The sequence below is a fragment of the Eptesicus fuscus genome, chromosome 24 (assembly GCF_027574615.1).
Source record: "Eptesicus fuscus isolate TK198812 chromosome 24, DD_ASM_mEF_20220401, whole genome shotgun sequence".
Lineage (NCBI taxonomy): Eukaryota > Metazoa > Chordata > Mammalia > Chiroptera > Vespertilionidae > Eptesicus > Eptesicus fuscus.
In genome coordinates this window covers 798,686-865,312 of record NC_072496.1, presented here as the reverse complement: position 1 = coordinate 865,312, position 66,627 = coordinate 798,686, and the positions used below count along the sequence as shown (strand labels likewise).

The window sequence follows — 66,627 nt, the reverse complement described above, 5'->3', positions numbered from 1 at the left end:
GGGACGTGCAGCTGCCTGGCGCCGCCTCACACCTGCGGGACAGAGACCTGTCAGCGAGGGAGGGTCCTGGGCTGGGCGGGGAGGGGGTGTGCACAGGAAGGCAGTCCTCTGCTCAAGCCCCTCACCCCCACCCACACCCACACCCTCACCCACACCCCCACATCCACACCCTCACCCTCACCCACACCCACACCCACACCCCCACCCACACCCACACCCTCACCCCCACCCACACCCTCACCCCCACCCACACCCACACCCACACCCCCACCCACACCCACACCCACACCCCCACCCACACCCACATTCACCCCCACCCCCACACCCACCCCCACCCTCTCACCCCACACCCACACCCACACCCACCAGGGCCCAGCCCCCTAGTCTGTGGGACTGAAGGGGACAGAGTTCTCAGGGCTAAGGGGGTGAAGCTCACAGGGCTAAGGGGGTGGAGCTCAGGGCTAAGGGGGTGGAGCTCACAGGGCTAAGGGGGTGGAGCTCACAGGGCTAAGGGGGTGAAGCTCACAGGGCTAAGGGGGTGGAGCTCTCAGGGCTAAGGGGGTGGAGCTCACAGGGCTAAGGGGGTGGAGCTCACAGGGCTAAGGGGGTGCAGCTCTCAGGGCTAAGGGGGTGGAGTTCTCAGGGCTAAGGGGGTGGAGCTCACAGGGCTAAGGGGGTGGAGCTCAGGGCTAAGGGGGTGGAGCTCAGGGCTAAGGGGGTGGAGCTCAGGGCTAAGGGGGTGGAGCTCAGGGCTAAGGGGGTGGAGCTCAGGGCTAAGGGGGTGGAGCTCACAGGGCTAAGGGGGTGGAGCTCACAGGGCTAAGGTGGTGGAGCTCTCAGGGCTAAGGGGGTGGAGCTCTCAGGGCTAAGGGGGTGGAGCTCTCAGGGCTAAGGGGGTGGAGCTCACAGGGCTAAGGGGGTGGAGCTCTCAGGGCTAAGGGGGTGGAGCTCAGGGCTAAGGGGGTGGAGCTCAGGGCTAAGGGGGTGGAGCTCAGGGCTAAGGGGGTGGAGCTCACAGGGCTAAGGGGGTGGAGCTCAGGGCTAAGGGGGTGGAGCTCAGGGCTAAGGGGGTGGAGCTCTCAGGGCTAAGGGGGTGGAGCTCACAGGGCTAAGGGGGTGGAGCTCACAGGGCTAAGGGGGTGGAGCTCAGGGCTAAGGGGGTGGAGCTCAGGGCTAAGGGGGTGGAGCTCAGGGCTAAGGGGGTGGAGCTCAGGGCTAAGGGGGTGGAGCTCACAGGGCTAAGGGGGTGGAGCTCTCAGGGCTAAGGGGGTGGAGCTCAGGGCTAAGGGGGTGGAGCTCAGGGCTAAGGGGGTGGAGCTCACAGGGCTAAGGGGGTGGAGCTCAGGGCTAAGGGGGTGGAGCTCTCAGGGCTAAGGGGGTGGAGCTCAGGGCTAAGGGGGTGGAGCTCACAGGGCTAAGGGGGTGGAGCTCTGGGCTAAGGGGGTGGAGCTCAGGGCTAAGGGGGTGGACCTCAGGGCTAAGGGGGTGGAGCTCACAGGGCTAAGGGGGTGGAGCTCTGGGCTAAGGGGGTGGAGCTCAGGGCTAAGGGGGTGGAGCTCACAGGGCTAAGGGGGTGGAGCTCTGGGCTAAGGGGGTGGAGCTCAGGGCTAAGGGGGTGGAGCTCACAGGGCTAAGGGGGTGGAGCTCAGGGCTAAGGGGGTGGAGCTCACAGGGCTAAGGGGGTGGAGCTCACAGGGCTAAGGGGGTGGAGCTCAGGGCTAACGGGGTGGAGCTCAGGGCTAAGGGGGTGGAGCTCACAGGGCTAAGGGGGTGGAGCTCAGGGCTAAGGGGGTGGAGCTCAGGGCTAAGGGGGTGGAGCTCTCAGGGCGAAGGGGGTGGAGCTCAGGGCTAAGGGGGTGCAGCTCACAGGGCTAAGGGGGTGGAGCTCAGGGCTAAAGGGGTGGAGCTCAGGGCTAAGGGGTGAAGCTCACAGGGCTAAGGGGGTGGAGCTCAGGGCTAAGGGGGTGCAGCTCTCAGGGCTAAGGGGGTGGAGCTCACAGGGCTAAGGGGGTGCAGCCAGCTGGGCCTCGACCAAGGCTCAAGGTTGGGGCACCCCAGCCTGACAGCAGGACCAGGGGCATTCTGGGTACTCGGACTGGGCGACTGCAGGCCAGTTCCTGTGTGCGGGCGCGGGGCGGGCGTGGGGCGTCCCCTCCCGCTGCCCTCACCTCGGCATCCAGCGTGGAGCCCGCTCTCTTCGCCCACGGGGTCCGCTTGGTGGCTGCCGCCTCGCTCTTCGCCTCCTGGTTGGGGCATCGGGGAGGGGACGGGGACTAAGGGGCCTGCAGGGGGCTGGGGGCCCTCAGCCCTTCCCCCTTCCAGCCCCGCCCCTTCTCCCTGCTGCCCCCCGACCCATAGGCCTCGGCCCAGCCCACCATCCACTCCTGGAAAACCCCCTTCACACCTGGGCCCCACCCCACCCCTCATCCCACCACCCACGGGCCCAGGGTCAGGGCCAGGCTGGGACCGTACCTGGGGGTCCTGGTCCCCCGACTCCTGGGTCCTGCTGATCCACAGGTTGAGCCTCGAGGTCACCACCCCCGAGAGTTTCAGGTTCTCCTGAAAGAGGGGCTCCGTCAGGGCGGGGGAGGGCACAGGACAGAGCCCCCCATGTCCCCCGGCAGCGCCCCGTAGACCTGAGGGCCACTGCCCCGCCCCCCGGGAGCTGCAGGGACCGGGGCTCAGGACCCAAAGGGGGGCTCAGGTCAACGGCAGCTTCGGCCAAAATGGACACACGCAGCCCGGCCGGTTGGCTCCGTGGTGGAGCGTCGACCTATGAACCAGGAGGTCAGGGTTCGATTCCCATCAGGGCACAGGCCCGGGTTGCGGGCTCCATCCCCAGTGTGGGGCGTGCAGGAGGCAGCCGGTCCGTGATGCTCTCTCCTCATGGATGTTTCTCTCTCTCTCTCTCTCCCTTCCTCCCCGAGATCCATAAAAACATCTACTTTTTTAAATGGACTTTGGAAAGCACGGCGTTTTGGGGCAGTGCCCGGGCCGCGGCTGTGGGTGTGGGGACCTCAGGCCTCGGGGCCCCGCGCCCCTCACCCTGCGGCTGGAGGCGGGCTCTGCTCGGCCGGGGCCCTGGCCCCCCAGCTCCTTCTCGAACAGGTGGCGCTTGCTGGCCACGCCCACGGGCGCCACGAAGACCTCGGTGCGGGCGGAGCCGGGGGTCTTGACGGACACTGACCGCTGGGGAGAGAAAGCACGGGCTGACCCAGGAGGCGGCCGGGAGGCCAGGGGCAGCCCACACCCTCACCCTCACCCTCGGGGGGGGGCCCCCCCGCCCCTGCCCGCAGGACCAGGGGCATTCTGGGTACTCGGGGGCCCACCTGGATGGCCGTGTGGTATCTCTCCAGCTTCTCGCCTAACTTCACCGGGAGCCTCACGCTGGAACTGCCGGGCAGAAGGACGGGATGAGACCACCAGGTGAGGCCCTGCCCCCCCCGCCCCCCCCCACAGACCAGGGGTGCACACCTCCATCCCCGGGCGAGGCTCCAGCAGCCCCACCTCCCCTCCCTAGGCCCAGAGCTCCCCACCACCCGCCCCGGTCCCGTCATTTCTACCCCAACACGTCCGTCCCCGACCCTCCTCGCCATCTACCCCCCCCCCTGCCATGCGCCCTGTGGCTCAGCAAACAGGCTGATCACAACCCGACAGGAGAGCCAGGCCCTCCGGCCCCTGACCTGCGGGTGAGGGTGGATTCCGCGTTGTTGATCCGGGGGCTCATCTGGAAGGACAGAGAAAGGCACTGATGAGCGTGGGTGGCAGGGGGTCCCAGGGAGGCCACGGCCCCCTCAAGGGAGGGGCCCCCCTCTCAGACACTTCCTCCTCACACCTCCCACCCTCCACGGCTCAGCTCCCCACCAAACCTCCAGGAGGGCCCCCCTCCCCGTCTTGTCCAGGAGACACCTGCCCCCACCTGGCCAGTCTGGGGAAAGCCTCTCCTTGGGCCCCTGTAGGTGTTTTGGGGGTACCTGCCACCACCTGCTATCCTGTCTGTACCCCCCTCTCCCCGCCACCCCCTCCCCCTCCCCGCCACTGCCCATGAGCCCTGTGAGGCCTCCAGCTTTCTTCCTGCAGTTCCGGATTGCACCACCAGGTGGGGCTGCTCATGTGTGTCCATATCCACCTTCCAACTCCCCAACCCAGTGGTCGGCAAACTCATCAGCCCACAGAGCCAAATATCAACAGCACGACGATGGACATTTCTTTGGAGAGCCACATTTTTTAAACTTAAACTTCTCCTAACGCCACTTCTTCCACATAGACTCGCCCAGGCCGTGGCATTTTGTGGAAGAGCCACACTCCAGGGGCCAGAGAGCCGCCTGTGGCTCGCGAGCCGCCGTTTGCCGACCACGGCCCCAACCTGCCCTCCTATAACCCCGCCTCCTCTGCGGGGGGCCACCAGGGGAACCCCAAAGGCCCGCTCTGTCCTCCTGGTGTCGGACCCACGACTCCTGGGCCGGGACCCACGACTCCTGGGCCGGGACCCACGACCCCTGGGCCGGGCCCGCCTGGACAGGCCGGAGGCGCCCGGGACGCTCACCCGGAAGGAGATGGTCCTGGGGCTGGACCTGCGGAGGGAGCTGCTGTAGGTGGCCCCGGTGGGCGAGAAGGCATCCTCCTCCTCCTCCTCCTTGCTGGGAATTTTCACCTGGACGGAGGGGGCGCGTCACACAGGCGGTCTGGGCAGCCCCGAGCCCCGAGCCCAGGCAGCCGCGGGGACCCCGGGTCGCCCAGCCCATCCAAGGAGCTGCGGGAGGAAGTGGGGGGCCATGGGGCGAGGTCCTGGGCCTGCCTCTGCTGTGGGGATGGGAGACACTGCTCCCTGGAGCCCCGCCGCCGGGCACAGCTGCTGGGGGGACTTCCGGGGGGGGGGACCCCGAAGTCCAGGGCCTGGGTGAGGATCCGCTCCCGTGACCCAGCGGAGGCCCCTGCCGTGGGGTCCCCTGTTCTGATGGTGACGGGGAGCAGGGAGAGAGAGAGAGAGAGAGAGAGAGGACCTGGCCCACGCCAGCCTGAAGCTGGGGGACGGGAGGCGGCAAGGGAGCCATCGGCACCTGGGTGGGACGGGGGGCGGGGGCACTGCCCACCTGGAGCGTGATGGGCGGGAGGCGGGAGGCCACGGTCGGAGGGGCGCACCCCCCCGGCTCTGCCGAGGGCAGGCGGCAGAGGGGCCTGGCTCTCTGGCTTCCCCTGGCCACGGGCTGCTCCCGAGCCTGGGCCTTCTCCTCGGGCCGAGGCTCATCCTCGGGCTGAGGCTTCTCCTTGGGCCGAGGCTCATCCTCGGGCTGAGGCTTCTCCTCGGGCCGAGGCTCATCCTCAGGCTGAGGCTTCTCCTGGGGCCGAGGCTGATCCTGATGCTGAGGCTTCTCCTTGGGCCGAGGCTGATCCTCGGGCTGAGGCTTGTCCTTGGGCCGAGGACGATCCTGATGCTGAGGCTTCTCCTCGGGCTGAGGCTTCTCCTTGGGCTGAGGCTTCTCCCGGGCCTGGGGCTGCTCCGAGGCCACGGCCCTCTTGGGGACCCGCTTTGTCTCTGAGACCTGCGCCTTCTCGAAGATCAGCGCCCTCTCGGACACCCGTCCCCTCTCCGCGCCCGCCGCCTTCCCTGGGGGCGGCTGCTTCCCGGGGGCGCCCGCTCCGGCGGGACTCGGACTCGGCCTTTGCTCCCACACGTCCATCTTCTCCAGCACCGACTTCCGCTCGGCGACAACGGGCGTGTCCTCGGAGCGCGGCCCCGTTTCCCGCCCCGGCGTCTTCTCCGGGCCGGCGGGCTTCTTCTCTGCGCCCGGGGGCTTCTCCGGGACCCCCCTCTGCCTGGCCCCTGGCTCTGGGGCGGCCGCGCTCTCCTCCGCCCGGGCCCGGGGCGCCTGCTGGCTCAGGCCGCGGCGTGGGGGGGCGGCCGCCTCCTTCGTGGGTGTGAGGGACGGCCGGGTGGCCTGCCCGGGGCCCAGGCTGTGCCCTCCCTCCTCGGCCTCCAGCTGCTCGTGGACGGGGGCCTGCGTGGCCTCCACCCCCTGCCGCCGCTGCCGCCGCTCCCTCCGCGTCCTGAGGATGGCCTGCACCTCCTCGCCCTCATCTCGGGGGGCCGCGGGCGGCGCTGTGGGCACCTCGGCTTCCTCCACGCTGGGCAGCCTGGGCCAGAAGATGGGGGTGGGAGGGTCAGAGGGCGTGGCGTCTGACGTGGGAGAGACTCCCCTGGCCACCCCACACCCCACCATTACTCAGATAAGGATCACATCGAGGGCGTCCGAGGTGTCATGTCCACCAGGCACCCTGTCCAGCCGGCGTGGCTCAGGGGCTGAGCGTCAGCCTAGGAACCAGGAGGTCACCATTCCATTCCCGGTCAGGGCACAGGCCCGGGTTGGGGGCTCGATCCCCAGTAGGGGGCGTGCAGGAGGCAGCCGATCCAGGATTCTCTCTCATCATGGATGTTTCTCTCTTCTCTCTCTCTCTCTCTCTCTCTGAAATCAATAAAAAAATTTTAAAAAAGGATACATTGGGGACACCCTGGGCCCTTCTCTTCCTGGCCCTCACACCCCAAAGCTGGGTGGCCAGACCAGCCATCCCTCAGAAGGGGATTGGAGGGTCCGAGTTTGGGGCCACAGGCTGGGTTCGTGGGGACAGGACAGCCACAGAGCCTGGCAGAGTGGACACAGGTCCCGGCCCTGCCCCTCCAGGGGGGTCGCCATCCCCGGTGGACGCTCTGCCTCCGATCGCCCCCCCGGGACTGGGTGCCGGGTGCCTGTCGGGGGGCGGGGGGGACGGTCAGGGCGGAGGGAGCCCTGCCCGGTGGGGACCGAGGGGGGCTGGACCATCCTCTTCACGCCCCGAGCCGCGTCCCCCGGGAAGGCCTCCTGCTGCCTGAGACGTCGCCCCGCGGAGGAGGCGCCCCGGGGCCCCGCCCGGACCGACCGCGCACCTGTCGGAGGCCGGCCGCCCCCCGTTCGGGGCGGACCGGGCCGGCCGGTCCTCGTCCGACGTGGAGCTGAGGTTGCGGTGGCGTCGCCGGCGCTCTCGCTGCTGCTCCTCCTCGTCCTCCAGGCTCCACTGCCGGGCCAGGCTGCGGGGGGCGGGGGGGGGGGGGGGGATCAGCGAGGCCCAGGAGACCCCGGACCGCGGCCCGTGGGCTGGGGAGACCGCGGCCTCTCGGGGGCGCCCTCCACAGGTGGCCACGGGCGCTGAACCCGCGTGCGGTCGGCGCAGACACGCACTGAGCGTGGAAAAGGGTATGAAAGGTAGGACCTCAGCCCGGCTGGCGTGGCTCAGGGGTGGAGCGTCGACCTGGGAACCAGGAGGTCAGGGTTCGATTCCCGGTCAAGGGCACAGGCCCGGGTTGCGGGCTCGATCCCCAGTGAGGGGCGTGCAGGAGGCAGCCGGTCCGTGATTCTCTCTCATCATGGATGTCTCTCTCTCTCTCTTCCTCACTGAAATCAATTAAAATGCTTTTTAAAAAAAAAATAATAATAATAAAGAGCTCAGCTGATAAAAAGGAACCGGGACTCTATCCCAGGACAGAATCTCCAAGCCAAAGGCCAGAAAAGGGTGCTGGGCCGGCCGGCCCTCCCCCTCAGAGGGAGACGCGCCCTCCCCGGAGCCCACAGCGGGGAAGAGGAAGGAGCGGGGACTGGGGTGCCCCGGAGAGCGTGGGGTTCCCCGCCCAGGACAGGCGGAGCCGCGGAGCAGCCGGGAGAGCAGGTTTGGGGAAACCCGGTGGCCAACCCACTGGGCTCTGGAGCTCCAGGCCAGGCCCAGGGAGGGGCCCGGGGTTCCCACCATCGGGGCGGCCACTCCCTCCCCGCGACACCCCTCTCCTCGCCCCACCTTCGTTGGGGGACACGCACCCCTCTTTGCCGCCCTGTAGGGCTGCGACCCCCGGCTGCTCTGGGTAAAGGAGGGGCAGGCAAGCCCGGCTCAGGGGTTGAGCCTCGACCTATGACCCAGGAGGTCAGGGTTCGATTCCCGGTCAGGGCACAGGCCCGGGTTGCGGGCTCCATCCCCAGTGAGGGGCGTGCAGGAGGCAGCCGATCCATGGTTCTCTCTCATCATGGATGTCTCTCTCTCTCCCTCTCCCTCTCCCTTCCTCTCTGAGATCAATAAAAATATTTTTTTAAAGGAGGAGCAGGCGTGAAGGCTGCCCCAGGGGCTCCGCGTGAGGAGAGAACAGAGAGCCACTGGCCGGGTGACCCTGGGCCAGTCCTGGGCCCCTGAGGGTTGCACACCATGAGGGTCGCCCGTGGGGGTCACCGAGGCCCCTCCTGGCCCTGGTGGTCTGGGGACAGGTGTCCGGGGAGCCCGAGGGCGGCCCCAGGAGGTGGGGGGGCTGCTGGGGGGCGGGCGGCTGGGGGCCGGGGGGGGGGGAGAATGATTAACCAGGCGCTGCTGGGCCGAGAGTTCTCCGATCCACCTTCACCCCCCGCAGCCGGCCCAGCCCAGCCTCGCCCACGACGGGCGGCCAGGGAGGGAAGGACGAGGCTGCTGACCAGGCACCCCGCCAGCGGCTCCCCGCAGCCCCCGCACCGGGGCCGGAGCGTCTGGATTCCACCCCGTGCCGGGGGCGGGGGGGGGGGGGGGGGGGGGCAGAAGGGCCCCCAGCTCCCAGCTCCCGCCGGGGCCACACACGTCACAGCCTCCTCACAGCTCCCAGGGACGGCTGAGTGACTCAGGGCCCCCCCCCACCCCACCCGCCGCCGAGGCTTGTTCCCGGGAACCGGGCAGGAGCCGCGTCAGGACAGCAGCTGGCGGCAGCTGCCCACGGGCTCGCCGCGGGCCGGGGCTGGGGGGGGGGGCGGGGTGGAGAGGGCCCGTCCAGGATGCTCCGCAGCCCGCCTGGCCGCCGTGGGAATGGCCCGCCCCTGTGCCCAGCAGGACCGGCTCCCTCCGAGCGGGGACAAGCTCAGGCCCGACCCCGTGCCCAGCTGGGAGGTCGCAGCGCCCACCGCGCACACACACCCCCAGGCAGGCGCCTGGGAAGCGGGTCTGGCTTGACCTTTTCACCCGGCGCACGGTCAACGCTGAGGTCCTCAGTCGACACTCAGACGGAACCTGCTCGGACCCCCACGTCCCGGGCTCAGCAACAGTGGAACCTGCCGCCCACACAGACACCTGCTCACGCCACAGGCCACAGACATGCCTGCACACACATGTGAGCACGCATCTGCAGGCACAGATAGGCCCACTCCACATGCCACAAACATGTCTGCACGTGTGTGTGAGCATGCACCTGGTGGCACAGACACACCCACTCCACAGGCCACAAACATACCTGCACATATGTGTGCGCACCCATGCAGAGGTACGGATATGCCCACTCCATAGGCCACAGACATGCCTGCACATGTGTGTGAGCACCCATGCAGAGGCACAGGTATGGCCACTTCACAGACATGCCTGCACACATGTGTGAGCACCCATGCAGAGGCACGGATATGCCCGCTTCACACGCCACAAACATGCCTGCACATGTATGTGAGCACCCACGCAGAGGCACAGGTATGCCCGCTGGGAGAGCAGGACACACCCGTGTGCAGCCCAGGCACAGTGACCCACAGGCAGAGTCCAAGGCCGCGCGGCCGCCCCGCCCGCAGCGCATACCTCCCCTGGGGTGTGTCCCACCTCTGACAGCGGCTCCTCCCAGACTCTGGGCTCCTCCATTCTTGGGGCCTCGCTGCCCCGCAGGCCCAGGGTCCCCCCACACGGGCTGCCATGCAACTGTGCTCCCCCACCTCTCCTCGGGAGTGAGTGGCTGGGGAGCAGAGCCCGAGACCCCGAGAAGCTCTGTACCCCCACCTCCAAGAGGAGGGGGGGAGGGGATCCCGGGCACCTTAATGGGAGAGGCCTGGAGGCACAGCTGTGACACCCCAGTGCCCACCTCCTGCCCGGCTAGAGCCCCGGGTCCCAGGAGGAGGGGCCTGGGTCAGGGTTACTTTCCTTGGGGGTAAGGAGGTGAAGGGGCTCGGGGGGGCACTTGTGGGTGGGTGGGTGGGGAGATGGGCAGGGCAGCTCCGAGAGGGGTCCCCAGGAGGGTGCTGCCTCGGAGACCAGCCCCCCTCCTCTGACCCTCCGAAGGCTCCGCTCCCAACTAAAGCCGAGCACAGAGAGGGACTGCGACTACCCTGAGGCCGCCCAGCCCAAACGCACCCAGAATGCCGTTCTCAGACTCGGCCTCATCAGCCCCGGGGAGGGTTCCCACCCCCCCTCCCCTTCCCCCTGTCCCCCCCTCCCCCCCCCTCTGCCCGGGGACAGTCTACCTTCTGCCCAAACCCGGCGGTGAGGCGGACTCCACCCGGGACCCCAGGCTGGGCCCCTCCCGGTCACCTCCTGGGCCCCCAGAGCTGGGAGGTGCGATGGGGGCTCCCCAGCCCCCTACCCCCCACCCCCACCCCTCCTGTGTGGCCTCAGCCCCCAAGGGGAGGAGAGGAGGCCGAGGGAGAGCAGGAACCCCACCCTGTCCCGAGGGCTCCCCAGTTTGGCCCCAATTCTGGCCCCGGAGGAGCAGCAAGACCAGGCCGGCCTCGGGGTCAGGCCCCGCGCCCCGCGCCCCGCGCCCCGCTCACCTGGACAGCGCCGACCAGTCCTTCCTGCCCGACATGCCGCCGCCGCCGCCGGGCCACGCGCTCCCTCCGCGGCCGCTCACCTGGCGCCCCTCCCCCGCGGCCGGTCCCGGGGCCCCGCCGCCCGCGCCGCGCGCTGATTCGCCGCCGGGCGCGCCCCGGGGTGTGGGCTCCCCGACCGCCGCCCCGGTCCCCGCCCCGGCCCCCGCGCGCTGGACACTCGGCCGCTCGGCCCGGGACCGCCCGGGAGGCGCGGGGCTGGCGTGCGGGCGGCCCGGCTGGGCGAGGGCGCCGGCTTCCTGCTCAGAACCAGTCGGACCAGCTCGGCGCTGGGCGGCTCCGCGCGCAGGTGCCGCGGCCGGGGCGCCGGGCTGGGGGCGGGACCGCGGGCCGGGGTCAGGCGGAGCGCAGGAGCGCACGGCGGCCCCGGGACCGGCTCCGCCGAGGGGACCCTGGGCGGGGGGCCCGGGCGGGAACGGGGGGCGCCCGCCCCGTGGTCTCGGGGGGCAGAGCGCGCGGCGACCCCGGGCCCCGGGCTGGGCCGGCCGGGCCTCCCACTCAGCGAACCGGGCGCGCCCCGGGCGCGGGCACCGGAAGGCGTGGGGGCTCTGTCCTCCGCGCCGGTGCTGGACTTTGCGCTGAGGCCCAGGAGGCGCCGGCTTCCCCGGAGGAAGGCGTGCACGCGGGGAGCTGGGCCTGGATTGGGGGCAACTTGAGGCCACTCAGCACCACCGGCCCCACCTGGCTCCCCCACCTGCCGTCCGGGCCGGGGCCGGTGGCTGCAGCTGCTTCCTGCCAGGCACCGGCCTCTCCCGGGCTGAGCGCGCGGAAGAGCATCTTCCCTGGGGGACCGCCCCCGGGGCCCCCCCATGAGAGGCCCCCCATGAGCAGGGGCCCAGGTGAGGCCTGAGCATCTGCTGCCTCCAGGGAAGGAGAGGGACGAGCCACCACCTGGTCCCTGGGGCCCGGCCCTCCCAAGGACACTCCATGAGGCCAGGGGACAGTCCGTACCCAGCAGTTGGTTAGAGCCGTGGTCGGCAAACTCATTAGCCCACAGAGCCAAACATCAACAGCACAACGACTGACATTCCTTTGGAGAGCCACATTTTTTAAACGTAGACTTCTTCGAACGCCACTTCTTCAACGTAGACTCGCCCAGGCCGTGGTCTTTTGTGGAAGAGCCGCACTCAAGGGGCCAAAGAGCCGCATGTGGCTCTCGAGTTTGCCGACCACGGGGTTAGAGCCTCGGCCGGATAGGCCAAGGTTGCCGGTTCGATGCCTGGTCAGGGCGCATGAGACAATAATCAATGAATGCATCGATAAGCGGAATAACAAATCCATGTTTCTCTCTCTCTCCTTCCCCTCCTTCTCTCTCCAATGAATTAAGTATAAATTAAAAAAAATAATAATAAATAAAAGTCCAAACTCCAACTCTCTCCCTGCGGCTGTAAAAACTCACAGACAGGCCCTGGCCGGCGTGGCTCCGTGGCTGAGCACCGACCTCTGAACCAGGAGGTCGAGGTGCAGGTCGAGGTCAGGGCAATGGTGGGGAGAGGGGGGGCCCCCAGGGGCCTCCTAAGTGCGCACCCCCCTGTTCTTCAAACGGGGGATGATCACCGTGACATGCTTTCCATGGTCCACGCGTTAACCACACCAAGTTCACTTCCTCGGGGGAGTCCGCGGAGACCACACGTCACACGGAAGTCCCCAAGACTTCCCAGCCCGCAGCCCGAAGGGGTCGCCTCCCTGCTGCCAGGTCGGACAGAAGGTTCTGGAATTCCCCGCCCTCGTAGGCCAGCTGCTCCTTCCCCAAGGCGGCCGCCGTGGGGGTGCAGGGGGATCCCTGGCCCCAGCCAGCTGGGGTGGGAGTCACACCTGACAGCCACGAGCCCCCCCCCCCCACACACACACAGACACACACACACACACACACACACACTCCTCCCGGGGCTCCCAGCTCGGAACACCTGCCCCGGCTCCCAGGTGAGGCCTGACTTCTCTCCCGAACCCGGAGCACAGGGCGGGGTCAGCGCTGGGCCAGGACCTGCTCAGGCCCCCCGGGGCCTCGGCCTCTGGCTGGGACCAAGCTCTGCCCACACCCAGTGTCCTCAGGGGCCTGCGTTTTCATCCCGGTTTAGGTCGGTTCAGGTCTGTGATGGTGTGGGGGTTTTTTTTTTAAATATTTTTATTGATGTCAGAGAGGAAGGGGGAGGGAGCGAGAGAGAAACATCCACGATGAGAGAGAGTCATGGATCGGCTGCCTCCTGCGCGCCCCCCACACTGGGGATGGAGCCCACAACCGGGGCCTGTGCCCTGACCCGGAATCGAACCCTGACCTCCTGGGTCATAGGTCGGCGCTCAACCCCTGAGCCACGCCGGCCGGGCTAGGTCTGTGACCTCAAGGGAGTCGCTGTCCCTCTCTGGGCCTCCCGACCTTGACCGCAGCTCGGCCCAGGCTCAGGGGACCCCCAGGCTCAGGGGACCCCCAGGCCAGCTCAGGAGGGTGATGTGGGAGCCAGAGCCTGGCCCTCACGTCCCGTCGGCCAGCTGGGGGGCTGGGGTGGGGGGGAGAGCCTGGCTGGGCCAGGAGAGGAGGCCGCCGTCTGTCCGCACGGGTCCCGGCCGCCCGTCCTGGGCTCGGTAGCTGCTCACCCACCCGGAACGAAGCTGCCCTCCCCCCCCCCCCCCCCCCCCGGCGGCCCAGCCGGAGTCTGCGGGGAGTCTGACTCGCTGCGCGGGGGGCCATTGGGGCTAATGTTTAACCGGCTCCCTCCTCGTCCAGGCACTTAGCCCCGGCAGCCCTGGGCGGGGGGGGGGGGGGGGCGGGACACGGGGAGACAGACGCCAGACAGACAGTGCTCACACCTCGCTCCCACCCCCGAGGAAGGGGCAGCGTGAGGAGGGGGCACCAGGCCCATCGCCAGCTGCAGGGGGGTGCTCACAGCTGCTGTGTGTGGCTTTGCCATGGACACCCCGCTGGTCCACGCCGGGGCCACAGGAGGGGGGCTCGGCTGGCCCTGCGTGGAAGCAGGACGACCTGTGGGCCTTCCCCAAAGGGCCCCGGCCCTGGGCGTGTGCAGCCGGCCCCACCCCCTCCGCCCACGGGCTCTGCACACAGGAGTTTGTTTTGAGTCAGGCCGGGGCTGGCCTCCCATTTTGTAGGGCAGGGCGGGGACCCCAATCTGCGGGGGCCCCGGGTTGCGGGGCGAGGGCCGCGCTGAGATTTCGCTCTGGGACGTGGGGCCCGGCTCTGCCAAGGGGCCGAGTGGAGGCCGAGGAAGCAGGAGTCCGGGCTGGGGACCCTGGCCAGCGGGGAGGAGCCCCGGGAGGCAGGGCAGGGGGGGTCCTGGGGCTGCCTGGGCACGGAGCCCCGCCCGGTTCCTCTGTGGCTTGGAGGGAACGCCCATGGGGGTGCGTGGGTGGGTGGGTGTCACGGGGCGGGCGTGCCTGAGGGCGTCCGGGCAAGGTAAGAATTGCGCCTGCGTTTGTGGCCACTGAGCTGTTCGTGCGTTTGGTGTGTGTGTGTGTTGGTGTTGTTGTTGTTTAAATATATTTTTTTGTTGATGTCAGAGAGGAAGGGAGAGGGAGAGAGGGAGAGAAACATCCATGATGAGAGAGAATCACCCATCGGCTGCCTCCTGCACGCCCCCCCACTGGGGACCGAGCCCGCAACCCGGGCCTGTGCCCTTGGCCGGAATCGAACCCGGGACCCTTCAGTCCGCAGGCTGACGCTCTGTCCACGGAGCCACCACCGGCCAGGTTTGGTGTGTGCCTTTAAGTCCTCAGCTGGGGGTATTTTCCATTGACGTTTAGAGAGAGTGGAAGGAAGGGGGGGAAACGAGAGAGGGGAACATCGATGTGAGAGGCACACTGGATGGGTTGCCTCCCCTACACGTCCCGACCGGGGCTGGGGGTCGAGCCTGCAACGGAGGTGCGTGCCCTTGACCGGAATCGAACCCAGGACCCTTCAGTCCGCAGGCCCACACTCCATCCACGGAGCCCCACGGGCCAGGGCCCCACTGAGCTGTGGTAGCAGGAACCCGGGCACATCACGCCCCTTCCCCCCCTCCCCCCTGCATATCCACGGCCCCGGGTGCCAGGCCCTGCCCCGGGAAGATCTGGCACTGCCCTTTGCACCCGGCTTCTGGCGTTTATGGCAGACAATACGCCGGGGGCAGAGGGCAGGACGGGGATGGGCAGGGGGGTCGAAGGGGGCTCCTCCTCTCCTGGGTCAGAAAGCCAGCCCCCCCTCCCCCACGTGACGGGGACCAGACACCTCCTTATGGGCTTCGCTCAGCCCACTGAGCTCAGGTGCTGAGAGGGGGGCCGGGGGAGGCTGCCCCAGGCCCCATCCAGCCCTGCAGGCTGGCGTCCTCATGGGGCTTTGGGTCCAGATGTGGGGGGGCGGGGGGAGGTCCTGACCCAGAGGACAGGCCACTGCTGCCCCCCTGGGTGGGGAGGGGGAGAAGGGTGGATGCCCATGGCACCGGCCCGGGTGGGAGAAGTGAGGGAGCCCAGGAGGGAGACGGGAAGCGCCACCTGGTGGCCAGGTGCGGAACTGCCCAGTGCCTGCAGGACGGAAGAGCCTCCCCCCCGCCCCTCGCTCCCCGCCCCAGCTCAGAACAGGGGGGGACCCCAGCGCACAGGGAGGGGGGCAGGTGTGCAGAGGAAGGGGGCTGTGGATCAGGCCGAGGGGTTCGGAATGCAGAGGCGCCTCTGATGGCTGGAGTCTGGGGGGCTGGGTGAGCTGCGATTGGGAGGTGCGGGGTGCTGTGTGAGGTCACTGGGCCTGGGCAGAGGGGTGGGGGGGGGGTCGGGGAACCTCAGATTCCTTCGCCCTCGTTCTGATGGAGCTGAAGACGGGAGCCACCCCGCCCTCTGTTCACAGAGTCCCCCAGATGCTGGCGACATTGATTTTAATTGATTTTAATTGGGGGGGGGGGGTGGGTGCCAGAGCAACCGGGAGGGAGTGGCGGGGGGGGGGCAGGGGGAGGGGCCCCCCAGGCTGGGGGAGATCTTCAGACTCGCCTTCTCCTCTGTGTCTGCTGATCCCAGTTCCGTGGATGGCACTCGGGGCGGAGTGGGGGGAGGGGGGAGGGGTGTGGGGTGTGGGGTGCAGGGACAGGCCGAGGAGGCGCCCGGAGCCGGGGCAGCGAGCGGCCTGTGGGGACAGAGAGGCGGCGGCCGTCAGCCCAGGGACCTGTGTGCGTGTCACCCCGACTCACACGCACCCCAGCACCCCCTGGGCCGCACCATCGCCCACAGGGGCTCCCGCTAAGCATCCGCTCCAGGTCCGTCCCAGCCCCTGTCACTGCTCCTCCGCGGGGGGTCCCTCCACCCCCTGGCCTTGCTGCCCGCCCCCCCCCCCACCTGCCTGGGTCATTCATCCCCCTCCGGTGCTGGGACCCTCCCCTTCCGGCACCCGCCCATCACTCCCCCAGAGCCCGCCCCTCCGGAACCCCAGCTCTGACAGGTCCCAGACCCCACCCCCTGGCCCATCCCTTCCTCCCAGCGGGTCTCGTGGGGCTGATTCTGCTGCTTTGTGGGAGCCCCAGGGCCCTCAGGGGTCACGGAACCCAGGGGTCCTCAAACTCCTGGGTCAGGGCCGCCTGGAGGGCCGCCCCCCCCCCCGACTTCCCATTCAGTGGGCCTGGGGGGGGGACCCCACGTGGTGCCTACCCCCTGGGGGTACTGATCCGATATGAGCTCCACTTACGGGCGGGGGGACATCTGTGGGTGACGCGCCCGAGGCCTCGGGGTGCTGGGCCGGGGTGGATCCCCCCTGCACCACCCTGGCCCTGTCCCGGGTCCCCCCTCACCCCCGAGACCCAGGTGGCCCCGTTAGGAGGGAGGCGGCCTCCAGGTACCTCTACTGGGAGGTCGGTGACTTGGCGGCATCGAACATCTTCTTGCGGCCCTCCATCCCCGACATGGCCTCCACGTTCTTCCGCCAGTCGCCCACCTCCACCGGCCGCTCCTGCGGGCGGGCCACCCCCGGTCAGCCTCCCCTGGCCCCCCCACGCCGAGGCCCCCTCCACAGGTGACTGGGGGGGTCACAGGCCCGTTCCCACCCAGGGCCCGGAGCCCCCCTCCCCGTCCCGCTCGGCAGCCGGAGGCCACCTCCTCCAGGGAGCCTTCCGCCTGCTCCTGGGCCCCCGGTCCAGCCACCGGCTGCCGCCTGCTCCTCCTCGCTCCCTGTGAACCTCGGGGGCCACGGGCCACGTCTTTCCTCCGCGTTTCTTACCGACCCGCTCCGTTCTGGCCCCGGGCGGACGCCGTGACCTCGGCCAGCTTTGCGTGACGGGCTGAGGGCGAGGCCTGACCCGCCCCCCACCCCCCCCCCGAACCTCTGCTCCCTGAGTGCTGGGACCGTGACGCCCGGCCGTCTCTGCCTCCTCGACAGAGGGCCGCGACCCCTGTCCCCTGACCTCCACCCCCTCTGGGTGTTTCCTTCCTTTTTTTTTTTTTTATATATGTTTTTAATGATTTTGTAGAGAGAGAGGAAGGGAGAGGGATGGAGAGAGAGAAACGTCGATGAGAGAGAAGCATCATCGACCGGCTGCCTCCCTGCACGCCCCACCCTGGGGCTCGAGCCCACAGCCCGGGCCTGTGCCCTGACCCGGGAAGCGAACCTCGACCTCTAGGTTCCTGGGTTGTTGCTCAACCACCGCTGAGCCCCACGGGCTGCTGGGTATTTTATTCCTCGGTCTGGCGTTTCGGGGTCCCCATGCCCCCCTGGGACTGGGAGCAGTCGGGGCAGGGACCACGTCTCCTCTCTCCCAAAACAGAATAAGACCTCATCCCTGGCCTCCCAGGACCGCGGTCGGCAAACCGCGGCTCGCGAGCCACACGCGGCTCTCTGGCCCCTGGAGGGTGGCTCTTCCACAAAATACCACGGCCTGGGCGAGTCCGTGTGGAAGAAGTGGCGTTCGGAGAAGTTTAAGTTTAAAGAATTTGGCTCTCAGAAGAAATTTCAATCGTTGTCCTGTTGATATTTGGCTCTGCGGACTAATGAGTTTGCCGACCACTGTCCCAGGAGGTTCTAGAACGTTCCGCCCGGAGCTCGGGGCCGGCCCGGGCGGGGAGGGGGCTCACCTTCTCGGTGTCCTCCTTCTTCACCGACTTCAGGTTGGCCCGCAGGTCCATGGACACCTTGTGCTTGGAGCCCAGCAGGGCCCGCAGCATGGCGTCGGCCGAGACCCGTACCCGGCGCAGCGGCGGCCGCTTGAACTTCCCGCGGAGGTCCAGCACCTTCAGCTTCAGGTCCTTAATCTGCGGGAGGGAGGGAGGGCGCCGGGGCTCACTGGGGGGCAGCGGGAGGGCACGGCCCCCCTTCCGAGGATCCCAGCCAGAGCCGCTGCACCCCACGTTCTCCGGACCCTGCCCCTCTCTTTGCAAATAGCCTCGTGTGTTTGTGCATCGACGAACAGACGCGTCAACGGACGGATAAAGCCCCCCGGTCTCCCTGCCTCGATGGCCACGAATGGCACCTAACTCGTCCCTCCCCGCCGAGCCCTCCAGGCGGCTCGTGGAGGGCCCAGCCTTGCTCCCAGGGGGTAGATAAGCCCCAGGTCCTGACCCCTGAGGACATTGCTTGGGTGCGATCTCTGGGGACCCCCCTGCCCCCTCCTCCTCCACTTGAACCCGCGCCAGAGGCAGCGGGAGCCCTGCCCTTCCATACCCCGAGCAGGGGCTGGCCGGTCGGTGGAGGGAGCACTAAGCCCTGGAGTGTGTGACTGGGGCCACTCTGAACCTCAGAGTCTTCGTCTGTGCGGTGCAGATAGTAGCACCGACTTCACCCCCAGGCGGGAGGCAGGGTGGGGGGTGGCGGTGGTGAGAGGGGGGAGGATCGCAGGCCCGTGAAAGCCGCTCACAAAAGCAGGGAGTCTGTGTGCGGAGTGAGAGGGCGGCCCGGGTGTGCTTTATGTCTGTGGGGTCCGCCCCCTGAAGCCTGCGGGGCCAGGGCGGGGAGGGGGGCCCAGAACGTCCCCCCGAGTGGCCACCTCCAGCCCCTGGGGAAGGAGGGGGGGGGCCTGGCCCATCGGCGCCCCCGCCTCCCCCACCTGAGCCCGGCCCCCCCGCTCACCTCCCTGGTGTTGTGGAGGCATTTGGCCTCGATATCGTATCTCTCCTCGTCCACCACCTCCACCTTGGCGTGCAGGTCCCGGCACAGGTCCTGGGGGAGCAGGGACGAGCGGGTGGGGGGGGGCTCCCTCCCCTGCCTCCCAGCCCAGGGCCCCGGGCCCCCTCCCAGCCCCTTGGCTGAGACACTTTGCTTCCCGGACCTGTGACCTGGGGTCTCACCCCAGCACCCCACGGGGCTCTGAGATGGAACCAGGAGCGAGCTGCTCGCCAGTCACAGAGCTGGGGGCCCTGGTCCGTGGCGTCCCCCACCCCCACCCCCGCCCCAGGGAGGTCCCCAGCCCCACCCCGCCCCCGATGCCCGGCTCACCTGCAGGGCGCTGAGGGACAGGCCGCGGGTCTGCAGCGTGGGGATGCGCTCGGCCAGGTAGCGGGACTTCTCGGCCTCGCGCTCCTCCAGCTCCTGGTCCCAGCACTCCTTGGCCTTGGCCAGCATCAGGCTCTGGACGGGACGGAGCCCGGTGAGCCGGGGGGACACGAGGGGGAGACACGGGGGCGGCCCGGGCCCTCCAGCTCCTGCCGGCACTGGGCCCGAGGGAAGGGGGACCCCAGGCCCGGCCGGCTCTGGCCTCCGCTGGCCCTTGGGGCTCCGTGTTCTCACGCCCTGGTCACCGATTGCGGGCGGGCATGAGGGCGCTGGCCGTCCCTCCGCGGGAAGGTGACCTCACACCCAGGCCCCTTCTCCTTTCCCGCTGTTTGACCCCGAAGCTCCAGAGAGAGAGAGACGTGTATCAAAATAAACCACGTCCCACCCACCCTGCGTGGCTCAGGGGTTGAGCGGCGACCTGGGAACCAGGAGGTCAGGGTTCGATTCCCGGTCAGGGCACAGGCCCGGGTTGTGGGCTCCATCCCCAGGAGGGGGCATGCAGGAGGCAGCCGATCCGTGATTCTCATCATTGATGTTTCTCTCTCTCTCTCTCTCTGAAATCAATAAAAAATATTTTTAAAAAATAAAAATAAAGCCAGCCCCTCGGCCCACCCTGGTTCCCACCCTGCTGACCGCTGGCCCCTCTCAGTGCTGGGCCCCCAGTTCCAGTCCCGCCCCCCTTCCCGCCCCCTCTTCCCACCCACCCCCACCCCACCCTGCCCTGGCTGACCTTCAGCATGAGCTTGCGGGAGGCAGTGATCTTGGATTTCCTCTGGGGGTGAGAAGGGGAGAGACGGGGGTGAGGCAGGGGCTGCAGAGTCGAGGATCGCGGCCCGGCCAGGGCGGTGCCGGCCAGGGTCACGGTCGGCCCCCTGAACCCTCGCTCGGGGTCCCTTCTGAGCTCCACTCGGGGATTTGCCAGAATTCTCAGATCCAGGGAGGGCGGCCGGGATCCCGGGAGACACTGGGGGCCCCGCCCCCTCCCCTGCAGGTCGGGATGCTGAGACCCCCTCCCCCTGACCCAGTCCAGGTTATTACAGACAAAACAGGATGGCGGCCCGGCTGGCCTGGCTCAGGGGTGGAGCATCGACCTATGAACCAGGAGGTCAGGGTTCGATTCCCGGTCAGGGCACAGGCCCGGGTTGCGGGCTCCATCCCCAGTGTGGGGCGTGCAGGAGGCAGCCGATCCAGGATTCTCTCTCATTGATGTTTCTCTCTCTGCCTCTCTGAAATCAATAAAAATAGTGTGTGTTTTTTTTTTAAAAAAAAGACTTCACCAGCACAGATACCCCAGACCTCACTTACCTCGCTGCAGGCGCCCGCCGCGGGAAGGACGAGGGAGAAGGCGGAGGAGGGAGAGCGGGAACAAGAGGTTATTCACGCAGCCACAGAACCGGGGGGGGGGGGGGGGGGGGGGGCGGCAGGGGAAGGGGGGGAGGGGTGGTGACCACAGGGCACCGGCAAAAAGCCAGGCCTCTGGCCGGGGACCCAGTCAAGGGTCAGGACAGAATAAGACCCCACGGCCCTTTGGGCTACTGGAGGCTCTTGTGGGGGGGTACCCCGGTTGTAGGGGAGGGGGGAGGAGGGGACACCTGGACACGGGGTCCTGCCGTGAGAGGCGTTAAGTCATGGCCTGGCACATGGGAGTCACGGGATCCGTGCCGACACGCAGACTCCGGAACAGGCCGGAAAGGTCAACCCTGGGGGATGTCTGGGGACACGGGGGAGCCCGGCCCTCAGGATCATTCCTGTTTGAGGATCCGGCCTCGGAGGAGCTGCTTGGGGTGGGGGGGCAGAGGGGGGACCAGTGGAGCCCCCTCCAGGGCTGGGTTCTGCCCCAGAGGGACCTGCCCCCCCCACACACACACACACACACACACAGGGCAGGGCGGGGTACTCACACTTCGGGCATGGCTGTGGGTGGGGGCGGACAGCACCTGGGGGCAGAGAACAGGAGTGAGGGAGGTCACGGCTCCCCTCCTGTCCCCCAGCCCCCGGGGGAGGGGGCACGTGGGGGGGGCGGGCAGACAGCGGGAAGGAGAAACCAGGCCGAGTGGGTCCCGGTGGGTCCAGACGGCCCGGCCGGCGGCTCAGAGGCTGAGCATCGATCGACCTATGAACCAAGAGGTCGCCGTGGGATTCCCGGATTCCCGTCAGGGCACGTGCCCGGGTTGTAGGCTCGGTCCCCACACCATGCCCGGGGCGGGGCCACGTCTCCCGAGTCTCCCATCGGAGCCCCTCTGGCCCCAGCTCTGCCTCTGCTTTGCGGGGGGAGGGGGGGTGCAGCCTGGGGGAGCGGGGGGGGGTGACCCCGGAGTCTCAGCTGTCACCCTGGGCACAGAGGGGGAGGGGGGCGCCGATCGGGCCCACGTTCCCAGGATGCTTGGCTGAAATTAGATGCTGCCACCAGCTGTTTGTTTTCAGGGCTGCCCCCCCCCCCGCCCCCTGCCCCCCCAGAGACTGAGAAAGTCCAGAACGAAACACGAGCTGGGGAAGGCGCACCCCCGTCCATGGGCCCAGCATCCCTGCCCCCTCCCCCCCAATGCCAGTGCCCAGGTCCCCGTCCTCAGCCCAGCATCCTCCGTCTCACCCCGGGGGGGCCCCCCACCCTGAGGTGGGCGCGTGGCTGCGCCCGCCCCTGCCTCTGAGAGCCCCCTGTCAGCGCCGAGGGGCCCACCTGCCCGCCTGCCCCGCTGACAAATGCCAGGCCCCGGGTCCCGGCCTGGGCTGCGATTCCCAGCATTCCCAGCAGTCGGGACCCCTTGACAGGCAGGCTGATAAGGAGGCGGAGGCAGATAGCGGCAAATGGGAGGGGGCAGGCAGCATTCCTGTCCCCCCCCCTCCCCGCCCCCCTCCAGGCAGCCCGCAGGGAGGGAGGAGCGGAGAGGGAGGCCCCGTGGGGAGGAGAGTGTAGGGGCGAGTGTGAGTGTGAGTGTGAGTGAGTGTGCAGGGCAAGGACCTCGGCTCTCCCCCTGCTACCTGGCGACCAGGGACACAGTTCTCACATCAGGCCCCTGCTCTTCCTCCTGCTCCCACCTAACCTTGGCCCCAGTTCAAGGGCGTCTGGTCCTCCCTGCTGTGGCCGTGGGCCCACACCCCACCTCTGAACCGGGAAGCCCAATTTCGGAACTTGCCCGGCTGGTGTGGCTCAGCGGTTGAGCGTCAACCTACAAACCAGGAGGTCAGGGTTCGATTCCCGGTCGGGGCACAGGCCGGGGTTGCAGGCTCGATCCCCAGTGGGGGGCGTGCAGGAGGCAGCGGATCCATGGTTCTCTCTCATCATGGATGTTTCTCTTTCTGTCTCTCTCTCCTCTCTCTCTCTCTCTCTCTCTCTCTCTCTCTCTCTCTCTCTCTCTCTCTCCCTTCCTCTCTGAAATCAATAAAATGTATTTTTTAAAAAAAACTGTCTCCAAATCATGGCGGGAGGTGCTGTCTTGAGCCCCCGCGGCAGACAGAGCCCCCCCTCCGCCACGGGGACCCCAGAGACGGTGCCCTGAGCACAGACGCTCAGGCTGCAGCCCCCAATGCGGGCGCCACCTGCCCCCCCCCCCCCCCCCCCCCCCCCCCTCCTCAGGGGCAGGAGCGGTGCCCAGGGCCTGGCAGTCGGCCCTCGCCTGCTCTTGTCCTGCCGTCCGACGGCCACGGGGGGGCGAAGCCTGTCCCTCGAGACAAAGACAAAGGGGCCAGGGGGTTTCCCGGCTCAGGGGCGCCGGGGCCAGTCTTCCCGGCTCCCCGAGTCCCGCTCACCCCGCCACCTCCTCCGTCCCCTGCCGGGACCGCTCACGTCCACGGCCCACCAGCTCTTCCCCACCTCCCCCTGCAGCCGAGCTCCCCTCCTGCCCCTGATCCCCAAGGCCACCCCTCCCCAAGGGGCCCCGCCCTCCAGGCACCGCTGGGGGCCCCGTGGGCAGACAGAGCCGCTGGCTGCGCCCTGGGCTCGGAGGCGCCTTGTAGAAAGCCTCAACGGGCAGGAGGGGTGTGGGGGGGCCCGGGGCTGCTCCCCAACAGCTGTCCCAGCAGGAAACCCCTTCTTCCATCTCCCAGCCTCTTGTCCTCCGGCCGCCCCGCCCTCCCCGGTTCTGGGTCGGGGCTGGACCTGGATCTGGCCAGAACCGGGCAGACACTCACCTGGGTCAGCGTCCGTCCGTCCGTCCGTCCGAGAGCTGGGCTCGCCTGTCCCCGAGTCGAAGGCAGACTGTGGGGGCAGCAGGGAGGGAGGCTATGAACTCCAGGGCCCTCGGCAACTGGCCGGTTAAAAATAGAACAGACCCGCGCCCCTCCCCCTGCCGCCGCCCCCTCCCACCAACGCCTCACACCTCACACACACACACACACACACACACACACACACACACACGCACGCACACGTGCACACGCACACGCTGAGCACAGCAGGCCCTGGGCGTGCAGATGTGGGTGTGGGGGGGGGTTGGGGGTTCGGAGGGCACTCACATGCTGTGCACACAGAGGCCCCCCCCAACCCAGGAACCCCAGAACCATCCAGGGAGCCGGAGTCAGCGGGGAGAGAATGGACGGGCCTCGGAGGGGGGAGCAGGGAGGGGACACCGTGGGGCCTGGGAGTCCTGGGGGCACAGGGCTGGGGGCGGGGCTGCCTCTTCATTTCATTGATGTCGGAGAGGAAGGGAGAGGGAGAGAGAGAGAAGCGTCCGTGATGAGAGAGAATCAGGGATCCCCTGCCTCCTGCACGCCCCACACCGGGGATCGAGCCCTGACCGGGAATCGCACCGTGACCTCCTGGTTCGTAGGTCGACGCTGAACCACTGAGCCACACTAGCTGGGAGCCCCTCCGTCTCTTACAAGGAAAAGGGAACGTGGGCGCCAGGCCCCGAGCCCACACCTTTGGGGGGCTCCTGTGGTGTGGGAGGCGCTGCAGGCCGACTCTGGCGAGTGTCCGGGCGCAGCGGGCGTGGCCGCGGCAGCCCAGGGGAGCCTGAGGGTCTGCGGCCGCCCAGCGCCTCCTCCAGGAGGGCCTCCAGGAATGGAGGCTCCCCCAGGCCTGGACCTCGGGGAGACGGTCTCCCGCCCTCCCCGCCCCCGCCCCCGCGCCCCCTTTGTCCCCGGCCCCAGCCCACGGTCTGCACCTGTCTGCGGGGTATTTTTAGGATGGCTGGCGAGCCCGCGGTCCCCAGCCCATAGTCAGAGAAAGACAATGCCCGCTATGTTAATCCCAGGCTATTATTGTCGGCCGGCCGCGGGGCAGAGCCGGGCAGGGCCAGGACAGCGGGGCGCTGACCCCCTCGGAGGCTGGGGAGAGGCCTGGCAAGCAGGAGGTGGGGCGCTCGGCCGGGCCCCCTGTCTGGTGGGGGAGAGAGCTCGGGACGGGTGTCCTACGAAGACGCACCCCTCGTGCCCCGGGGGTGAAGACCCGCTCGCTCTCTGGAGGGTCATCCTGGGCCCCAGCGGAGGTGACCTTGGGGTTCTGGGAGGCCGCCAGGGGGGAAGGGCAGGGGCTGGGACGTCATGGGGGGCAGAGGGGGGCAGCTGGGCACAGGGATGGAACACGAAGGCACAGGCAGGGAGCAGCTGGGGTCAGAGAGGGGATGGGGGGCGGGGGGCTGCCTCCTGCGTGACCCACACTGGGGGGTCGCGCTCCCAACCCGGGCCTGTGCCCCGACCGGGAATCGAGCCATGACCTCCTGGTTCCTAGGTCGATGCTTAACCGCTGAGCCACACTGGCCGGGCTCATTGAGAAGGAAAGATGGAGAGAGCAGACTGACCAATACAGGACACTAGGGTGGCCAAAGCCACCCAAACCACGGGGTGAATGTGTGCCACCCAGCAGGCCCCTCCGCACAGGGAATCTCGGGGGGTCCCAGCCCCTCCGCACAGGGAATCTCGGGGGGTCCCAGCCCCTCCGCACAGGGAATCTCGGGGGGTCCCAGCCCCTCCGCACAGGGAATCTCGGGGGGTCCCAGCCCCTCCGCACAGGGAATCTCGGGGGGTCCCAGCCCCTCCGCACAGGGAATCTCGGGGGGTCCCAGCCCCTCCGCACAGGGAATCTCGGGGGGTCCCAGCCCCTCCGCACAGGGAATCTCGGGGGGTCCCAGCCTCTGAGGGTCTCAGTGCGATTCCCCCCGGGCTCTGCGGGGGCCGCGTGGGGCCGGAGTCCCTTCCCGGGACATGGGGGGCCACGGGGCGGGGAAGGGAGTGTCTGGCCGGGGGGAGCTACGCCCCGTGAGGCCGGGGGTACGGACAGAGGGCCTCGTCCCTCCCGCACCTGTCAGCCCAGCTGCCGGTCACGGTCTGGGGAGCCAGGGGCCCAAATTAGCCAGTGACCTGGCCCCATCGCATCTGCCTTCCGGGCGCCCCTCCCGCCGCCCGCCCGCCCCCGCTGCTCGGGCCATGGTCTCCGTGACAGCCAGCCACAGCCCCCCGCCTCCTCCCTGTCCCCCACCTGCAGCCCCCACCCCCCACCCCGCTTGCTCCAGGGCCAGGATTCCTGGGGCTGATTGCTGAGCCCGGCCAGGCTGGGGGCTCAGGAGGGAGAGCAGAGGAAACAAAGACCCCCAAATGTCACCACCCCTCAATTCTCGGCCACAAAAGGCCTGTGGCAGCAGAGACACAGTGCCCGGCCCGGGACTCGCTGGGGCCCCCCACCCACCAGGAACCCCAGATCCTCGAGGGTTCCCAGCCTAACCGTTAGGAGCCTCCATGTCTCCCTGGGAACCCAGGTGGAGGTCCGGCTGAGCAGCTGCTGTGAGCTGAGCTGAGGCCCGGCTGGTGTGGCTCAGTGGGTGAGCGTCGACCTAGGAACCAGGAGGTCATGGTTCGATTCCCAGACAGGGCACATGCCTGATTTCGGGCTCCATCCCCAGTGTGGGGTGTGCAGGGGGCAGCTGATGTATGATTCTCTCTCATCATGGATTTCTCTCTCCCTCTCCCTTCCTCTCTGAAATCAATAAAAAATACTTGTGAACGCTGATTTAAACACTTTAAAAGGGATGGTTTCAATGTGAAAGACAAAGAACGTCCAGGTCAACCGAAAAAGTTTGAAGACCAACAATGACAAGCATTATTGGATGAAGATGCGTGTCAAACTCAAACACAACTTGCAGAAAGATTAAACGTTGCTCAGCAAACAATTTCCGATCATTTACAAGCAACGGGAAAGGTTTTAAAGGAAGGAAAATGGGTGCCACATCAACTGAACGAAAGACAAATGGAAAACAGAAAAGTCATCAGTAAAATGTTGCTTCAACGGCACGAAAGAAAGTCTTTCTTGCACCGAATTGTGACTGGCGATGAAAAGTGGATTTATTTTGAGAATCCCAAACGCACAGAATCATGGGTTGATCCAGGTCAACCATCAACATCAACTGCAAGGCCAAATCGCTTCGGAAAGAAGACAATGCTCTGCGTTTGGTGGGATCAGGAAGGTGTGGTGTATTATGAGCTTCTAAAACCGGGTGAAACCGTTAATACTGATCGCTACTGACAACAAATAATCAATTGGAACCACGCTTTGATCGTAAAACCACCAGAATGTTCCAGAAGACACGGCAAAGTAAGTTTGCTTCATGATGACGCACCATCACACACTTCAAAACCAGGTAAAGACACGTTAAAAGATCTTGCCCGGGAAGTATGAACCCACCCGCCGTGTTCACCAGACCTTGCTCCTTCAGATGACCACGTGTTCCGATCGATGGCACACGCACTGTCTGAGCAGCCCTTCAACACGTACGAAGTGGACAATGGGGTCTCTGAATGGTCTGCCTCAAAACAAGAGAAGTTCTATTGGGACGGTACCCACAAATTCCCTGAAAGATGGGGGAAATGTGCAGCTAGCGATGGACATTACTTTGAACAAAGTATATATATACAATTGATTTTTTACAGAGAGGAAGAGAGAGGGATAGAGAGTTAGAAACATCGATGAGAGAGAAACATCCATCAGCTGCCTCCTGCACACCCCCCACTGGGGATGTGCCCGCAACCAAGGTACATGCCCTTGACCGGAATCGAACCCGGGACCCTTGAGTCCGCAGGCCGACGCTCTATCCACTGAGCCAAACCGGTTTCGGCTGAACAAAGCACTTTTGATGTTTCTCTTGAAATTATCGTGTTTTCCTTGGTGACAAAATCCGCATTATTAACCGGTAAAGGCTCAATCCCAATTACTAACCGGTATCCGTATTTTTAACCGGTACACCTGGTACTAGCACCTTGAGGAGGAGGCCTGGGCGGGGCCAGGAGGAGGCCTGGGCGGGGCCAGGAGGAGGCCTGGGCGGGGCCAGGAGGAGGCCTGGGCGGGGCCAGGAGGAGGTCTGGGCGGGGCCAGAGGGAGGCCTGGGCGGGGCCAGGAGGAGGTCTGGGCGGGGCCGGGGGAGGCCTGGGCGGGGCCAGGAGGAGGCCTGGGCGGGGCCAGGAGGAGGTCTGGGCGGGGCCAGGAGGAGGCCTGGACGGGGCCGGGGGAGGCCTGGGCGGGGCCAGGCAGAGGTCTGGGCGGGACCAGGAGGAGGCCTGGGCGGGGCCAGGAGGAGGTCTGGGCGGGGCCAGGAGGAGGTCTGGGCGGGGCCAGGAGGAGGCCTGGACGGGGCCGGGGGAGGCCTGGGCGGGGCCAGGAGGAGGCCTGGGCGGGGCCAGGAGGAGGCCTGGGCGGGGCCAGGAGGAGGTCTGGGCGGGGCCAGAGGGAGGCCTGGGCGGGGCCAGGAGGAGGTCTGGGCGGGGCCAGGAGGAGGCCTGGGCGGGGCCAGGAGGAGGTCTGGGCGGGGCCAGAGGGAGGCCTGGGCGGGGCCAGGAGGAGGTCTGGGCGGGGCCAGGGTTGGGTGAGTGGCAGCTCGCAGGGCCAGCTGGAGAGGGAGAGGCCAGGGGAGGGCAGACAGGCTCCCGGCTGGGGCGGCCCTGGCCTTCAGCTGGTGCGTTTCTCACACCCTCGCCTTCAGAGCCACCCCTCACCCCACCCTCTGACTTCCTCCCACAACCTCTGCCGCTGCCCAAACCTGTTGCCTCCCTGAACCTGGAGCTGCGGGCCCTGCGGCTCCACCTGCCCCTCCGGAGCCCTTCTCCCCGCAGTCCCAGGCTGGGGTGGGGGAGAGGATGGAAGGCCCCCCCCTGACTCCCAGGTCCCCCTGCACTGCCCACTGAGCCCTCACTCCTGAGGGCCTGGGGCCGGGTCTCGGCGGGTCCCTGCAGCCCAGGCTGCTGCTCCAGAAACCCCACAATCAGCAGGTGGGGTTTGGGGCTGGATCCTGGAGGGCTGGTGGGGGCGGGCGGGGCTGAGGGTGAGAGGGAGCCAGCCAACGGGGTGGACCCCACCCTAGAAGCACACAGCACGTGATCCGCCAGCGAGGCTGGGGCTGGGAACCCGGCTGATGCTCTCCCCATCCCGCCTCCCCGGCCCCTCCCCCGCCCCACCCAGGTCTCCCCTGCCAGCTCCCAGCTTGCCCGAGCCTCCACCCTGCACCCTCCGGGCCTCCGCCTCCCAGCCCACCCCGGGTCCCCCCGTCTGCACCCTGGATCTTGCAGGTCTCCACAGCAAGAAGGTCTCTCCCTCCATCCTTCCCCAGCCCCCTGGGCACGGCTGGGAGCCACCTCCTCCAAGAAGCTCTCCCGGACTGCGCGTGCCTCTCCCGCCCGGGACTTCCTGTCTGTGCCACCCCCTGGTTCTGGGCCTCTGGTCCCCTCTCAGGTGGAAACCGGTCCGGGGGACGGCGATGGGGCTTCTGTTCTCGGTCGGCCCCTCAGGACTCGGCCTGGGGTAGGCAGGGCAGGCCTCTGCTGGCCCCGTGGGTCTCAGCCTGTTGGATGCGTCAGAACCCCCACAGGGCTGGGAAAACATTCATGGGGGAGGGAGGGCCCCACCCCAGGGTGTCTGGTTCGGCAGGTCCTGGATGGAGCCCAGAAAAATGTGCATTTCCAACTTAGGTCTGTGCCCTGACCAGGAATCAAACCCGCAACCTTTTTGGTGCATGGGATGAGCCATCCCGGCAGGGCGCGAATGAACCCATACGTGTTTTTAATTCCAATTTGCTCTCTCCTAGGGTCACTATTTTTTTAAAATATATTTTGTTGATTTTTTTACAGAGAGGAAGGGAGAGGGATAGAGAGTTAGAAACATCGATCAGCTGCCTCCTGCACACCTCCCACTGGGGATATGTCCACAACCAAGGTACATGCCCTCGACCGGAATCGAACCCGGGACCCTTCAGTCCGCAGGCCGACGCTCTATCCACTGAGCCACACCGGTCAGGGCTCCTCTGGTCACTGTTGATAGCTGTGGCCAACCATCCAAGGCCTGTTCCGTGTGTCCAGTCGATTATTATTGTTATCCTCCCGATTCCCTTATTTTATCTATAAAATAAAGTGAAGAAAAACAAAACAAAACAAAAATGATTTTAAAAAAACCAAAAGTGTGGCTTTTCATTCTGTCCACGAGGGCCCGTAACAGGCCCCTGAGTCCGGGACTGGCCGCTGCAGCGAGCTCGGGGGGGTTGCGGCCTCCTGGTTGAATAAAATGCCCCTAAGATGACAAGTTAGGGAAATATTCCCAAGGAACTGCTGGAATCGCTTGTGGTTTTCAGCCCCGCCCTGGCCCCCGGGGCCCAGGAGCTGGGGGTGAAGTTCTGCTCCTCGCCACCAGGGGGAGCACGTGGCGCGCGCCCTGACACGGGCGCTTTGGTCCTGGCCGGGCGTGAGGATGGATTCGCTCCGAGGGGACCCCCAACGGGCTTCACCCCTGAGCTAGATTTTTGGGGTTTGCTTTTGCTTTTTAAGGAAGGATAGGCGTTCCCCAGGCAGCCAAGGAGGAAAGACATCAGGACCCCAGTGAGCAGGCTGGGCAGGGACGCAGTGGCATGGAGGAGCGTGGAGTGTGTGTGTGTATGTGGGGGGGGGGGTAGGGGGGTACGGGGGGGCCTGTGGGCATTTTGCTCTCACTAGGGTGTGAAGGACTGCCCTGGGGACCAGCAGGAGGAGGTGAAGCCGGGAGTGGATGCGGCCTGGTGACTCAACAAGCCCCCAGCTCTAGTGCAGCCAAGACTGGAGGGCGGTGCAGGCCGGCCACCAGGGGGCGCGCACAGCCCGGGCGAACAATGGGGCGATTGATGCGAATGCGCCCTGAAAGACAGACTGTTCCCATGGGGCCCAGGGCTCCTGCCAAGCGCCCAGGGTGCGTGGAATTTCAAGGGGAAGCTGAGGAGAGTCGGGCTGTGGGCCGGGACCCCGCACCTCCCTCCCTGGAACCCGGGGATTGGGGGCGGGGGGGCGGGGGGGGGGGTAGGAAAAGCCGATGGCACAGGTGGGCAAGGGGGACCCCCCCCCCCGGACTCCCACTCCTCAGAGGGCCTCCCGGATCCCCGAGTCCACTCAGCCTTGAATGAACACCTCGCCCCACCTGCTAACCCCACTCCCAGAGCTGCTGGGAACCCCAGCTCCCTCCTCCTCCTCCTCCTCCTCCCTGGGTGGCCTGGGGTGAGGCCAGAGCTGCTTTGAACCTCGGTTTTCCCATCTATAAAATGGGAGCGCCACCCCCTCTGTGTCTGCCTCCCAGGGCTTGTGAGGATCAAACGAGAGAGATCTCCATCACTCAGCATCCTTGCTCCCTCTGCTCCGAGGGGACCCCGCCGGGCGGCCCCCCCCCCACCCCCTGCAGCCTCCTCCAGGCCCCAGACACCCCCACCTTGCTCCCCAGCACCCTCCCCCCACGACCCCCACGCTCCCTGAGACCTCCAGGGGACCCGGCCTCCTCCCACCCCAGCATCTGAACTTCCGACCCCCCTCCCCGCCCCCAAGGCTGACCACCCCCAGGCCAGGAGGGTGGGGCAGGATCTGAGGCCGAGGCACAAGGGCTCCTTGTCCCGCTGGGCAGCCTGGCACCGCCCGTCCTGTGCCCAGGAGGAGTCTCCCTGGCTCCATTGTCCTTCTGTGGTGCTTGGGGGAGGGGCCCATCGGGGTCCATCTGGACCAGGCGGGGGCGGGGGGGGCCCGGTGGCCAGGCTCACCGCCTGGACCAGCTCCCTCCCCCCCCCCACAGGCCGGACACCTTCCAGGCTTGTGAATTGTCCCCCGTCCCCCCCTCCCTCTGAGAAACCTCCGTTCCCATCCTCACGGCCTCCACCCTACCCTCCTTCCCTCGCCGTCCCGACGAAGTGAATTGTTCGCCGCTCATGCGGTGCCCTGCAGCGTGCCCGCCCGCCCGCCCTGGTGGCCAGTAAACTCTACCATTGCCCAGCCGGCAGCCCTGGTCACCGGGGGCAGGACCGAGACCCCCCGAGCTGGGCCCGGGCCTCCTGCCCGCCACGGCCTGCGCGTCCCCGGCGCCCGGCCGGCCACAGACCTAGTGCTCACATCGCGCCATCGCTGTGTGACGCTGAGCTAATGGCTAACTGTCTCTGGGTTAGCAATGTCTTTATTTTTTAAAATGTTTTGTTCTTGATGTCAGAGAGGAAGGGAGAGAGAGAGAGAGAGAACATCCATGATGAGAGAGAATCACGGATCGGCTGCCTCCTGCACGCCCCCTACTGGGGATCGAGCCCGCAACCCAGGCCTGTGCCCTGACCGGGAATCGAACTGTGACCTCCTGGTTCCTAGGTCGACGCTCAGCCACTGAGCCACGCCAGCCGGTCCTCAGTTTCTTCACCCACAAAGTGAGAAGGGAGGTCCCCGCTCCAGGCCGATGAGAAGATAAATGTCCCCAGGTCGTTGCTACTCAGCGGGGTCAGGGGCGGCCTCCCCGCGTCCCCACGGAGAGGGGGCCCCCTCCCAGCTGGTCCTCACACCCTCAGCCCGTGATCGCTCCCCAAGTGCACCCCACGTCAGAAGAGGGAGGGAGGGGGCGGGAGGATGGCTGGGGACAGCTGGGCATGTCAGCATCGTCCTGGTCACTTATGCGGAATTTGCTCTCCACGGAAGAGGCGCGAGGTCCCCCGCTCCCGAGAGCCACAGGCACCCCCTAAGAACTCGCTAAGGAGAGAGAGCTGAGCACCCAGGCCAGTTCAGCCGCCCGCCTGGGCCGGCCTGGGGGTCCCCCGTGGGTCCGGGGTGCAGGCCAGAGCAGGGTGCAGCTCAGCCCTGAACATGCCAGAGATGGCCCCCAGGGAGGCACACGTGCCCCCAAACACCCCCTTCCCGCCACCGTCCTCGCCGGCCGCGGCGGGGGCTCACCTGAGCCTTCCCTGGCAAACAACCCCGGGTCCCCTGCCGGCGTCACCCGCCCACGTGGGCAGCGGCTCGGGCCCAGGGACGGGGTGGGCCGGCTGGGAAGGGTTAAGGGCACAGGTGGTGCCTGGGACCCAGCTGCTTCCCGAGGGCGGGCGGGCGGGCGGGCGTGGGTGTGCGGACTTACAGCCTCCCCCACTGCGGGCGGGCGGGGTGGGGGGGCAGGAGCCCGAGTCTGAGCCGGGGCAAGACGCGGTCTGAGGGAGAGAAAGGCAGGGGCCCCCTCGGCCGCCAGATGCCCCTGTCACGCAGCCAGGCCTCCCACGCAGGCGCCACCGGGGAGGCCAGGCCAGAGGGGCCGGGGGCCGGGAGCCGGCGGGGACGGTGTGAGGCCGAGCTGGCCCTGTGGGTCCTGGGCCTCTGCCCCGTTTGGGAAGTGGGTCTCGGGGTGCAGACTGGAATTTCCAGGTGAGAATGTGATGCTGGGGTGCCGTGCCTCGGTCTCTCCCCTTCTGGGCACCCCTGCAGGGAAGGTTTCACAGTGACCCTCGCCCGCGAATCATGAGAGAGAATCGGCTGCCTCCTGCACGCCCCACACTGGGGGTCGAGCCCACAACCCGGGCATGTGCTCTGACCGGGAATCGAACCCTGACCTCCTGGTTCCTAGGTCGACGCTCCACCACGGAGCCACGCCGGCCGGGACACCCTCACTTCTAACCGGGAGGTTCGGGCACCAGAGGCCCCTGGTGGGAGCTAAGACCAGCGTGGGCCTGGGCGTCCGAGTCGGGGCGGGGGGCACCGCCTCCCCTCCTCTGAGGTGGACACTCACCTCGGGGCTCCCGGAGGCTCCCGCCCCGTATTAGGGACGAGCCTGGCAAGCTGCTACCTCTCGGCTAATTGCAGGCGGCTTTCTAAACACGGAGGAGGGTTATCGCTGTAACAACAAACATTTATGGCCCCTATCTCCCCGCCTTATCTCCCTGCAGACACTTCCTCAATTAATCCTCACAATGACTGCGGGAAGGCGGCTGGGCTGCGAGCACCCCGGGTTTGGGGGCGCTCCCCAGGAGCCCCGGCTGCTCCCGCTGCAGCCTCCGGAGGCTCCAAGGGGAAGGGGCTGCATCTCGGAAAAAACTTTCGAGCGGACCGAGGCGCGCACGCAGACGCGGGCAGGAAGCCCGGAGGGGGCCGAGCCGGGGGTCACTGCGACCCCACGGAGGCTGGGTGGCTGTGCACCCCGCTTCTGGGGAGGGCAGGTTTCGGGGTTCCTCACCACCGCCACCTTCTGCTGCTGCTGCTTGAGCCTCGGACAGCCTTGGAGGCCTCAGCCCGGGCCCCACACCCCCTTCACGGCAGGAGCCGCCCCGGCTCCCCTCGGCCCCCTCCCCTCCCCGGCCCGGGCCTCCTCAGTCTCCCGGTGGCTGGGCCAGGACTTGCCCATCTCCTGGCCCCATGGATGACTCACGCAGCCGGCGGTGGGCAGGAGGGAGGCAGGGCTGCCAGGCTAAGGGGGGGCGGGGGGAGGGAGGGGGGCCCAGACGGTGGCCACAGCCTCTCCCGGCCGTCCAGCTGAGCAAAGTTTTCCATCCCGTGTGTGTCTGCTGGCACCGCCCGGCCAGCTGGCACCCTCAGGGAGGCCTGGACCCCGCTCTGCGGTCCCGCCGGGCATTCCCGAGGACCAGGCTCCCCCTCCAGAATCCGGAGCTCCCGGAACTCAGGGGACACCCCGGACCCGGGAAGCGGGCCGAGCCCTTCCCGGCAGAGACAGCCTCTCCCCACGGGGTCACGTCTTTAAAGAGACACACTCCTGCCCGGTCGGCGTGGCTCCGCGGTTGAGCGTCGACCTACGAGCCAGGAAGTCAGGGTTCGATTCCCGGTCGGGGCACATGCCCGGGGTTGCGGGCTCCATCCCCAGTGTGGGGCGTGCAGGAGGCAGCCGACCCATGATTCTCTCTCTTCATGGATGTTTCTCTCTCTCCCTCTCCCTTCCTCTCCGAATAAAAACATATTAAAAATAAAGAGCAGGCTGTGTGTCGGGAAAGTGGGGTGAGGATACGGGTGCCCCGGGGACTGGTGGGTCTTCGCGGGCAAAGAATTTCACTCGGCAGACAGCGTGGGCACTGCCCCGGGCAGGGCGTCTTCATTCGGGAACGGGCATGAAATGGTAAGGGCCAGACCCCACCCCACCCCCACCCCCTCCAGGCCTAGCACCGCGGGGGGCGGCGGGGTAGAAGGACAGGAGGCGGGGGGAGAAGTGTGCAAAGAGGGGGCCTGGAAGGGTTGGGGGGTCCCAGAGGGAACTAAGCAGCAGGAGACCCCCCCCCAGCGTGGGCGTCAGACCCATCGGCTCCCCCCGGCCAAGGTCAGTCCAGAGGTGGTCCCCCCCGGGGGGCCGGGCTGGCCTCTGTGTCCTGAGGCTCGGCGCCCCGTGGGGCACGGCCCTCCTCCTCCGGGCGGGCACCGAGCCGGGGCGGGCAGCAGTCTGCAGGGCAGATGGCCGGGCCCCGGGAGGGGCTTCGGTGCCAGGTCTCCCCCGTGATCCACGAGTCGGCCCTGTGGCTCGCGGGCTCCGTGCCGGGGACGTCCTGAGCGCCGCAGCGTCCAGGGGCTGAATCTTCATCCTCAGCCCCGCGTGGCCTCTGCCCTCCTCCCGGGCCGGCCACCTGACCCTTCAGCGGCAACGCCTCCTGCACGCGACCGGGACGCGGCCTGGACCGCGCGCCCGAGGGGTCCGGACGCTGGAAAGAGAGAGAGAAAGAGAATCCACACCGGCTTTCCAGGACAGACAGAGGAAAGAGAGTTTGCACCACCCACCGTGATGGATGGGGGAGCCCCCTGACCCCACACCGGAGGGACCCAGGAGGTCAGGGCCCCTGCCCGGGGCGCAGGCTGGATCTCCAGCGTGGGGCGTGCAGGAGGCAGCCGATCCATGATTCTCTCTCATCACTGCTGTTTCTATCTCTCTCTCCCTCTCTCTGAAATCAATAAAAATACATTAAAAAAAAAACAACAACAACACGAAATCCCGGAAGGGTGCCGGCCCGTCGCCAGCCTCGCCCCTGGTTCCCAGGGGAGGGCGTGGCATCTGGGGGAGAGGGCATGGGGCTGGGAGCCAGGCCTGCCTTCCAGGGTCTATTCCTGGTCCCTCCCCTGGGCCTTCCGGACGCAAACCCGCCCCCGCCCTCTGCCCTCGTGCTCACAGAAGATGAAGAAATCTCCACGAACACATCGTGGCCCCCTCCTGCCCCCACCGCTCCCCCGCCCTCCGGCCCCAGCTTCCCTGGCCCCGCTGGGCACTGGCCGGCACTCAGGGCATCGATGGCCTGGCCTGCCCACCGGCAACTCCCCGGGACCCCCAGCAGCTCAGCCCGAGGCCCACTGTCAACAAAAGGTGGTGGACGACGCCGGCCGGCCGGCGTGGCTCCGTGGTTGAGCGTCGACCTAGGAACCAGGAGGTCAGGGTTCGATTCCCGGTCAGGGCACACGCCCGGGGGGTGGGCTCGATCCCCAGTGGGGGGCGTGCAGGAGGCAGCCGGTCCATGATTCTCTCTCATCGTGGATGTTTCTCTCTCTCTCTCTCCCTCTCCCTTCCTCTCTGGAATCTATAGAGATATGTTTAAAAATGAACCTCGCGCCCCTGCTGAGACCCCACCTAGCAAACGGGGTTCCTCGGTCTGTCCACAGCCCCGCTGACCCCGCTAACAGAGGGGAGCTCATCTGCCTCGATTCCCTGCTCCTAGGAGGGGCCTGCATCCCGGCAGGAGGGGGCAAGCTTCAGGCCATCCCACCCGATTCCCAGAAAGCCACGGCGCAGGCCGGCCAGCCGCTCTCCACTGAGTCATGGCAGAAGGAACCTGTGCTGAGGCCTGTCCCACCCCCTGCCTGGTCCCCACGGGGAGTCCAGCTGGGGAGGGAGGGGGGGCCAGGGGTGGGGGGAGGGCAGGCCTCCCAGGCTCAGACCTCTGAGCTCCTCATCTCTCCTGTCCCTAGGATGGTGCAGCTTTTTTTTTTTTTTTTTCCAGAGAGAAAGGGAGAGGGACAGAGAGAAACATTGATGAATCATTGATCGGCTGCCTCCTGCACGCCCCACTACTGGGGATCCAGCCCCAAAACCCCGGCATGTGCCCTGACCGGGAATCAACCGTGACCTCCCGGTTCACAGGCCGATGCTCCAGCCCTGAGCCTCGCCAGCCGAGCGGATGGTCCAGCTTTTAAGGGGAATGAATGCTCGCGGGAGTCCCCCCCATTCTGTCTCAAGGAGAGGGGAGCAGGGAGGTAAGGAGAGAAAGAGCGCCCAGCCCCCCCCCCCCGGAGGGCTTACCCCATGTGACCCCCGCGGGGGAGGTACCACGGCGCGCCCTGCGGTCTAGGACACGAGGGTTCCGGCGCCCAGGCTCTGCCGGGCGCGCACCGTCTGGATGGCCTGCTGGTTCTTGAACTTGACCAGGCCCAGGGTGATCTGGGCGTTCCAGCCGGGGTCCTCCAGGGGGCAGCGGAAGTCGATCTCGCCGCCGCCCTCGGTCACCAGCGTGAAGTAGATGTGGCGCCCCGTGCTCTCCACGCACTCCACCGCCTTGATGCGCGCGAAGCTGAGCTCCTTGGGCCGCCCGCCCGCGCCCTTGGCCTCGAAGAGCTGCAGCCCGCGCTCGGTGAGCACGCAGCGCTTCCGCTTCCACAGCTGCAGGAGGCCGCCGCTGCGCTTCTCCAGCACGCCCTCCTTCAGCACGGCCGCCGCCGCCGTCATGGGCCCGGGCCCGGGGAGCCGGGAGCGCCGCGGGGAACCGGGATCGCCGGCCGGCCGCGCGCGCGCGCGCGCCCCCTGCGCCCCCCGAGACCGCTGGTGCGCGCGCCCCGCAGCCCCGAGGACGCCGCTGCCCGGCGCGCGCGCTGGGTCACCCCGTGCCCCGCTTCAGCCTCTGCCCCGGGCGCCCGGCTTCGCGGCCGGCAGCTCTCGCTGGCTCGCCCCGGCTCCGTCTGCGCGCAGGGAGGCCGCCCGGGGAACTTGCCCTTACACGTCCCGCCGCTGCCTCCTGCGCGGCGCATTCCTGCCCCGCGGTCCCTCCCCTGCGCGCCGCGCGCCTGCCGGGGCCGGGCCTGGGGGCGGGGCCGGCCGGGGCCTCCGTCACGCCCCGAAGGCGCTGGGCCTCAGGAGGGCGGGCGGGTGCCCAGAGATGGGGGGGGGGGGGGGGGGGGGGGGGGGGCGCCGCTTACACAACAGCCTCGGCCTCTGGCCTCCCGTCGGCCGCTTCTTGGAACCCCCGCTGCTCCGGGCTCGTGGGGAGAGGGGGGGTCGCTTGCTGGGTGCCTGCGCGAGACCTGGCCCCGCAGCCTCGGCCCCCTTTCCTAGCCGGGCCAGCCCCCCCTGGCCTCGTGCCATCAGAAACAGGCGCGAGACCTGGGGTCCAGGCAGGAATGGGAGTCCGGGAATCCGCCCTGGGTTCCTCCCTCACCAGCCGAGTCCTCGAGGCGCAGGGCCCTGGAGAGGGGGCGCACAGCTGTCTCTGCTCCGAAGACCCACCCCCACCCCGGAGAGGGGGGCCTGGTGGGGAGAAGCCAGTGCGAACGGAGGAGAGGAACCGGAGGTCACTCAGTCTCCCCTGGGATGGAGGGGATTTGGGGAGCCAGGAGGGACGCCAGGGTGACCCGGGGGTCTCCCTGCCTAGAGTCCTCTCCATCACACAGGCCGGGAGGGCCCCGGCTCAGCCCCAGGCCTGATGCTCCCCTCCTAAGAGAAAGGCCTTGTCCCCAGACTTGAGTTTGGGGGGAGACTTGGGGTGGAGGTGTGGTTCCCTCTCTTTGCTGCCTAAAAAGTTTTGTGTGGCCCGGCTGGTGTGGCTCAGTGATTGAGCTTCGACCTAGGAACCAGGAGGTCAGGGTTCCATTCCTGGTCAGGGCACATGCCCTGCATGGGCGGGGGGTGCAAGAGGCAGCCGACCCATGAGTCCCTCTCATCATTGATGTTTCTCCCTTCCTCTCTGAAATCAATAAACTTTATGTATACGCTGAGTGGCCAGATGATTATGATCTCTGAAAGCATAATAATCTGGCCCGGTGCATGAATTCGTGCATGGGTGGGGTCCAGCCAGCCTGGCCAGGGGGAGGGGACATGGGCGGTTGGCCGGCCTGCCTGCTGGTCTAACTCCTGGTCGAACTCCTGGTCGAGGGGACAATTTGCATATTAGCCTTTTATCATATAGGATATACGCTGCGTGGCCAGATGATTATGCGTTCAGAGATCATAGTCATCTGGCCACTCAGTGTATAGACACACATACATGAGCTTTGGGCTCAGGCCTCGACTCTCCCCCTCCCTTCTGTGACCTGCCCTCCCGTGACCTTCTGTGACCTGCCCTCCCGTGACCTTCTGTGACCTGCCCACCTCGGGCAGCATCCCTGTCCTCCACTTTCCCCGTCTGTTAAATGGGAGGATTCCTTTCTTCTCCTCGCCTGGATTCCGACGGGCACGTGAGGTAACATCTGTGGAAGGCCGGGCACAGGGCTGGCACCTCCCGGAGTCCCAGCGTCCCCACAAACGTGATTTTCCCCCTCCCCCCACCTCCACTGCCTCAGGGAGGACGGGGACCCCGGATGCTGGCCATGGCACCCCATCGCCCCATGGGGTGGGCTCCGCCAGGCCCTCCCTCGTCTTCGGGACCTGGTCATCGAGGGTTAATGACAGATGACAATGGAGATAATGTAGTCATGGCCGTAATGAGACCTCTGTACCACCCTCCTGCCCAAGGAGGCGGGACTTAACGGGCACAAGGAGGGTCCAGGGCGGGAGGGAGGGGGTGCTCTGCATGGCAGTACCCAACCCTGGAGGTGGGGGGGGGGGGCGGCTAGGCTGTCACGTCCCATCTCGGTTCTTTTAAAAAAATATATAGATTTTTATTGATTTCAGAGAGGAAGGGAGAGGGGAGAGAGAGAGAAACATCCATGATGAAAGACAATCATGGATCGGCTGCCTCCTGCACGCCCCCCACTGGGGATGGAGCCCGCAACCCGGGGCATGTGCCCTGACCCGGAAGGGAACCATGACCTCCTGGTTCACAGGTCGAAGCTCAACCGCTGAGCCATGCCGGGCCGGGCCCCTCCCAGTTCTTCAGCCCGGGAGCTGCAGGGGACCTCACACACAAGGGACAGGGACCTCCCCACCCCCCTCCGGAGAGAACGGAGGGAGCCCAGAGTGTGGCCATGGAGGGCGCTCAAGGTGCCCTCAGCCCTGACTCAGGGACCCCCCAGGTCTCGGCCATCTGCCAGCAGTGCCCTCCTGGGGTTCCTCTCTCCGGCCCCCAATCCTCCCCGGGAGTCCCCCGAGTGCCCCAGCCGGGCAGAGTCCCACCATGACCCAAGGTTCCACCTGCCCCTCGCCGCTCTCCCATCTCGGGGCCGGGGACTCGAAAGGCTCGCTCACAGCCTCCAGGGCTCTGCAGGGCCACGGGGCCCTCTGGACCAGGAGGAAAGCAAACCAGGGCTCAGAGAGGTCAAGCCACCTCGGCATGGCCACACAGCCTTGTCCGTGGCACAGCCGGAATGGGAATGTGGGGGTGGCCGAGAGGACCCGGCCTCTGGCGGTGACGCCACCCCGGCCCGTGCAGGTCCTTGGGACCTGGGAGTCCTGTCCTCCCGTCTCATGACCTGCCTCCTGGCAGGGGAGCCGATGACTCATCCTAAACCTTTCCCCATCGGGGAGCGGCTCGGGCCCGCGGTGGATTCCTCGGGCCGTGAGAAGGATCGAGGAGATTTGGGGAGCCAGGAGGAGCAGGATGCAGGGGCTGGTGCTCCCTTGCCTGCTGGGGTATCCCTGCCCCGCCCCTGGGAGGGGAGCCCTAACTTGGCCTTTTGGGGGGCCCTCGGCTGGGGCAGTGCTGGGCCTGGAGGCACTCGATTCGTACTGACTTGCTGACTGCACACGGCCTGCTGGACAGAATGTGCCCTCGCTGCAGCCAGAGTGGCCCCCCTGCCCCGGGGGAAAGCCGATCTGCCCTGTCAGCCCGTCAGTCCGTCTGGGTCCAGCTGGAACGTGCTCCGTGACACGGCGTCCCGGGAACCGCGGGCTGGAGCCACGCGGAGGACGGAGCCTGGGTCCCCTCTGGTGGCCTCCAGGACAGGGTGGGAAGAAATAACAGCCCGCGGCCGGCGTGGCTCAGGGGTTGAGCATCGACCTAGGAACCAGGAGGTCAGGGTTCGATTCCCGGTCAGGGCACATGCCCGGGTTGTGGGCTCCATCCCCGGTGTGGGGCGCGCAGGAGGCAGCCGACCCATGATTCTCTCTCATCATGGATGTTTCTCTCTCTCTCCCTCTCCCTTCCTCTCTGAAATCAATAAAAAAAAAAAAATTTATTTTTAAAAAAAGGTGCCCTAACCAGTTTGGCTCAGTGGATAGAGCGTCAGCCAGGGGACTGAAGGGTCCCGGGTTCGATTCCAGTCAAGGGCATGTATCTTGGCTGCGGGCTTGATCCCCAGCAGTGAGTGTGCAGGAGGCAGCTGATAGATGTTTCTGACTCTCTCTCCCTCTCCCTTCCTCTCTGTAAAATCAATCTATATATATATATTTAAAAAGGTTACTGCTACTCCCTCCTCAGCCTGACCCAGGTTCCCAGGATCAGGTAGCTCCTCCCCATCCAGACGGGGCAGGCCCACAGCTGTGTTCCCCGCCCCCCTGATTCTGCACCCCCCCCTCCATCCACAGGTGCCCCCTCTCCCGGGGAGACTCCCCCCTCCCCCCGCTGACCTCTCCCCACCCCTCTGCTGTGGGGCCTCCATTCCCGAGCTGTGGGCGTCCTCGGAGGCAAACGGAAGAAGAAAGGGATCGAGGTTTCGAGGCTCTGGGTGAGGCTCTGGGCTTTTGGGGCTCCCTTGCCACAGACCTGGAGAGGGCAGCACCCCGGAGCCAACCGGCCCAGGCTTGCTCCCGGCCGGCTCTCACTGGAAATCCCCTCCCACGCACCGCGGCCCTTTCATCGCCTTCCAGCCCCGTAACTCCTGACGCACGGGGGATCCCTTTGGTCTGGAGAGCGCCCGCTGCCCCCTCGCTGGCGGCCGAGTCTGGGCTTGATGGGCACCTGAACCCCGCGTGGGTCTGGCAGGGGCGGGGCCGTGGGCTCGGGGCTCAGGCCGGGGCCTGCAGGCTTCTCCCCTCTCCCGGGTCACGCTGGCCTCTGGGCGCTCGTGTTGACGGGCAAAGGGGCCTCCCTGGCGTGACCCTGGGCCGAGGGGACCCTGGGCCGAGGGGCAGGGACATCAGACTGGCTGACCCCCCCTCCCCCGCAATCTGCCCGGAACAGCCATGCCAACCTGGACACAGGGGCGAGTTAAGTGTGAGCCAGGCTCTGGGCAGGCCACTGGGAGACAGTTCTCTCTCTGTCTCTCTCTTTTAAAAATATATTTTTGTTGATTTCAGAGAGGAAGGGAGAGGGAGAGAGAGAAACATCAATGATGAGAGAGAATCATGAATCGGCTGCCTCCTGCACGCCCCCTACTGGGGATCAAGCCAGCAACCAGGCACGTGCCCTTGACTGGAATCAAACCCGGGACCCTTCAGTCTGCAGGCCGGCGCTCTATCCGCTAAGCCAAACCAGCTAGGGCATCTCTCTCTTTTTATAAAAAAAAAAAAAAAAAAAATGTTTTTATTGATTTCAGAGAGGAAGGGAGAGGGAGAGAGAAAGAAACATCAGTGATGAGAGAGAATCACTGACCGGCTGCCTCCTGCACGGCCCACTACTATGGACCAAGCCTGCCACCCGGGCACGTGCCCTTGACTGGAATCGAACCCGGGACCCTTCCGTCCGCAGGCTGACACTCTATCCACTGAGCCACACCGGCCGGGGCGTACGTGGAGGCACTTAAAGAGTTTTGCTCAGAAGGGACATTTCTCATCTCAGCCCAGAGCCGTGGTCGGCAAACGGCGGCTCGCGAGCCACATGCGGCTCTTTGGCCCCTGGCGTGTGGCTCTTCCACAAAACACCACGGCCTGGGCGAGTCTATGTGGAAGAAGTGGCGTTAGAAGAAGTTTACGTTTAAAAAATGTGGCTCTCCAGAGAAATGTCAGTCGTTGTGCTGTTGATAGTTGGCTCTGTGGACTGATGGGTTTGCCGACCGCGGGCCCAGAGCAAGCCAGCCACGCCATGAGGCCACCTCTGGTTTCCAGGGAGGAAGAGGGGTGTGACCCGGATGGGCAGAGAGCGTGGCCAGCCCTGAGGGACCAGCAGGGTGGCCACCAGGGACCCGTGGGTGTCGCCCGCAGGCAGGGAGAAACACCCCCCGTGGGCCCCGGACCAAGCCCAGGGGCCGCCCGGAGGAGTCTGGCCGCGGTCAGCGAGCGGAAGCGCAGGAGGCTCCGGGGCAGCGGCTTCAGCACCGCCCCGGGGCCTGTCCAGGCACGAAAATGCCCACGAAGCGCTTTCCTCCGACGACCTGCTTCCTGGGTTTTCCTGGCCTTTGGGGCGAGTCTTCCTGGGCCCATAAACTCAGAGCGTGCGAGGCGGGCGGGTCCCCGGAGGGCGGCCTGGGTCAGGGCCCCAGCGCCGCCTTCGCCTGGGAGCCGGGCAGCGGTGCCGGGTCCCAGGCCCCACCCCGAGCGCCGGAGCGGCATCTGCATTTTCACAAGCTCCCGGCCGCCTGGGAAGCGCTCCTCGGGCGTGGATGGAGGCCAGCACCCTCGCCTCACGCAGGCGCGGCGGAGGCCCCGAGGCGGGGAGGCCGGCCCAAAGTCACACAGCTGGTTCCCAGGTCGGTGCCACGGCTTGCCTGTGACGTCGTCGGCGCGGCGGCTGCCTAAAGCTTCACCAAAGCTCGGCTCCCTCTTCTGGGGTGCAGGGCTCCCGGCACCCCTTCGTGCTGCTGACGTAGGAACCAAATACGACGACAGGTGGACCCGTGCCAGCCCACGGTGTGTGCTCGGAGCTTGCTGGCTACTGCTATGGTCCTAGCAGGACTCCTCCCACCTCCCGGCACACGGAGGATTCTTTTAAAGGAGACCTGGGCGCTAGCCGGTTTGGCTCGGTGGAGAGAGCAGTGGTCGGCAAACTGCGGCTCGCGAGCCACATGCGGCTCTTTGGCCCCGTGAGTGTTTAGCAAAGGCCAGCTTAGGAGGACCCTGATTAAGTTAATCACAATGTACCTACCTATAGAGTTTAAGTTTAAAAAATGTGGCTCTCCAATGAAATTTCAATCGTTGTGCTGTTGATACTTGGCTCTGTGGACTCATGAGTTTGCCGATCCCTGGGATAGAGCGTTGGCCTGCAGACTAAAGGGTCTCGGGTTCGATTCCCGGTCAGGGCACATGCCAGGGTTGCAGGCTTGATCCCCAGTAGGGGGCGTGCAAGAGGCAGCCGATCCATGATTCTCTCTCATCATTGATGATTCTCTCTCATCATTGATGTTTCTCTCTCTCTCCCTCTCCCTTCCTCTCTGGAATCAATATATTAAAAAGGCTCCACAAAGCCCTTTTTAATATATTGTGGCTCAGTGGATAGAGCATGGGCCTGCGGACGGAAGGGTCCCGGGTTCAATTCCCGGTCAGGGCACATGCCCGGGTTGCAGGCTGCATCCCCAGTAGGGGGCGTGCAGGAGGCAGCCGATCAGTGATTCTCTCTAATCATTGATATTTCTATCTGTCTCTCTCTCTCTCCCTTCCTCTCTGAAATCAATAAAGAAATATATATATTTTTAAAAAAAGGCTCCACAAGTGATTCTCGTAATTGGGGGTGGGGTGGGGGGAGGGGAGAGGGGTTTGGGGTTGGGACCAGGGTGGCGGGAGGCAGGGCCCCCTCCCGCAGTTTATCCTGGGGGTTCTTCCCCTGCCGGGCTCACGGCCACCCCCTCACCTGATCCAGGTGTGGGTCCCTCCCACAGGACTTCCGCGCCCTGTTGGGGGATTCATTGCTCCCACACTTAACAGCGGCTCACCCCGTCCCCCCCTCCCTCCTCCCGGCCTCACCCCTCCGCTGGCTCCTCCGTCTCTGTCCTCCGCCCCAGGTGCCCCACAGGTGGCGAGGGCTCTGGGAGGAGGGAGGCTTCCTGAACGGGGCCTCCCACCAGGCGGCAGCTCTGCCCCATCGCGCCCGCCTGCCGCCCTGCACCCCTGGGTGCGCCCCTGGCACCCAGCTCAGAGATGCGAGGAACCGAGGAGAGCAATGCCTGAATGGACACCACGACCCTTGCCCCTCCGGGGCGCAGCCATCACCTGGGATTGCAGGGAGCCCCGCCCGCAGGGCCCAGGGGGCGGGGGAGGGATGTGCGGACTGGGCGCCGGCCTCCAGCTCCGACGCCACAGCGCCACCTGGCGGCGGGCCCTGCTCCCTGCAAGGTGCCACGCCCCCAGGTGCCGTCCCCTCTCTCCAGCCCTCCCGCTCGCCGACCCCCTCCCCACTACACTGCGCTGGGGGGCTTCAGGGGTCAGGGGTTCACTCCAAGGGGGTGCGTCCAGGCCCCCCCCATACAATGGGGCTGCTCAGGAAGGCGAGAGAGGCAGGAGGATTGGCCTACTGTCGGGGTGCAGAGACCTGCCCAAGCAGCCAGCAGAGGGCAGCATGTCCTCAATTTTGGGCCCCAAACCCCCATTCGGGCCTCTCCTGTGGGCCTCCCCCAGAGCAGAAGAGGATGCAGGTGTGTGTGGGGAGCCATCCATCCATCCATCCATCCCTCCACCCACCCATCCATCCATCCATCCATCCATCCCTCCACCCACCCACCCATCCATCCCTCCACCCATCCATCCACCCATCCACCCATCCACCCACCCACCCACCCAATCATCCATCCATCCATCCATCCCTCCATCCATCCATCCATCCATCCATCCATCCATCCATCCATCCATCCATCCATCCCTCCACCCACATCCATCCATCCATCCACCCAATCATCCATCCATCCATCCATCCATCCCTCCATCCACCCATCCACCCATCCCTCCTCTCCAGCACAAACCCTTCTGGAGACTCCGTGGGCCACAGCCTGGGCTGGACCCGGAGACCTTGCCCTTCCTGGGACTCAGCTGGACGGCAGGCCCCTCTGAGCCGCCCCAGCTACGTCACCTGTCACCTGGCTCGGGCCTCCAGTCCCGCCCTATTGATTGGTCCCACACAGGGTTAGGTCCCTGTCCCAGGGTCAGGGAGGGGGTCTGCCAGGCCCAAGGCTGGAACTGGTCACCGGGCCGTGATGTTCAGGAGGCTTGTTGCTATTACTTAGCAAAGCATCTGCTCCTTGTTTTATTTTTGTTGTTGTTGTTGTTTTTAAATATATTTTTATTGATTTCAGAAAGGAAGGCAGGAGAGAGAAACATCAATGATGAGAGAGAATCATTGATTGGCTGCCTCTTGCACGCCCCCTACTGGGGATGGAGCCCGCAACCCAGGCATGTGCCCTTGACCGGAATCGAACCCAGGACACTTCAGTCCGCAGGCCGACGCTCTATCCACTGAGCCAAACCAGCTAGGTAGGGCTGTTCATTGTTTTGTTTAAATTTAATATATTTTCATTGATGTCAGAGAGGTAGGGAGAGAGAGAAACATGAATGATGAGCATCATGGATCAGCTGCCTCCTGCACGCCCCCTACTGGGGATCAAGCCCGCAACCTGAGCATGTGCCCTGACCGGGAATCGAACCCTGTGCCCTCCTGGTTCCTAGGTCGATGCTCAAGCACGGACCCAGGCCGGCCGGGCCGTGAGGAATAAATTTGTTGGTTATAGGCCGTCCGTCCGCAGGGTGTTACTGGAGCCGGGTGCACGGAGGAAGGCAGGGCCCTGGCCGTGCTGGGCGTGGGCCAGGCCCTCCCTCCCACCCCCGGGCGGGTGCGCGAGCTCCCGATTTCACAGGGAAGTTCCCATGGCCCAGTTCCCCTCTCACACTGGGAACTTCCTCCCTTTCAACCCCGGAGACGTATGGGGGCCTCGCTGAGCCCCTCAAATCCCAAAGGCCTTGCCCAGCTTGAGTGGCTGAGCATCAACCCATGAACCAGGAGGTCACGGTTCAATTCCCAGCCAGGGCACAGGCCGGGGTTGCGGGCTCGATCCCCAGGAGGGGGCGTGCAGGAGGCAGCCAGTCCATGACTCTCTCTCATCATTGATGTGTGTCTCTCTCTCTCCTCCCTCTTTGAAATCAATAAAAATATATTAAAAAAAAAAAAAAAAAGTCCTGCCCTAACCAGTTTGGCTCAGTGGATAGAGCGTCGGCCTGCGGACTGAAAGGGTCCCGGGTTCGATTCCGGTCAAGGGCATGGACCTTGGTTGCGGGCACATCCCCAGTAGGGGGCGTGCAGGAGGCAGCTGATGGATGTTTCTCTCTCATCGATCTTTCTATCTCTCTATCCCTCTCCCTTCCTCTCTGCAAATAATCAATAAAATATATATTTTTAAAAAGTCCACCCAGTGCCACGCCCAGATGTGGGGTTCGGTTCGGTGAGAACCGCTTCCTGCTGTAATGCAAAGACAAACCCCTCCATCCCCAGACCTCCCGCTCCTCCTGCTCACGGAGCCTCCAGTCACCTCCCTCCTGACCCCCCCCACCGCCCCCCCTCCCCCGGCAGCGGCGTGACGGCGTGACGTGGAACCTGACACCGGAGCTCCGTTCTGATGGCTTTTATTGACCAAGTGAGGGGTCAGCTTGAACACAGCCCAGGCCCGCAGCCCTCCAGGCCCAGCTCCATCCCCTAGCCCCCTTCCTGTCCCTGGGAGCGTCGAGGCCACCCTCTCCCCCTCCTGCTGCTCTGACCTGGGGGCCTGGAAGGGAGGGGTGACGGGGCCAGAGAAGGCCCCGGGGAGGGGTGGGCAGGAGGGTCCTGAGCTCCGGGTGCAGCGGGGAGGGGTGTCCGGACGGCGTGCCTCCGTGTCTGAGGGCTGAGCGGCGTGGCAGCAGGGCACGGGGCTGGGTGTGTGTGGAGCGGGGGCCGCTGTCGCCGCAGCCTCGGGACCCCGGGTCAGGGGCGGAGCCGTCTCCCCTCAGAGCTGGGCCTCTGATAAACAGGGGTGGGTATCGGGGTGTTTCATGGGGACCCCCATCAGACCGGGAGCTGGGGAGGTCAGACCATATGCGGACTCTGGGGTTCTCAGACCTGGGTGTCCTCCCACCCCACGGGGAAGGACACCAATTCCCCACCGTCTCAAAGGTCATGGCCTCAAGGTCACCGCCTCCAAGGTCACGGCCTCAAGGTCACGGCCTAGGGGAGCAGGGGTCTCCTGTGGGCCAGGTCCCTGTCTCATGCCTCTCTGTCCCCTCCCCCGCTCCGGTGACTCCTGAGCTGGGGGGACCCCCCAGGCCTGTTCTGAGGGACACCCCCTTTCTCGCAGAGGAGAAGCTCTGGGGTCGGGAACCCACAGCCTCCCCTCTGCGCCCCGAGACGGGGGCTCAGATGGTGGTGGACGCTCAGCCGAGGAGGCTGAGGACGGAGGCCTGCGGGCGGGTGTGGGAGACGAAATCCGAGGAGACTCCCCCGCCGGTGACGGGGCAGACCCCAGGCAGGGGGCACCCCTGAGGGGGGCCCTCAGGCTGACCCCAAACCAGAGGGGCCCAGACACCAAGTTCCGGTCCCTGGTGACGAGCGTGGGCAGGGCTGAGGAGAGGCGTCCGGGGGGTGGCCGAGGCTGCGGGGAGGGGGTGGTGGAGATGGCACGTGGTGGTGGTGGGGGGGCGGGGGGGCAGGCGGCCTCACTCCGAGTGGACCAAGGCGCCCGCTCCCTGCCCGAAGCCAAAGCCCTTGGGCCCGAAGTTCTTGGCGTAGCATCCTGCAGAGGAGAGACCCCGTGGAGACACACCACCCCGGGCGCCCGCCGGGCCCTGCGGCGTGACGTCCCTGCACCCCCACTTCTGCAGCCCCCACCCCCAGCCCCACAGCGAGGAGGGTCCCGGCCCCCCCCTGTCCACCCCTCTCAACAGGGAGGACAGAGCTGTCGGCGGGGACAGCCCGGGACCAGGGCCCGGCACCGCTCTGCCCGCCCAGGCCATGTGCCCCGTGGCGCTGGCCGGGCCTCCCTCTGGGCTGTCCCCTGTCCCCTGTGTAAGGTGCCGCGGCCGCGGCGGCTACGAGATGCTCGGGGCCTGACCCCACGGCCAGGGCTTGGTTTACCCTGGGCCAGGGCATGGCCGCCCAGCCCCTGCCCCCCCCCCCCCCGGGCCTCCGGGCCTGGGCGCGAGGCCACACCCACCTTTGCAGTAAATCTCGCCGTCCTTGTCGGCCAGCGTGGTGGACTCCAGGCCTTTGCCGCACTTGGCACAGCGGAAGCAGGACTTGTGCCAGGACTGCGGGGGAAGGGAGCCCCCGTGAATGCTGCCCCGGGGACTAGGGCGCCCCCGTCCCGAGCCCCAGCCCCAGCCCCAATGTAATGAGGCAGGAATCTGCTCAGCCAGGGCTGCGGGAGGAGGCGCCCCGGGGCCGGGCAGCGGAGGTGCAGCCGGGGAGCTCACGGCATCTCACGTGCCGGACGGTCAGTGGCACCAGCTGACCCACGAAGGGAAGGCCGGGGGGTGGGGTCACGGCCCAGGGAGCGGACCCCAACCCGGATGAGCAGGGTCTCGGGTCTCCTGCAGGCCAGGGCCCTGTCGCGTGCCCCTCCCCCTCTCTGTGCCCCTCCCCCACGCTGGTGACAGTGCAGGGGGTCGCGCCTCCTCCAGACCCGTGGGGTCAGCGGGGTGGACACGGGCTTGCCCAGGCCCTGCCCTGACCCGCTGCACGGCCTCAGCCACTGCCTCCTCCGGGGCCGCTCTGCCCACCGGGCGGGATGACCCTGAGAACCAGGTCTGTGGGGGCCGCCTGGTCAGGAGAGCTTTGTCTCGCGGTCTCTCCGGGGGTCTCTCCGGGGGCAGCCCGGCCTCTGAGCTTTGTTTATTTTTTAAAAATATATTTTACTGATTTTTACAGAGAGGAAGGGAGAGGGATGGAGAGTTAGAAACATCGATGAGAGAGAAACATCCATCAGCTGCCTCCTGCACGCCCCCCACTGGGGATGTGCCTGCCACCAAGGTACATGCCCTTGACCGGAATCGAACCCGGGACCCTTCAGTCCGCAGGCCGACGCTCTATCCACTGAGCCACACCGGTGAGGGCCCGGCCTCTGAGCTTTAGAGTGAGGTGCCTCGTTCACCCAAAGGCCGTCCCTCTCTCCCCCACCCCTCCCCCCGGCAGCTTTCCCGGTGGGCTGGCCTGGCCAGAGGGTCCCTGAGCCAGTGGCGTCTGGTATGACTCTGTGACGTGCACTGAACTCGGCAGGGAAGGCCCACAGAGGAGCTCGGGGGGCCGGGGGGGCAGGGGGGGCGCACCGGGCCCAGGGGAGCAGCCTGGCCGGGACGGAGCCGCTCGGGCAGGAAGGCCCCTCAGAGACCAGCTCCACCGGCAACGGCTGCGCAGCCTCAGGGGGGAGGTGCCGACGGCCCTGCAAGAGGCAGGCGGCACCAGGCCCGACAGAACCAGGCCTTTTAAGGGCAAAGGGCCTCCCTCAGCACAGCCCCGTCCTGGGCTGGAGGCGCGGAAGCAGACTGACCAGCTCGGATTTCCTGGCCGCCAGAGACCTCTGCACGCTGCCTCCTCCTCCTCCCAGGGACGGGGACACGGGAGGGGGGCCCAGACCCCAGCCCCTCCCCAGAGCCCTGCCCGGAGCTCCCCCGGCTGGAGGAGGAGGACTCACTTGCAAACACACCCCACCCCCCCCCCCGCCCAGGGCCTCGGCCCCCCCCACCTCCAGCGGCACCCCCAAAGGCTCCCGCTCCTCAAGGTTTCTTTCTCGCCCAGGTCAGGGAGGGCCGGGCGGGCGGTGTGGCTCAGGGGTTGAGCGTCGACCTATGACCCAGGAGGTCAGGGTTCGATTCCCGGTCAGGGTTGTGGGCTCGATCCCCAGTGTGCAGGAGGCAGCCAATCCTGACTCTCTGTCATCACGGATGTTTCTCTCCCTCCCTCCCTCTCCCGTCCTCTCTGAAATCAATAAAAAATATATTTTAAAAAGGAAAAGAAAAGAAAGAAAAGAGACAGCCGGACGTGCCAAGTCCCGGGACCCACGTGTCAGGAAGGTGCGTCACGGGCCCGCCCTCCGCTCCCGTCGCCCGTGACCGGGCGGCCCCCTTACCTTCCCGGCACCGATCACCTTCTCCGCGGCGTAGACGGCCTGGCCGCAGCGGGGGCAGCGCTCGGAGCCCCCCATCTTCTGGGCGAACTTGGAGGCGTTGGGGTTGGTGGTGGGCCTGTGGCCGGGGGCCCTGCAGGACGGAGGACGAGGGGGGGGGTCTGCATCGCGTGGGCACGGCCCCGCCTCCGTCCCACGCGGGGAGGGCAGGGGCAGCTCTCCGAGCCGGTGACAGGGCCAGGGCCACGGGGAGCTCCTGGGTCGGCTCCCACGTCCCCGATGGGGACGCCCAGGGCCCCCACAAGGCTGTGCTGTTTCCCTGGAGACACCCAGCCGCCTGGTCACCAGCTGGAACCCCCCCACGCCGCGGCCCCGTGCCTGCCATCTGTCCGCCTTCAGACCGTTTCCAGACAAACGTGCGGACCCATCACTTCCGCCGGGTCGCGACCTTGGCTGGCACGTGGCAACTCATCCCTCCCGCCCGTCATTTCCGTCCATCCCCCGGGGCCCAGGAGCCGGCCGGGGTGACTGCCGACGGGACCACTGACAGCAGGTCAGGGGTCAGGGGTCACTGGGTGCCGGGGACCTAGTGCCAGACACCAAGGGACAGAGATGGCAGAGGCCGGCCTGGCTCAGACCCTCCCTGGCTGGGGACCCCGGTCCCGTCACTGACATCGGGCTGCGTTTTCTTAGCTATGAACAGGGGCCCGGCCGGCGTGGCTCCGTGGTGGAGCGTCGACCTAGGAACCAGGAGGTCACGGTTCGATTCCCGGTCAGGGCACATGCCCGGGTTGCGGGCTCGGTCCCCAGTGTGGGGCATGCAGGAGGCAGCCGATCCATGATTCTCTCTCACATCAATGTTTCTCTCTCTCTCACTCTCCCCCACCTCCCGTCCTCTCTGACATCCATAAAAATACACACCTCTAAAAAAAGGGGGACATGGGGCCCAGTTATCCCGGGGGGGGGCCCTCCCTCCCAGCTCTAACCGGCCACATAGGGGGGCGCCCGGCCTGCCTAGTTCCCCTGGGACCCCAGCTCCTCCGATGGGCCTGGCATGTAGCGGGGGCCCCACGGAGACCCCGGAAATAGGCCTTCGGAGCCGTCGATGTGGAACCAGCCGTGGCTGAGTGTCTGGGGGGCGGCGGGGCGGCGGGGGGGGGGTTGGGGGGCTCGGTACTCACTCCTCATGCCGGATGCCCAGCGACTCCCCCTTGTCGGTGCTGAGCGTGCCGGCGCCCTGCCCGTAGCCGTAGCCCTTGGGGCCGTACTTCTTGCCGTAGCAGGACCGGCAGTAGATCTCCTCGCCGTGCACGGCCACGGTCGTGCTGTCCAGGTTCTTCTTGCAGACCACTGCGGGGGGCGGGGGGCGGGGGACGGGGGGTGAGGGGGGAACGCAGCGCGTGAGGCCCCGGCGGCTCCCCCTCAGCCCCCAGCCCCCGCGCCTCCCCGTGCACGCGGGGTCTGGAGGAGGCAGCAGCCCAGGGAGCCCGGGAGGCCTTCACTCTGCCCACGAGAAAGAGATCACGTGTCCCGTGTCCCGTGTCCCGACAGGAGAGGAGAAAAAAGACAGGAAGGAAGGGAGGGAGGGGCGGGGCTTTCCGGCTCCCAGCAGTGGGGTCCAGGAGGGACGATCCGTGTCTACGTGGGGGGAGGGGGTGCAGGTGAAGCAATGCGCCCCAAAGGGAAATTTAGTATTTATTATTATTTTTGAAACACATTTCCTTTTTTTAAAAAATATATTTTTTATTGATTTTTTTTTTTACAGAGAGAAACAGAGAGGGAGAGAGAGTTAGAAACATCGATGAGAGAGAGAAACATCGATCAGCTGCCTCCTGCACACCCTCTACTGGGGATGTGCCCGCAACCAAGGTACATGCCCTTGACCGGAATCGAACCCGGGACCCCTCAGTCCGCAGGCCGACGCTCCATCCACTGAGCCACAACGGTGACGGCCACATTTCCTTTTTTAAAGTGTATTTGTATTGATTCCAGAGAGGAAGGGAGAGAGGGAGAGAGAAACATCCACGATGAGAGAGAATCATGGACCGGCTGCCTCCTGCACGCCCCCTACTGGGGATCGAGCCCACAACCCGGGCCTGTGCCCTGACCGGGCATCGAACCCTGACCACGCCGGCCGGGCTGTGTGTTGAGGTGGGAAAGGTTGCAGGGGCTCCCCCTCCCTGACCTGGGCCAGCAGAAACTTTGGGGAGCGGAGCACCTGGGGGTGCTGATGGGGGCGGGGGTGGAGGAGTGGGGCGTGGGGAGGGAGGCCCTGAGCAGGTGCGTGTGGGAGGCGGAGAGCACGGGGCCCGGGGAGGACAGGCAGAGCAGAGCCGCACGGCGGGCGGTTGTCAGGAGGATCTAGAAGTCGGGGCTCAGTCCGCCCGGCAGGGAGCCCCCGGAGGACGGACTGCAGGCCCTGGGTCCCCTCTGGCTGAGCCCCCGGGGCGCCTGGCGGAGGGACCCGTGGGAAGAGACCCCCCTTCTCTGCTCTCTGCGGCCCGGGTCCTGGGATTCCCCGTTCGTTCTGGGTCTTACGGGAAGCGCGTCCCGACTTCCACCCTAGAAGGGAATGTTGGAGGCCTCGGCCCGCTGTTCCCCGCGTCCCGGAGCCAAGCCCCAGGGAGGCGGCGGGAAGCTCCGTATTTGGGCTGCCCCAGCGCTGGAATGAGGCGGGGATCTCGAGGACAGGACAGGAGGGCCCTTATTTAGTCTGGAGCCTCTAAACCTGGGGCTCAGAGGGAGGGGACGCTGGCCCTTTAAAGGCAAGAGGGGGGGCCGGTTGCAAGGAGCCCAGCTTTAAACCTCCTGGGAGGGAGGAGGGAGGAGGGCGGAGGGGGAGGGGACAGGCAGGGCAGCTCCGGGGCTTTCTGTCCTCCGCGCAGGTTTGAGGGGGCAGTCCGTGGGGCACGGCTGAACCCCGATCCTTAAGGAATGTCCTGGAACCAAATGAACGCCGCAGGACAAGAGCCGAGGAAGCGGGTCCCCCCCACCGAGGAGCTGAGCATTCCCGCCAGCTGATCACATGCCCTACGCACCTACTGTGTGCGACACACCTACTGTGTGCGGCCACGGGAGCGCGGCGCAGGCCCCCTCCGTCCCTGCTCCCGGGTCAAAGGCCACGCTCCCCGAGTCCGTCTATCGCTTCATCCCGCCTTCCCGTCGTCCGTCCCAGACCCAGAAAGGGAATGTAGGCGCCACGCCGAGCCGAACCCAGAGCCAGGACCGCGGTGGTCAGGGGGGCTCTGGGGACACCCTCGGGCCTGGCCAGCCGGGAGCTACGGCCCTGCACGCCAGCCAGGCCCAGGCCGAGGCCCCAGCCCCGCGGCCGCTCTCTGCCTTAGAAGGAAAAGTCCTGTGACTCCGAGGGTTACTCTGAATTCCTGAACGCGAGCTGGACGCTCTTCAGGGCCCACGGAAAGCGACACCCTCTCCGTTCCAAACGGGCCGCTGCGTGCCCGCGGCCGTCCTGGGCACCGGGACCCAGCCCCGCCCCGCCCCACCCCGCCGGCGGGCACCTCCTGAGCTCCGACCCCAGAGCCCCCAGGGACCTGAGCCCGCTCCCCACGCGGGGCTGTGAGCTTCACAACACCCCCTTCAGCCCTGCTCTGCCGCCTGACTTTTTTATTTTTAATATATTTATTGATTTTTTACAGAGAGGAAGGGGGAGGGACAGAGAGCCAGAAACATCGATGAGAGAGAAACATCGACCAGCCGCCTCCTGCACACCCCCCACTGGGGATGTGCCCACCACCAAGGTACATGCCCTTGACCGGAATCGAACCCGGGACCCCTCAGTCCGCAGGCCGACGCTCTATCCACTGAGCCAAACCGGCTAGGGCGACTTTTTTTTTCTTTTAATATATTTTTTATTGACTTCAGAGAGGAAAGAGAGGGAGAGAGAGATAGAAACATCCATGATGAGAGAGAATCATGGATCGGCTGCCTGCTGCACGCCCCACACTGGGGATCGAGCCTGCCACTTGGGCATGTGCCCTGACCGGGAATTGGACCGTGACCTCCTGGCTCATAGGTCAACGCTCAACCACGGAGCCACGCCGGCCGGGCCACGTGGCCTGACTTGTACAACTGTTTCGAATCGTCCACACCTCCTCATGCCGTGGCCCCTGAATTCCTGACGAAGGGGAGGATTGGCCACAGCTGGCCTCCTGGTCGGGGATGAAGCAACATCCGAAAGCACAGAGGCCCTCGGGCCCCAGCAGCCCGGACCCTCATCCTGGCCAAGGCCAAACCCTCTAATTCGTCCTGAAAAAGTCAGCGGCCTGAACATTCCTCAGGGACGTGAGCTGCTGATAACAAGATGCTGCTGTCGGCAAGCGGACCAGGGCTAAGACCCCGCCCTTTCCCTTCCTCTCTGAAATCAATACAAATATCTATCTATATAAAAGCCTAATATGCAAATCGATTGCTATGACATGTGCTGACCACCAGGGAGCGGCGCCCATGGGCTGTGGCAGGGGCAGGGCCCTGCAGATCCAGCCGGCAGCAGGGAGAGGCCTGGCGAGCAGGTGGCCCAACTGGTTCCCACCCTGGATCGCAAGGCACCTGGGACGAAGATGCCCCAGACTCTCCTAAGGGTGCTTCCTGTGACACGGGAGGAGGGCCGGGGGCTGGGTCTTCGGCCCCTGCGGGGTCTCCTCTGTGACCCCGTCTCACTGAGGTCACCTGCTGAACACTCACTCTTCCTTTAGGCGCTTCACTGCCCGAGCCACAGCCCGGCATCCTTATCTCCCGGGAAACAGCGAGAAAACTCAGCCAGAGAGAAGCCCCCCACCCCCGTCCCCAGGGCAACCTGCCCATCACCACACAGAGATTAAAGCCGAGTCCTGGCCCGGCCCGGCCGGTGTAGCTCAGTAGTTGAACATCGACCTACGAACCAGGAGGTCTCGGTTCAATTCCCGGTCAGGGGGCGTGCAGGAGGCAGCCGATCCAGGATTCTCTCTCATCATGGACGTTTCTCTCTCTCTCCCTTTCCCTTCCTCTCTGACATCAATAAAAATATCTGTCTATATAAAAGCCTAATACGCAAATTGTCCCCTCTGTAGTTCAATCGATCGCTATGATGTGCGCTGACCACCAGGGGGCGGCGCAGAACGAAGGCAGGCCCCAGCCGGCAGCTGGAAGGCCCCGATCAGATCACCGGCCAGGCCTAGGGACCCTACCCGTGCACGAATTTCGTGCACCGGGCCTCTGGAATTTTAATAAAACAAAACGGAGCCCAACATAAACCCTGACAACAGAACTGGCTGAAACTGGGGCCATCCCAGCGTCCCCTCTGCCCGCCTTCCAGGGCACCGTGTCGGCGGAAGATGCCCCATCTTCAAACCCAGATCCTCAGCTCTGATCACAATGAACTGGGGACACCTCCCCACGACGTCACCTCCTGGGTGCTGGGAACACACCCCTCGTCCCTGGGCATCTGCCGCCTGCTCCCCCGGTCCCGGCTGGGATGGCAGCGAGCCCTGCTCTGGGCTGTCGGGCGCGGAGACCCAGGAGCTGGGGTTCCCCGTGGCCTGTCCCAGGCTGTGGGTGCAGGAAGGGGAGTGACCGAGGTGAGGGCTGGCTGGCCCCCAGCCAGGGCTAACCCGCAGGCCGGCGAACGCTTCGGCCGAACCCGCCTCCCTCTCCCGGGACACGGGACGGTGGCAGAGGGAGGAAGGACGGAGCGAGTGGAAAGTTCCCCTCACCGCGTCTCCGCAGCCTGGCGCTCGGCCCGCGCCCGCCCGCCGCCCCCACCGGCCCTGGCCCTGGCCTGTGTCGGCTTGGACAGCGGCTTCCGGGGAACAAAGGGCCCTTAAGTGCCTCCCGCCACCCCCCCCCCCCAGCCGGGGCTGCAGCCAAATGTCAGGCTGTTTACATACCACGCGGGGCCAGCTCCCTGGGGCTCCGACAGGCCCGGCCCTGGGGTGCCCCCCCCCTCACCCCCGTCCCCTTGGCAACCGCGGGCCAGGTCTACTCACTGCACAGGAAGCAGGATTTGTGGAAGCTGCTGCCTTCGCACTGCACCTCCTCGGCAAAGTACACGGTCTTCTGGCAGACGCCGCACTTCTTGCCTCCTCCCCAGTTGGGCATCCTGAACCTGGGCACAGAGACGGCCATGAGCCCCCAGGGGGAGGGCACGCAGGCCGCCGGGTCAGACGGCCGGCCCAGGAGAGGCAGGAGGAGAGCAGGCCAGCCCGGGCCGGCGCGGCTCCGTGGACAGAGCGTCGTCGGCCTGCGGTCCTTTTTCTCGGTTAGCGACCCCGACTTCCAGCCACAAGGCGTGGCCTGGCCTTCACCGAACCATCCCTGGCCCCTGGCTCGGGGAGGGGCCAGGATACACTGTCTTTGGGGCATCGATACAGAAGAAGGGAGCTGTGGGGGCTCGGAACCTGATCTTCTGAGAGAAACTTCTGGAAGCAGCTCCCCTCCTCCCTCGCCTGCAGTGAGGACAGGGGAGCAAGGGACTCTGGGCCGTTGTCCCCAGAGAGGGGCCGGCAGGCCCGGGCGGGCGGCGGCTGACAGCTGGGAACACAGAGCCGAGAGACAAAGAAACCCCAGTGTGCGGTGACATCACCAAGCCACCAGAACGCAGCCAAACCCTCTCTGAATTTTTCAGTTTAGAGAAACCAACAAAAAAGGAGAAAAGGAAAAAACAAACTCCCTTTATGGTCGAAGCCAGTTCCTTTATGACCGAATGCATCGCCCCCCCCTGGATTCCTAGGTCACAGCTTCTGGAATCGCTGTCCTCCTCCACCCCCCACGGCTGCCTCTGCTCTACAACCATCAGTGGCTCCCTAGTGCCCGAGAAAACCAAGTCCCCCCCCCCCCCCCGCTCCCTTTGAGCGTCCCCCACGGCACAGCCTCCACTCACTTTCTAGCTCCATCGCCTGTCACTGCCCCTCACCCACTGGTGATTTCTTTCTTTCTTATTAAATATATTTTATTGATTTTTTAACAGAGAGGAAGGGAGAGGGATAGAGAGTCAGAAACATCGATCAGCCTCCTCCTGCAAGCCCCCCACTGGGGATGTGCCTGCAACCAAGGTACATGCCCTTGACCGGAATCGAACCCGGGACCCTTCAGTCCGCAGGCCGACGCTCTATCCACTGAGCCAAACCGGTCAGTGCTGATTTATTTTTTAATATTTATACTGATTTCAGAGAGGAAGGGAGAGGGGGAGAGAGAGACAGACACATCCATGATGAGAGAGAATCGTGGATCGGCTGCCTCCTGCACGCCCCCCACTGGGGATCGAGCCCGCCACCCGGGCGTGTGCCCAGACCGGGAATCGAACCGTGACCTCCTGGGTCCTAAGTCGATGCTCAACCACGGGTGACTGAATCGCTGAGTCAGGCCTTCAGTGCCCAGGGCAGGGCCTGGCCGGGGGAAGTGGTGGGTCAGGCCTGTGCAGAGCTGGGGGGGGGGGGGACGCTGCATGAAGTGGGGGTGGGGGGGGTTGGAGCTGGGGTCGCCGTCCCTTCCCGTGCGGCTGTGACGGGTTGTTGACCACTGCGGGCGGCCAGCCTCCCCGTCCAGGTCTGGACCGGCCACGGCTGACGCACGTCCCACACACGCCCGCAGGTTGGGTTTCTCCGACGGCACCTGACTCGGCACCATCCTTGGACCCCTCCTGGGGCCTGAGCTCCCTCACCCCCGGGGACTGCCCTCAGGCCCCCCAGTTCACCCCGCCCTCTCTGCCATGGGGCTCTAGGGACCAGCTGCCTGGTTCAGCGAGAGTTCAGGGCTGCTGCCCGGCCGTCGTGGCTCAGAGGTTGAGCGTCGACCAGAAGGTCAGGGTTCGATTCCCGGTCAGGGCACACGCCTGGGTGGTGGGCTCGATCACCAGTGTGGGGCGTGCAGGAGGCAGCCGATCCATGATTCTCTCTCCTCATGGAGGTTTCTCTCTCTCTCTCTCCCTCTCCCTTCCTCTCTGACATCAATAAAAATATTTTTTTAAAAAAGATAAACTGCCAAAACCGGTGTGGCTCCGTGGATAGAGCGTCGGCCTGCGGACTGAGGGGTCCCAGGTTCGATTCCGGTCAAGGGCATGTACCTTGGCTGCGGGCACATCCCCAATAGGGAGTGTGCAGGAGGCAGCTGATGGATGTTTCTCTCTCATCGATGTTTCTAACTCTCTATCCCTCTCCCTTCTTCTCCATAAAAAACCAATAAAATATATTAAAAAAAAAAAGATAAGCCATCTCAGAGGTGAATGGTCCTTAAGTGCCCGGACCCTCCTCTGGTCCAACCAGTCAAGCAACGCCCGGCTCCGTCCGTGGCTCTGTGTCCGGTGGAAAAACCCCGCCTCTCCCCGCCCAGCAGCTCACCTGCCCTGGGGCCACAGAGCGACTCCTGGCCAGAGCCCCGGTCCCCGCCCACGCACGCGGTCCGGTCCGGTCGGGACCTGCCAGGTGTTTGCTGAGCTAGGGGCGTGCTCTCACGTCACCTGAGCCCCGTGGTATCTGGCCAGGTACACGGGATCCAGCCCTTCCCGCAGGCCCCGGGGCAGGAGGGCAGCCAAGGGGAGGGAGGAGGGAGGCAGGAGGCGGGGCTCAGGGCTCGGGGCCTGCACCGTCCAGTCCAGGAAGAGACCTCCCCGGACAGGAATGGTCGCTGGCAGGGGACACGTGGCCGGCGTGGAGACCTCGACCCCACGTCTCACGAGGATTCCTTTTCTCCTTTTATGTATTGGTTTCAGAGAGGAAGGGAGAGGGAGGGAGAAACATCCATGGGATGTGCGAGAGGATCACGGACCGGCTGCCTCCTGCACGCCCCACACTGGGGATCGAGCCTGCAACCCGGGCATGTGCCCTTGACCGGGAATCGAACCATGACCTCCTGGTTCCTGGGTCAAAGCTCAACCACGGAGCCACGCTGGCCGGGCTCACCAACCAGGATTGCTTCGGAGCCCTGAACGCAAGTCTCCACCCTAATCAGGGAGCCAGCACCACCCCAGGCCCGTGGCCCCCAGCTCAGCCGGGCCGCCCAGCTCAGCTCGCTCACTCTCTGCGTGGAGTTTTCTCTCCAAGACCATGTCCCGGGGCCCTCGTGGGACTGTGGGTGACAAAGGCGGGGCTCTCTGGGCCTCCTCCTCTCCTGCTGGCCCTCCAACGCCTGGCACCGCTCAGCTCTGCTCCCCTCTCCCCACCCCCCTCCCCCCGGGAGCTCAGAAATCTGAGGGTCGACCGAGGCAGACGCTGGGGCCTGCGGTTTCAGAATTCCGAGACCCTTCCGGGAAACCCTGTATCCTCGTGCGTCTCCGGAGGGATCCACGGATCCAGTGTCGGTGCTTTCCTCTGGAATGAATCCAGCGTCGCGGGGTAACCATCGGTGACCCCGTGCGGAAAGGCCTGCATGATTTCTCTTCCGTTCATGTTTAAAAACAAGTTAGCGCCCGCCCGGCCGGCCTGGCTCCGCGGTGGAGCGTCGACCTAGGAACCAGGAGGTCAAGGTTCGATTCCCGGTCAGGGCACACGCCCAGGTTGGGGGCTGGATCCCCAGGGTGGGGCGTGCAGGAGGCAGCCGATCCGTGATTCTCTCTCCTCATGGATGTTTCTCTCGCTCTCTCCCTCCCTCTCTCTTCCTCTCTGAAATCAATACAAACATACGTTAAAAAAGTTAAAAATTAAGTAAAACAAGTCAGCACTCTTCTCTTATTAAATGGAACATAAGAAAGGTTGTTTGCAGTGGACGTCCCAGATAACGGGGGCGGGCGGGCTCTGGCTGCCCCCGCTGCGACGCCCCCGGAGGCGGGGAGGACTCAGGCCGCCTTCCTGGGGAAGCTCTGGAATTGCCGGGGCCTGGACGGCCGCCTCCGTATTTACACGCTTTACCATACATGGGCATCCCTGGGCGCTGACGTCAGACGGATTCCTGGGAAGCTGCGTCTGCAGCCAGGCATCACCATGGCGATGACTGACAACTGGAAGCCGCAGGCTCCTGTCAGCAGGACCCCGGCCCTCCCCCCGACCAGCTCCCGTGTGTATGTGCGTGCGTGTGTGTGTGTGTGTGTGTGTGTGCGCGCGTGTCTTTCCTCAAGCAGACTCTTTTCCTGCAAACCTGCCCCCACATTCAAACACTCATCAGACCTGAAAACGTACCCACTGGGCCCGGCTGTCGTGTGTCAGGGGTTGAGCGTCGACCTGTGAACCAGGAGGTCAGGGTTCGATTCCCGGTCAGGGCACATGCCCCGGGTTGTGGGCTCCATCCCCGAGTAGGGGGCGTGCAGGAGGCAGCGGATCCGTGATTCTCTCTCATCACGGATGTTTCTCTCTCTCTCCCTCTCCCTTCCTCTCTGAGATCCATAAAAACATATCTACTTCTTAAAAATGCCGTTTCCCCTCCCCTGGCGCTCACTACGGCTCCTGGGAAAGCCGGGGGCCGGTGACTGTCTGTGAGGTGTGCACGTGTCCCCGCTCCGCCACGAGCCACGGCGACCCCATCCCTCACGCACCCCTTTCACGGCCCAATGTTTACCCATCCCCGACGCAGGGTCAGCACAGGGCTCCGAGCCTGCCACTCCGGCCGGAACCCCGGCTCCCGAGGCAGACGCTCGCAATTAAGAAAGAAAGCAGGGGGGCCAGGAAGGAAGGGGCCGGGGCAGACGGGGGGGGGGGGGGCAGGCGGGGGGGGGGCGGCAGGGCGGTGGCTCTGCTGTCACTCACAGGTTACTGAAGGGCAGACCAGCGGGTTGGGGAGGGGGAGTCTGCCCTTCAGCTTCTCCCTGCGTCCCCCCCCCAGACCCTCTGCAGGGACAGGGCTCCCTCCCTCTCCTCTGGCCCGGACCCCGCCCTCTGCCCCACACACTTCCTTCCCTGTCCACCCCGCAGCCCCACACCCTCCCAGAGGCCAAGGGTCAGTCCCCATCCTCTGGGAGAGTTTGACGATGGCTGAGTGAGAGCAGGGGAAGCTGAGCACATTCACCGTTCCCCCCCCCAAACCCCAGCTAGGAGGGGGGGCAGGGAGAAGACAGTGGCCGACCCCAGTTCGTCCCAGTCCCTGCGCTCCACCCCCAAAGGGAACGGAGCTGGGAGAAGTCACTTGTCCGAGGTCACACAGGGTCGAGCAGCAGCCAGTTCGCCTTCACGCCACCTCTCCCCCGACTCTCCCCCGACTCGGGGTGCCTCTCCGGCTCCGGCCCAGCGGGCGCGGGACCCCAAGGCTAGCCCTCTGGGCTGGGAGGGGCCTGTCCTTCATCCACCCCATCGGTCAGGGGTCAGGGCTCAGGGCTCCAGGGAAGGGCCTGGCCTCACCCACTGCCCCAGGGCTAGACCGGGGGCCGGAGCCGATGACGCCAGCACAGGGACCTTCAGAATATTCACCCGCCTGTGAGCAGACAGAACACCTGCCCGGCCGGCCGGTGTGGCTCAGTGGCTGAGCATCCACCTAGGAACCAGGGGGTCAGGGTTCGATTCCCGGTCAGGGCACAGGCCCGGGTTTGGGGCTCGATCCCCAGTGTGGGGCGTGCAGGAGGCAGCCGATCGATGGTTCTCTCTCATCATGGATGTCTCTCTCTCTCTCTCTCTCTCTCTCTCTCTCTCTCTCTCCCTTCCTCTCTGAAATCAATAAAAATACATTTTAAAACGAAACAAACACCTGCATCCGCTGCATGCTGGGTAAATGTTGGGTAACATATGCAACTCGCTGTGACTGAGCTCAACACCAGCCCCCCCGCCCCCCCAGCCTTCAAGGACTGAGGCCCCCATGCACCCGTGGCGGTGATTTGGGCTCCGAAACCGTCCCCATTCGCACCGAGACGTGGGTGGTGGAGGGGGAGCCTTGCGCTTCCATCCGGTTCTTTGGGGACTGAAAACGCACCCCAAGTCCCGGGCCGCACTCGCCCGCAGGCTCTCCCAGGCCCGGGGTGGGGGGAGGGTGCGGGAGGGGGGAGCGCCGATGCCTCCCCCCCCACCCCATCCCCAACCCCCGCGCGGTGCCAGGGGCGCCAGGGGCGCGCAAAATGGCCCGCTGTGCAGCTGGGGGACCAGCGGGGGGCGGGCACGTGGGAGCCCCGGCGGGGAGGGACCCGGCGCCTCCCGGAAAGAGAAGCGCCGCCGCCGGGCTGACCGCCGCCCCTGCTCCGCCCTCCGCGCCCGCGCCCGGCCGCGCCGCTTTCCTCCAACTTTCCCGGCGGCGGGGAGGACCCGGGGGCGCCCGGGAGCGCGGGGCGGGGGGCGCCGCGGAGGAGCCGGGGTTCCCCCGCTGGGAGCCGGCTGGGCCCGGGGGCGCGCGGCCCGGGGCGCCCTCCGCCGATGCGCTGACCGGGCGCCCCCGGGCGCACTCACCTGCGGCGGGCGGGTCGGGCGGCTCTGCGGGAAGCGCTCCGCGGCGGGTGTCCCGTGCGCCCCGCGCGCGCCGTTTTGTCCCGACCCGGGAAGGCGTGTCCCGGCCCCGCCCACCTGTGGGCTCTGCACTCAGCACTCTGCGGGCTGACGTCAGGGCGCCGGCCCGCGGGGCGCCCCCCCTTTCCCCGACCCGGGCGGCCGGGGGGAGGCGGAGGGCTGGGGGTGGGGTGGGACCGGAGAGGCGCGGCTCCGGCCGGCCCCGTGGACCCACTGTGCGCTCAGAACCTCCCACGGGGCTCCCGTCGGCCAGATGGTAAGGTGGGCACGTGATCTGAGACCCTGAGGAACTCGCGGCCCCAGGGAATGGGGCGGGGGGCGGGGGAGGAGGGAAGTTGGGGAGGTCCCACGGTTGGGTGTCCCCGTGCAAGGGGTGGGGGACCCATTTGGGCGCCAGACTGAGACAGGTCTGAGCTGGGGTCCTGCCCCTTCGCTCACGAGCTGAGGTCTGTGAAAGGGGGTGATGCACAGGGGGTTGTGGGGGACAGGGTCCCGCCCCCCTAAACACACACACACACACACACACACACACAAACACACACACACACGATGATGCTCAGTCAATGTGAACTCGCCTCCTCCGGCAGCTCGTGTCCCCTCAGGGGTCCCCCATGTTCCCTGCTGTCCAGAGGACGCCCCAGCCCACAAGCAGCCGTTCGGAGAAGTGGGGACCTCCCCCCTTGGGCAGGGCTGACACACACACACCTACCCGCCAGCCTGGGCTTCCTTCAAAACCCCCCATGGCTGCCCTACCGGTGTGGCCCAGTGGATAGAGCCGGTCCTGCAGACGGAAGGGTCCCAGGTTCGATTCCTGTGTCAGGGGCATAAACCCGGGGTTGTGGGCCCGGATCCCCAGTCGGGGGCGTGCAGGAGGCAGCCGATCCATGATTCTCTCTCATCATTGATGTTTCTCTCTCTCTCTCTCCCCCCTCTCCCTTCCTCTCTGAAGTCAATAAAAATATATTAAAAGCCCTAGCCGGTTTGGCTCAGTGGATAGAGCGTCGGCCTGCGGACTGAAGGGTCCCGGGTTCGATTCCGGTCAAGGGCATGTACCTTGGTTGCGGGCACATCCCCAGTGGGGGACGTGCAGGAGGCAGCTGATCGATGTTTCTAACTCTCTATCCCTCTCCCTTACTCTCTGTAAAAAATCAATAAATATATTTAAATATATATACATATTAAATAAATAAATAAACAAAAAAAAACCCACGTTGCTGAATTAGTGCTCGCGCTTCCAGGAGTGGAATTGAGCGTCTATCTGGTCACCCCGAAAATGAAGCCTTTTTCCGGGCGCTCCTTGCTCCCCGCCATCAGAAACGGCACCCCTTGGGCCAGGGCTCTGCTATGAGATGAGGTCGTGTACGAGCGCCCGCCCGGCGGTGCTTCCGTGGGGGGAGGAGCCGGGAGAGTCCCCGGTGATGCCCCGCGCTGAGCATGGCGTAGATCAACAGGTCCAGGGATTCAACTCCAGAGCCACCATCCGGGCAGACGCCGCGGGCAGCCAGCCCGAAGGTCCTGCTCGCTCTCCTGAGATCACCCCTCCCCCCCTCAGTTCCCGGGATCCTAGAGGGAGGGGCTGTGGAGTCCTGCCCTGTCCTCTCCACCTCCCATCCCCCTCCCCACCCCGCTTTTACAAAGCGGCAAACTCCTGCCCTTTCTTCCTTGGTCAAGCACTTACTTAGACATTATATATATATATATATATATATATATATATATATATATATCCTCCTATATAATAGAAGGCTAATATGCAAATTGACTGAACTGCGGAATGATGTGTCGCTATGATGTGCGCTGACCACCAGGGGGCAGACACTCAATGCCGGAGCTTCCCCCTTGGTGGTCAGTGCACTCCCACAGGGGAGCTCCACTCAGCCGGAAGCCGGGCTCACGGCTGGGGAGCACAGCAGCCTCTCCCGCCTCCACGGCAGCACTAGGAGCGGGCCTAAGCTGGCAGTCGGACATCCCCAAGGGCTCCTGGACTATAAGAGGGCACAGGCCAGGCTGAGAGACCCCCCTCCCTCCCCGAGTGCACGAAGTTCATGCACCGGGCCCCTAGTATATATATATATATATATATATATATATATATATATATATTACACTAAAAATCCTTCATGGCTTAAAAATGCTAACCATCCTCTGCGCCTTCAGCGGACTCGTCAGCTGTGAAAAATGCAGCCTCTTCGAAGCGCCATCGGCGAGGCGGCCTGTGTCCAGGACTCAGGACGCTGACCCTCACCCACAGGACTGCCCCGGGCCAACCAGGCTGTCTGGTCCCCGGGCACGTCCACCCCACGACGGTGTCCGGACCCCGGTCCTGGGAGCCGTCCAGACAGAGCTGGAGATAAGGGAGGTCTAGGCAGCCCGGCCTTATCGGCTGTGTTTCCAGAACCTTCCACCCTGCGGTCACCACGCCTCCCTGCGGGGCGCTGGGCTGGGATTTTTCACGGCCTTTTTGCTTGTAGAGAAGACTCCGGGGTCAGCGAGGGCCTTGGGGTTGAGGTGGCGAAAGGTACGCGGGTCACCGTCCAGACGCACAGGGATGGGCCTATGATGACATCACAGGCCGTCCTCAGTCCTGAGGCCGTGCCCCGAGCTCCCCTCCTGCCTCCGTTAAATAGCTGGGCCCAGTCGGGCCTGCCCAGCCGCCCGCAGCCCCACCTCGGCGCCGACGGCGTGGTCAGGGCTGCGCTGGGCGCTGGGCGGTGGCAGGAGGCCCGGCGGCCTCTGGACCAGCGTGGGGATGCGGCGTCTCCGGCTCTTTCCGGCTCTGGATCTTCCTGGGGCGTTCTGGACCGGCTCTGCGTTCTGAGGCTGCGACAAGGCAAGTCCAGGGGGGGTGCCCAGTGGCTCGGACCAGGACCCTCGGTCTCTGGACTCACGTCCCCAGGGCGGGTCCTGGGGCTCCTGGGGGTTTGCAGGGGACGTGAGCCTGGCAGCCAGGCCAACCCAGAGGTGGGAAACTCCGTCTGGGGGTCCAGGAAGGTAAAATGCTTAGAGGCAGCCCGGCCGGCGTGGCTCAGGGGTTGAGCCTCAGCCTATGACCTGGGAGGTCACGGTTCGATTCCCGGTCGGGGCACATGCCCGGGTTGCTGGCTCCATCCCCAGTGGGGGGCGTGCAGGAGGCAGCTGATCCATGATGCTCTCTCATCATGGATGTTTCTCTCGCTCTCTCCCTCTCCCTTCCTCTCTTACATCAATACAAATATTTCTATTTTATTTTACTTTTTAAAATATATTTTGTTGATTTTTCACAGAGAGGAAGGGAGAGGGATAGAGAGTTAGAAACATCGATCAGCTGCCTCCTGCACGCCCCCCACTGGGGTTGTGCCCGCAACCAAGGTACATGCCCTTGACCGGAACCGAACCCGGGACCCTTCAGTCCGCAGGCCGACGCTCCATCCACTGAGCCATACCGGTTAGGGACAAATATTTCTATTTTAAATGCTTGGAGGCAGGAAAAGGGGAAATCCATCTACAAAGAAACGGGGGGTGGGCGGGGACTACAGGGGACTCTGTGAAGGCCCAGACCGGGCCAGGGGAGCTGAAGGGATGCCGGGGGACTCCCTCGGGGAGCCTCAGGGCGGGTGAAACAGGCTGCATGCCTTTTTAAATGACCACTTCCTCCTCCCGCCCTGGGCCCCAGCCACTCGCTGCTGCCCCTCCCTCTGCAGCCTCCCTGCTACTTGCTGCCTCGGAGAACAGGCCTCTGTGGCATGTGTGCATGTGTGCATGTGTGTGTGCGCGCGTACCTGTGTATGTATTTGTGTGTGCATGTGCGTGTGTGCATGCATGTGTGTGTGCATGTGCGTGTGCATGTATGGGGGGAGGATGTGGCTCCCTCCTGGGAGTGTGGGCAGGCACGCTGGCCGCAGGGAGGAAGGGGAAGGAGCTCGGGGACTGTGCACCTTCCCGTATCCTGAGCCCCGAGGCCTGGGCAGCTGTGGCCACAGGCAGGGGCTGAAGGCTCAGGGGAGGGTCCCCCCTAAGGGATGCAGTTCCATTCCTGGCTCGTCCAGGACACTCCGCCTTTTCTGCTCCT

At 65.7% G+C, this 66,627-nt stretch overlaps 4 protein-coding genes across 8 annotated transcripts in view; all 4 read right to left on the bottom strand.

Annotated features, from left to right (window-relative positions):
* Nucleotides 1–10,668, bottom strand: part of LAD1 (ladinin 1) — an 11,107-nt gene extending 439 nt beyond the window's left edge. Inside the window, exons 1-10 of the mRNA XM_054712920.1 lie at nt 10,557–10,668; nt 6,923–7,063; nt 5,094–6,135; nt 4,547–4,654; nt 3,684–3,727; nt 3,330–3,393; nt 3,046–3,189; nt 2,473–2,559; nt 2,169–2,243; nt 1–32 (exon numbers count right to left, since the gene is read on the bottom strand). The exon at nt 1–32 is cut by the window's left edge and continues 439 nt beyond it. Coding sequence (XP_054568895.1) covers nt 27–32; nt 2,169–2,243; nt 2,473–2,559; nt 3,046–3,189; nt 3,330–3,393; nt 3,684–3,727; nt 4,547–4,654; nt 5,094–6,135; nt 6,923–7,063; nt 10,557–10,591 — 1,746 coding nt within the window. The 5' untranslated portion in view covers nt 10,592–10,668 and the 3' untranslated portion in view covers nt 1–26. The remainder of the gene's footprint in view (nt 33–2,168; nt 2,244–2,472; nt 2,560–3,045; nt 3,190–3,329; nt 3,394–3,683; nt 3,728–4,546; nt 4,655–5,093; nt 6,136–6,922; nt 7,064–10,556) is intronic.
* A 4,997-nt stretch (nt 10,669–15,665) lies between these two features.
* On the bottom strand, nt 15,666–31,381 carry TNNI1 (troponin I1, slow skeletal type). Its single transcript, XM_054713149.1, has 10 exons — nt 31,372–31,381; nt 28,168–28,301; nt 24,425–24,502; nt 23,191–23,257; nt 19,793–19,968; nt 19,006–19,137; nt 18,640–18,729; nt 17,649–17,825; nt 16,421–16,530; nt 15,666–15,714 (listed from the first exon to the last, which is right to left on the bottom strand). Exons 1-9 carry the CDS (start codon nt 31,379–31,381, stop codon nt 16,423–16,425), a joined length of 972 nt encoding a protein of 323 aa, XP_054569124.1. The 3' UTR covers nt 15,666–15,714; nt 16,421–16,422.
* Nucleotides 31,382–34,295: 2,914 nt separating this feature from the next.
* On the bottom strand, nt 34,296–37,265 carry PHLDA3 (pleckstrin homology like domain family A member 3). Of its 2 annotated transcripts, none has more exons than XM_008159978.3 (2): nt 36,503–37,265; nt 34,296–34,919 (listed from the first exon to the last, which is right to left on the bottom strand). In XM_008159978.3, exon 1 carries the CDS (start codon nt 36,923–36,925, stop codon nt 36,548–36,550), a length of 378 nt encoding a protein of 125 aa, XP_008158200.1. In that variant the 5' UTR covers nt 36,926–37,265; the 3' UTR covers nt 34,296–34,919; nt 36,503–36,547. The 2 variants fall into 2 exon arrangements, with proteins under 2 accessions (XP_008158200.1, XP_054569071.1); XM_054713096.1 differs by lacking the exon at nt 36,503–37,265 and adding an exon at nt 34,996–35,175.
* Nucleotides 37,266–46,749: 9,484 nt separating this feature from the next.
* CSRP1 (cysteine and glycine rich protein 1) lies at nt 46,750–62,616 on the bottom strand. Of its 4 annotated transcripts, none has more exons than XM_054713044.1 (6): nt 62,523–62,616; nt 56,217–56,335; nt 51,417–51,585; nt 50,239–50,368; nt 48,328–48,421; nt 46,750–47,907 (listed from the first exon to the last, which is right to left on the bottom strand). In XM_054713044.1, the coding sequence occupies exons 2-6, from the start codon at nt 56,326–56,328 to the stop codon at nt 47,831–47,833; spliced, it is 582 nt and encodes a 193-aa protein (XP_054569019.1). In that variant the 5' UTR covers nt 56,329–56,335; nt 62,523–62,616; the 3' UTR covers nt 46,750–47,830. The 4 variants fall into 4 exon arrangements, with proteins under 4 accessions (XP_054569019.1, XP_054569018.1, XP_054569017.1 ...); XM_054713043.1 differs by lacking the exon at nt 62,523–62,616 and adding an exon at nt 56,628–56,651; XM_054713042.1 differs by lacking the exon at nt 62,523–62,616 and adding an exon at nt 56,535–56,605 and having other exon boundaries at nt 46,750–47,138.
* Nucleotides 62,617–66,627: the final 4,011 nt, after the last annotated feature.

What these genes read in the sequence shown, in the direction of transcription:
- PHLDA3 (XM_054713096.1), bottom strand. Translation starts at nt 35,112, where the DNA reads ATGGATCGGCTGCCTCCTGCACGCCCCACGCTGGAGATCCAGCCTGCG. An exon ending in GGGCTCCCCCATCCATCACG is followed by an intron (nt 34,920 to 34,995) that starts GTGGGTGGTGCA and finishes CTCTCTTTCCAG; the next exon opens with CGTCCGGACCCCTCGGGCGC.
- TNNI1 (XM_054713149.1), bottom strand. An exon ending in TGTCCCTCAGCGCCCTGCAG is followed by an intron (nt 18,730 to 19,005) that starts GTGAGCCGGGCA and finishes CTGCTCCCCCAG; the next exon opens with GACCTGTGCCGGGACCTGCA. An exon ending in GCCTCCACAACACCAGGGAG is followed by an intron (nt 17,826 to 18,639) that starts GTGAGCGGGGGG and finishes TCCCTCCCGCAG; the next exon opens with ATTAAGGACCTGAAGCTGAA.
- CSRP1 (XM_054713041.1), bottom strand. An exon ending in CTGGGCATCCGGCATGAGGA is followed by an intron (nt 50,369 to 51,416) that starts GTGAGTACCGAG and finishes TCCGTCCTGCAG; the next exon opens with GGCCCCCGGCCACAGGCCCA. An exon ending in CGGCGAGATTTACTGCAAAG is followed by an intron (nt 47,908 to 48,327) that starts GTGGGTGTGGCC and finishes TCTCCTCTGCAG; the next exon opens with GATGCTACGCCAAGAACTTC.